Genomic DNA, 72,089 nt, shown 5'->3' on the forward strand with positions numbered 1-72,089 from the left:
GTGGCTTCAGGATCCCAGTGTAATATAGAGAAGTCAAGACTGATCTCCCTGTCAAAAAATGACTCCTTTGACCCCTCTGACTGGTCGGGGGAGATTATCACAAAAGGGAATGTTTTCAGACATTTGGGGGGCCCCTTGGGGTGGAAATCACTCACAAACAAAGATTTCAATGTCCTCGGAAAAATCAGAACAAAAATGAGTAGGTGGGACTATGCTCTTTTCCCATTCCCAAGCCGGATTAAAGTGATTAATGCATTTATGCTCCCTTATATTGCCTACACTAGCCCGCTTCTCAAGATGGAAAAGTGTCACTGGAAAGAGTTCTTAAAGCCAATAAAACGATTTTTATGGAAAAACAACACGAAATCCTCTAGGCCATGGCAATGGGCCAGTTGGGAGTCAGTCACTTGGCCAGTGGATCAAGGAGGCCTTAGAATTCTCGACCCTGTGGTCCATGGAGAAGCTCGGTGCACAAAATTTGTAGTCTCATTGGCTAAACAAGATCAAGCTTGGGCTATTATGATAAAAAATATGATAGAAATAGCTAAACTTGGTTCGAAAGGTGGTAAGTGGCAAGAGGTAGAGGTTCATGACAAACTATTAGCCCCGACATGGTCTACCCTAAGTTTGGGGGGCTTCTTAGGGGAATTGGTAAGGAAATGCAACAAGGCAGCGGGAGTCTTAGAGCGGGGAGAAGAAACCAGATACTTCGAGAACTTCATTTTGCACCGGTCCCCCTGGCTCTCTAAAGTTGTAGCTCCACCACAAAGTCCCTATTGTATAGAAACATCTAGGAGACTAAATAATAAGGGACTAAATTGACTTAGGCACTTCTAGGATGGTGACATGAAGAGATGGAAAACCATTGATCTTCTGGTAACCCAGTTCTTACTTAATGGCTTGGAGATATTATTGGTCAACAAAGTGATAAAAGATCTTGACAATGTAGTGATGCCAATCTATGAATCGGGGTTTGAATGAAATTCCTAGAGATGGCCTGAAACCAGTCTCTTATGGAAACCCCATTCTAAAAATGCATATATCATGCAATGATTCACGAGAAGAATTGGTCTAGCCCCCTTAACAAGATATGGGAAAAACAATGGCCAGAGGAATGGTGGGAGCAAGTAACAAAAAACATATGGAAGCCAAAGTTGACGTAGTACATGAAGGTATTTCCATGGAAGGTAATGTGGGGTGCTCTTCCAACGGGGGTGAAGATACAAGAGAGAGGGATTGGGCCAGATCGATGCTTGGGGTGCAGGTTAGCTAGTGAGAATCTGGCCCATCTATTCATGGAATGCCCGGCTATCAGAGGCATCGCAAGGAAAATATGCAAGTGGGTACAAAGGACATGGAAAATTGGTTTTATCAATACTGATTTATTCCTTGGAGGTAAGAAGGTGGGAAGTCCTACCCTCCTCATCAGCACTCAAACTATCAGGTACTTCTTCTTCCATAATGTATGGCAAACAAGGAATCGCTTGATATTCAAAGGAGATCATGAGGTGGCAAGCTTTGCAAAGATTATACAAGAAAGCAAAGTGCTAATATGGACGCTTGGGCGCAAGCAAAAATTGGAAGATTGGTCTAGGACTACTCATGCCTTGTTGTCAACAGACGATAAGCAAAGCCTATAAATTTTGTTCAAATTTGTGGGTGAAAGGCCTTACTACGAGGCAGAAAATATCCAGCTTGAAAACTTTTGCACCTCAAGGCTCGATACAAGCTTGAGGTTGGTTTTGTAATATTATGATGTGCTTAATACAATACACTCACATATTGTTAGTTTTGCCCAAAAAAAAAGACAAGTGCTGCTTATTGTAACACAAATTGTTAGATTTTGTTACATCAAAGTTTGAAAGGCTAGGAACTCTGAGATATTTGAGAACGCCATGGAAACAACTAGGTTCACGAAGATAATACAAGAAAACAAGGGGGCGATTTTGGTCATTGAAAAAAGGATGAACACAAATGAGTGCAATAGGTCTATTCCGCAACAATGACTAACTTACATAATTGAGGGTGTGGGGCCTTTGTTTGGCGTGGGGTGGCTCCCTTGTCAGTTGATGTAACTAAGGATCTCTTGAGTTGTCATGGCTAGACACAAGCATGGCAAGACTCTGTAACTTTTCTATCATGAGAATATAATCTACTAACCATTGTGAGTTTTGCAAGGGAAAAAAAAAAGGAAAAAAATGAAGAAGATCATTTGATGTGAAGTATGCACTGTTTGAATTCTTTTTTTGATATTGTAACTTATAACAAGGTGAAGAGTCGTGAAGGCCTACTAAAGTTACGAGGGACAAGAGTTATCAAGATTAGGTCTTAACGAATGCCTACAATTACATATCACTTTTGTTGTGTTTTAATATAAAATTATATTTTTCAAATACACACATAATTACAAAAATGTTATGATGCAAAAACAGTTGATACGTGCAAAATGATGCAACAGGGTTGGGGCACAAGTGAGAGGTGAGAGGGGCTCCCCAATCAAGGTCTCTCTGTTTGCATGCCCCGTATGATTTGCATGTTCTACCTTGTATTTTACCCCTTTCCCATCTATGAATCCTATTGAGCCTATCGTCCTCTCTCTCAGTCGTGAACTCACCCCCTCCCCCTTTTGGGAACCCGGGGGGGGGGGGAGATGACCTCATGGAACTTCATGAAGTTCTTCAGAACGGGTTCACTCTATTTAGGCCAATCCTAGAGCCCATGCTCAGTTAATTCTTATTACCTCTAACCCACTATTTCAAGCTCTTCCTATAGGGATTTCTTTCATGTCCAAAGAGGTAGCATAGGACATTGCTAGCTACAGAGGAGTGGGCTTCTATCCTCAACAATTGACATATGCCTCCATTGCAAGCAAACCTCATTTAAGCCCTATCCCTCAAGTAGGAGGAAACTTGCTCAGGACTCTTCGACCTCCACATCAGATTTAGATGCCATGTATTCACTCCAATGTTAATCTCATGTCTAGATTAAATCCTATGAGCATTCAAGAGGACATAGGGGATTTGTCTAAACAATTACATCAGGCTCAAGAGCTTGAGATAGAAACTCAAGCCACTAGGGGTAATGGGGGAGAAATCCATACTCAACCTCAGTAATCTCCATATCAACCATAGAGGTAACTCAGAGAGGAGGAAAGCAGTGCCTCTGAACCAGACATTGAACAAGATACTAATGATGATGTTGCTATTCCCATTAATGAACTAGAACTTTGGCACTCTCAGTTGCAAGATAGAGTAGTAATAGGGTTGTTTCATGGGGTCAGGCCCTATGTTGAAGCTCTAAGAAGCTGGATGTCTCATAATTGGGAAAATAAGAATATTAAGGTTACCATGTGCAGTATTTACCAAATAACTATTTTTTTTTTTTTGGTGAAGACCCTAATGCAGCTTTGAGATCATAATTTAGGTTCAATGGATAAGTAGAAATTCTCCCCTCTCTGTCTTCAATTGGTATCAAGGCTTCAACCCAAGAGGACCTAGATCAACCAAGGCCCCTGTTTGGGTCAATTTTCCTGACCTTCCATTTGAATACTACCCATGGCTTAAAAATATAGGTGCCAATGTAGGTAGGGTATTGGGGCAAAGATCAAGAATTGAGATTAACTCCAAGTGGGATCCACAAATATTAAATGAAGTTGATCTAAAGGTAAATTTGAAGAGTATGATTCCAATCAGGGACTCTACTCGGAATCTCCTTCACCTACAAATAGTCTTGTAGAAGAACCTCCCTAATGCATGCTTCCATTGTATGAGTAAAGGGCACCACATAAAATATTTTCTAGACCTTAAACCCCACTCCATAGGAGGAAGCCCAACAGGAAAGAAAAGACACTTTTCAACCAATCCAAAAAAAGGAGCAATGCTAATAATAACAAAAATCCCAAATAGCCATCTAGTAGGAGCAGAAATAGCTTTAGCCCTCTATTGCAAGAGGTATTTGGCCCCTTCAACTATGACATGCAAGAAGAGGAAGACAACAAGGAAGAGATGAAGGACGACACTTCAAAAAATGACGATGAATAGAGAGAAAACGATCTAGCACCTAGTGCCACAGATAATTAGAACAATGTAGAAGGACAAAAGCTACCATCCCCTTCTGACAGCCCCTTAAGCGAAACAAGGGGACTCTCTTTTGATGAAACTTCAGACTGTGAGGATGCATTTGTGCCTAGTACCTAGTATAAAGATAAAAATAAGGATGATGTAGATCTGTTTCAAACTCAACTACATGAGCAAGATAATTTAGCAAAGGCTTAGCTGAGGAGTGACTCTGATAAATTAGTGGATATTGTTATGACCCAAGCAAAAGAGGAGAGACTACCCATGGCCCCTCACTTCTCTTCCAAAAGGAATAAGGATCCTCCAAGGACCCTACCAAATCTTCAATATCTCTAGAAAAACCATAAAAAAGCAGTAAAAAATGAAGTTCCCACACATCAAAGCATTCACTTTCAACTACAAGGGTCTTATTGATCCTCTCAGAGCCCATGTAATAAAAAAGTAATTGACACTAACCTTAAGCCTGCCTTCATTTTTTTGTAGGAAATCAAAGTCATTGGTTCTAACTTGACCTCTAACCTGCAAAGACTGGGTTGTGGATACAACTGGTATTCTACTTACCATATGCATGGCAGAGGAGGTACAGCTTTGGGAATTTTAGATCAGTATAACCATTTTGTGCATCAATTTCACACCTCAAAAAGGGGTAATTGGGTGGCAATATCCCTTTCCAGCCCATTTTATGCTCTAATTTCTATTTATGCTTCAAATTTAGCAGTGGGAAAGAGCCAAAGTTTGGGAGGAGTTATCTAAATTGTTAGTGCCTTGCATTTGTGCAAGGGACTTTAACATGTTTGAATCCTCTTTTAACAGATGGAAATAGTTAGGACTAAACATCAATGGCAATGAGAAATTGAAGTGGGAGATGGCTCAAACCAAGTTCAACCTTATAAATATTTTTGAGAGCACATCACTGACATGGAACAATAAACAAATGGGGGATTACTACAGAGTAGCAAGGCTAGAAAAAATTTACATGACTCTAACCTAATGCAAGAGTATTGGCAGGTATGCAATCTCAAGGATTACTCTATCTTAGTGTTTGATCGTGCACTAGCTGTCTTTGAGTTGCAAAAGGAAGAGTGTGTTTATAAGACAGGATGGCCTCACATAGATCTCACTCCTTTCACTTGATGTTGTTAAAGGAAAAGTAGAGGAAATATTTACTTCAATTTTTAGCAATAATGGGTTAGCCTTCAAGGCTTGGGATATAGTAATTAGGGATACTCAAAGACTGCTCCCTGACTACAAAAAGAAAGCTAGGGCCATTAGGGAAAATAGAAGGATGATGATAAGGAAAGATACAGAAGATCTTAAATCTCTCTCTGACCCCAATAGTCCTTCTCCCTCTCTTTAATGTGAGCTGAAAGCTAAACTTAGAGAGGAAGAACTTCTGGCTGCTAGATCCTTTCTTCTATGAGCAAGAGAATTTTGGGCAGGTAAAATTAATAAGCTTGATAAACATATGTTCAACCTCCTTTAAAAAAACAAGATTAAAGACTTTATCCCAATGCTTAAAATTAAGGATGGTCAAATATCAGGTTCTCATAAAGATAACCTAAAGGCTGCTAAGATTTCTTTGCTGATACTTTTTCCCTCCCCCCCAAAAAGAGGAGCTGACCTCACACCTACCAGAGCCACTATTGCCAAAGCAAGAAAAAAAGTTTGTGTCTGAGCATATAACTAAATCGATGGATCAACCCATTACAGAGGGGGAGTTGATGGATTCCATTGGTGCTCTTAAAAATGGAAAATTTCCTCGTTTTGATGGTCTTCCAAATGATTTTTTTAAAATTTATAAAGATTTTCTCTTGCCCCATCTCTTGTCCATATGGAAGGAGACTCTAAAGGTAGGAGCTCTATCCACCTCTATGAATACAGGAGTTATCAAGCTCATACATAAAAGGGGGGAAAAAGAGGACTTAGGGAATTGGAGACCTATCACCTGCCTTCTGTGTACAAGATTTTCTTCGTGGCCTTAGCTAGAAGATTGAATACTATTATACATCAGATAATTTTTCCAGAACAGAAAGGATTTATAAACGGTAGATACGTACTTGATGCAATCATCACTTTGTGGGAAGCCATTAAATTTGCATAGGACAATGATCAAGATTTCATCTTTTTGATGATTTTGACAAAGCTTATGATAGAATTGAATGGGATTTTCATTTTCCAAGCATTACATGAAATTGGCTTTGAAAAATATTTTATCAAATGCAGTCAAATTCATTTTGGAAATGCCCGTGCTACATAAATGGGGAACTTTCTTAAGTCTTTCCTCTAAAAAGATCCATAAGGTAGGGATACCCCATTGCTCCTCTTTTGTATGCCATCTGCTCTGATGCTCTTGGATGGTTAGTGCACGATGGTATAGACACAGGCACTATGAAAGGCATTGAAATCCTTCGTATGGACAAGGACCTGGTTCTACAGATGACACTAACTCCCTTTTGCCTAATGACTGTGATTCAGTGGCTCATTTTTGGAAATGCTTAGATACCTTCTGTAAAGCAAGTGGGTCAGTGATAAACCACTCTAAAATTGGTTTTAAAGTTCTAATGATCATGTCCCACAGATTGTCTCAAATTTTGGACGCATGGAGATAAGCAATGGGCAAGTGTTCATGCTTTTAGGTATACCAATGGGCTTTAAGGTCACATATGCTCAGAGATGGGAATGGGTCGTATCCAAATTTAGACAAAAGCTTGATAAGTTGCAAAATCATCCAAGATCTACCTCAACCAGAGCATTTGTTTTGAATCATTATCTGCTTCCTTCTTAATTTATTTCTTGTCTTGTTGACGTCCAACCAAGTACCTGATGAAGTAGATCAAGTACTTACTTTGGGGAGGTGATTATGAGAAAAACAAGATCTCAAATGTCCCATGGGACATCTGGTATCTACCCAAACACAAGGGGGGACTAGGACTTCTCAACCTGGAAAAGATTTCCACCAGCATGGCTGCCACTGTAGAACTAATGCAGAGGTAAGAAGGGCTTTGCAAGCAGTAACTAGTCATCTCAACCTTCAAGCTCTAGATTACAAAGAACTCTATGAATATCTGGAGAGGTCTCCTATTATGGCTTATACGGATTTAAAGAAATTCCTCAGTATTTAAGAATTCTTCATCCTACCCCTGTTGTGGCTTTTAATGTTTGAGCTTAAACAATCAACTTTTAGGTTATGTAATCAAGCACAAGATGTTCTACCAGATGGCAGCAATGGAGTACAATTGTTCCCATGTATTGTCATTCTACCAGATTTTGAATGTATCAGATGCTATAAAGTCCTTCTTAGCCTTGGGGCTATCCCACCCCTTCTTGTGGGACCCATGTATTCCTTTATTTATTTATTTTAATACATTTCCACCTTCTACAAAAAAATGTTATGATGGGCCTTGGCACACCTACTTGGCCCAAGTCCTAATACATGGAATCTTCACAGATTTTGTCCCACATTTCACATTTGAATCAAACATAACAACTCGTCTTTCGGTGTTGCACGATGTTGGTCAACAAAGAAGCTAGTTCCATTCTTGCATCTCAGATTTGTCAAACACACCACCTCGATTTTTGGATGAGCCTGCCATAGAAAGTAGCTGGTTGTCGCGAGCATGGAGCTGTATGCCAAAGAGCGTGGAAGCTAGGTGTTTGCATGAGCTTGACACGATGCCAATCAAGAAGTCGGATGAGGGTCAAAAGCGAAGACTTCTGTGCAATAGCACTGTGAGAGAGAGAGAGAGAGAGAGAGAGAGAGAGAGAGAGAGAGGGGGGGGGGGAGGGGGATATCCTTACACCAAAATCACATGTCAAAATTTACAAAAAGGGGTAGAACTAATAGAATGTGGAACAACTGTATTTCACAACTCAAGGAGGCAAAGTTTATAATGACAAAATTCTTGACAAGTATGCAACAATATGTACAACAACCAAATCTGGTAGTCCAAATGCAACAGCAAGGGGGAAGGGAAGGGGAAGTGAATTGAAGTAAAAAGTTGGGAGGGAGTGGGCTCAATAGGTTGAAATAGCCAAGTATTTATAGTTCATAATTTTTCCATGTCCAAATTACATCATTCATAATTCTACATTGATATTATTAATACAAAGCAAAAAACATTCTGTGTGGGTTATATAACACAATTGTACAATTGTGAGTATGGCCAAAAAAGATAGAGGGAGAAAGACTTACAAATAACTCACAAAAATAAACAAGGTAAAGAGTCACAAAAGCCTACTAAAGGTAAGACCCCATCATAAGGGGGACGAACATCTAATCCGAAATGGTTTATATGCTACGAAGGGCTCCACTTAAACAAAAAATTGAAAGGCTCACAATGGCATTCTAAAACAAATTAAAATAAAAAGGAAGTGAAATAAATAAAAGGCCCCATTGTCAAATTAAAATATTTTTTTTTTAATGTTTTCATAGGAAAAGGTAAGTCTAATAGGCATAAGATATAATAAGATTAAAAAAATTGATAATTTTCACATTTGTGAAAAATTTATATGTAATAAAAACATCAAAGGGACCCATTGCCAATTAAAACAAAAGAAATTTTTAATGTTTTTATAGGAAAAGGTAGGTCTAATAGGCAGAGGATATAATAAAATTTAAAAAATTGATAATTCTCACATCCCGTGAAAAAATTATAAACACAAAAAAAAGATACATTAAAAATTTTCAAAAAAATATTTTAATGTTTTTTATAAAAAAAGATGATTTAAGAAGCATAGAAAATAATTAAACAATTTAGTGAAATTTTTTTTTTTGAAGTCTTTAGATGAGAGGACCCTTTATTCATTCCTCACATCATGGGATCAAAATCGCTCTTTCTACTCTCATTAGATCGAATCTTTATAGATCCTACTTCAACTTAGCAATTCAAGTTTTGCACGTCTCAAATAAGCACCAAACAGTGAGCAACCTCGACCTTACGACCTCACCAAGTGAGAAAGAGATCGTTGAGCTGAGCCACTCCACCTGCGAGTTGTTTGTTGCGTACAATGCGAGTGCAAACATATAAAGAAAAAGGAAGTCTCCTTCTCCTAGCTCTGTGACATAGCCTCGCTTGTCAACCCTGAGGTCACTCTCCCACCTCCAATTGGTTGGTTGCCCACCATTTTCGACCTCCCTCTGGCTTTGCTTGTTATTTTCTCCCTTCGACAAAAAGGCATCTCACTAAAAAAATCAACGCAAAATCCAACCCAAAATCGTATACACATGTTTCCTATGAATACTAGTATGTGACCCACACATTGCCGTGGTGGCTAAGAGAAAACCTACCTTTTTGATATCCACGTAGAGTATCCACTTTTTTAATATCCACATTGAGTATCACCGTTTTGAGTTCACGTCGTATCTCCTCAAGCTTTGAGGTCTCTTTGGATTGCTCTTTTGACATTAAATTTTTTTCCTCTTCTTCTTTTTTCTCTTATTGTTTATGTAATCTCTCTCTCTCTCTCTCTCTCTCTCTCTCTCTCTCTCTATCTCCCATCCATACACGCTTATACGTATCCCCTTATTTGCAATCCACATCATGGAAACAATCTCACTCATCTCCCATATGTAAAGTGTGAGCTTTGTCCTAAAGTGTGAGTCAAGGAGAGAAGAGTGGAATTATCCCACATGCTGTGAAGCAAGGCTGTAGAGATACTTAACGCTCATTTTATGAATGAATAAACACAACTCTATTTTGCACTACATGGTTGTCTATGGTGAGCTTGTGCTAAGCTAAGTCAATACTCAAGATTGTGTTTATGAGTCCAAGCTAATTCTATCTTGGAACCCGTTCACTTCAGTGATAATCTTGCTTACACACACACTTGCACCATGTTTCTCTTTCATCCACCCTAGCTAGAATGATCCCATTCCTAACAATTGGTATCAGAGCTCGGGTATGCTAGCTAGGCTTGCTATTATGCATTTGTATGTTTGTACAATTAGCATTCATTAATCATCATTAGGTTTTCTCTTTTATTGCATAACACACGCATAATTGATACTCTATTGGCTAGCATGAGCATGTTCTTGAGCTAAAGACTCTTGAGCCACTACTCACTGGCTAATTGGAAGCTTAATTAGCATTGGAATTCATTAATTCACCATTAGTCCTTGCATTTAGCTTAGATTTTTCATGATTTTAATTCCCCAATTACTCTTTGTGCAAGCTCTTCCTTGAAGTGTGATTTGTGTGTGTGCAAAGTCATTATCAAGAGCAATCCGTTGAGCCCCTAACCTCTTCCTTGGCACACAATCAGCTCATCTAATTTTAGGGTGTATGTGAAGCTTTTGTGTGTGCCATCCTGCTACAGATTTTTTGAAACACCCTTTGAATGCCCACTAATCTTAAGTCCCACAAGCTTCCAAAATGTGGTGAGAACTCCTATTTTTTAATAGGTTAACCAACCTCTTTGAAGGGCCACATCTCTAAGGAGGGCGGACGCCCACTGGGCGCATTGTAGAAGGCGGTAAACTCTTTTACAAGGGACTTTCGGGTCCGACTGCGACCGATGGAAGCCCCAAACCCGAGCGTTCCGCATCGGGGGCCCGCTCTTGCTGCTGCCAACTGGCCGCATTGTGCAGTTTGCAAGAATGGCCACGATCGACCGGCCATTGCTCGCCCCTACCCGCGCTTTTGCCCGCCCTTGCCCGGATGTGTTGCCCACCGCGGAACCTGCCCCAATTGCCCGGACCTGCCCGCCTGCCCAGTACATTGCACTTTCCCACCTGCAGCAGTCGGCTGTGACCTACTCATATTAACAACTTAACAACTTTGCAATAGGAGTACCCACAAGAAGGTGATCCCGCACCACTTCAAACCTCAGTAGCCTCATTTGCTCCCACCGAGCCACAACAAATTTAAAGCCATCGATCTCCAAATTTCAACAAGAATTACAAGTCGGGCTTCCAAGAAGCCAAAGAAACCAAATTTTCTTTGTAAAGAGTGGCTTCACCTTGGTGAAGAGGATCTTCACAAAGAAATAGAAATCTCTCTCTCTCTCTCTCTCTCTCTCTCACCCCTACAATTAAACTCTAAGATCATTGCAACCAAGCACGACAACTTGCCAATAAAATCTTTCAAGGGTTATTTGTGCTCGTGTAAAGAGGTAGACACTGGCTAGGAGAGTCTCCTAAACTAAGACCCCTCTATTTAGCACAAATGGGTGAGAAGGGAATAGAAAAATTCAATGGGGAGGGGTTCCACACCTGGCAAACGAAGTTAAGAGGATACCTTATGAAAAAATGTTTGTGGTCTGTCATCAACACTGCCTTAGAGAAACAAACCAAACCCAATGGAGTGCAGACTAGGGCAGCTACACTCATAGAAAGTGCACAAAATTTAGCCAAAGACGAACAAGCTTTAGGAATCATAATCACCTCCTTGCATGACAACTACGTGCATTTCATAGACGAATGTAAACATGCACATGATGCCTAGCATGTCCTAGAAATTAATTTTGGAGCCAGGGCCAAAAGAAGTAAAGTTAGTCTCAAAAGACAGCTTTACAAAATCATTATGACTGAAGGGGAGGACATTGCTAGCCTAGTAAATAGGCTTAAGAGCATTGTCACGCAGCTCACTTACATCCAAGTTGAAGTACCAAAAGACGACAAAGTGGCCATACTATTAAGTGCATTTCCACTTTCTTATCACCACTCAGTCACAATTCTTGAAGAAAAAGATCCGGCCCCACCTTTCCAAGATGTCATCAACTCAATCCAAGCAGAAGAAAGAAAGAAAAAAGGATCATGAACCTCATCCAGGAGGGGTTTTTATCACAACATCCTCAAGGGGAAGATATTCGTCATCAATGTCATCAACCGGAAGAAAGTGTTATGAATGTGGAAGAGTGGGACACGTAGCGAAAGACTGCTACACAAACAAACCTTGCAACAAATGCGGTAAGAAGGGACACCCTCCTTCTCGATGCTACTCAAATGGAGGCAGTAGAAGTGGAGAAAGCAGCAGCAGTAGAAGCAGTAGCAGAAGCCATGAAGGGAAGAGACCTATCAAAGGACCGGCTCACATGGTAGAAGACAAAGAAGACGAAGGTGAGAACAACCTTGTCTTTTATGAAGACCCATTTTGAAGATGCAACTTCTCTACTTGTAGGGGAGGACTTTTATTTTCCTGTGTGGATTTTATCATCCTATGTGGATTTTGTCAGCCTGTGTGGATATTACCATCCTTTGTGGATACCGACTTATCATCCTGTGTGGATATTGCATCTTCAGTACTTTGTCATAGTCCAAACCTCCAGGGGAGGATTGTAAAGTGTGAGCTTTGTCCTAAAGCGTGAGTCAAGGAGAGAAGAGTGGAATTATCCCATATGCTGTGGAGCAAGGCTATAGAGCTACCTAAAGCTCATTTTATGAATGAATAAACACAACTCTATTTTGCACTACATGCTTGTCTACGGTGAGCTTCTGCTAAGCTAAGTCAATACTCAAGATTGTGTTTATGAGTCCAAGCTAATTCTATCTTGGAATCTAATTCACTTGAGTGATAATCTTGCTTACACACACACTCACACACTTGCACCATGTTTCTCTTTCATCCACCCTAGCTAGCATGATCCCATTCCTAACACCATACTCTTTTGTGCGAGATAGGGTATTAGTGCACTTAGCCCCTTAGTTTATGCACAATATGCCCTTGCAAGTTTGAGAGTCTCTAATCAGCTCAGAATTGTATTGACATGTTTCATTTGGCTCCATAGATCATATTTGATTCACCAGCTTTTGGTGATTAGATTAGAAATATCTAACTTTTGTGAGTAAATTTTGTCCATGGTGTTATTATGCTGCTCCAACCCCTCTCACTCTAGCCTTTACTCTTTGCTTTTGTGGTGTTTTGGTGGGTGTGGGCATCCTACTTGGCTTCAATGACATTCTAGGCATGTAAATAAGGGTCTCTCAATAGCATATCCCTAGTTCTTTGGTGTGCTAGAGGAGATGTTGCCAAGTGTGATGGGAGAGAGGAGAGGTGTGAAGTATGTAAGCACCTTCAAAAATCAAGAAAAACCATTACAAAATAGTTGAAATGGGTATGAATCCATAAAAATGATAAATCAAATGATTGATAGGTGAAGGGCACAATCTCTCGAGGGGCTCTCAGGGAATTAAAGATGAGTTTTGTGCACACTTGTGGTGATGCTAGGACACGCTTGAAACTCTTTCAAGTATTTGGTCCAAATTTGAAGCATTTGTTGATGTTCATACTAAAACTTGTAAAATTTTGTCAGTTTTCTTGATTGCGAGCTCAAAATCTAGCCAAGGTTTTTATGAGAAAAAAAAAGTTAGACAATGCACACACAATTAACCTCTCTTTCAGAATAGGTCACGCATCTCCATCTCTGAAAATGGCAGAGGAGCGAAGCATGGATGCACATAGATTCCTCTCTCTCTCTCTCTCTCTCTCTCTCTCTCTCTCTCTCTCTCTCTCTCTCTTATGACACATATACACACGACCCCTCACACCCACACACACGTTAATGAAATTCTCTCTGTATCTCCCTCCTTCCCTCTCTCTCTCATCGCACACATACACACCCTCACACCCACACACACATCAATAAAACTCTCTCTCCCTCCCCTCAATTGGTGATGCAATCTGGCTACATATTCAAGCTAGCTAAGTGAAGAGTTGTATCTCTTGGGTAAACAAAGGGAGCCAACATGATGACATGCCACTCAACCTATTACACGCTGCCAAGCTAGCAAATAGGGTAGCCCACAGTATGATACATATTCAAGCTAACTAAGTGAAGAGATGTATCTCATGGGTAAACAAAGGGAGCCAACATGATGACATGCCACTCAACCTATTACATGTTGCCAAGATAGCAAATAGGGTAGCCCACAGTATGATGACCAGCCTATCCACTCTCGGCACTAGGGAACGCCCATTGCCCACCCCTAGGATTGCTTGCTCGACTTGTGTAAGATGGATCGCCCATGTGAGCACTGGACCTAGGCTCACGAGGGAGAGCACCCAGTGTTTGAATGGCTCCTACCCAAGCTATTTCTCTTTGCAATCGAGCTTAATGTCATGTGTCCTCTCTCTCTCTCTCTCTCTCTCTCTCTCTCTCTCTCTCTCTTTGTGTTCTCCCCCTCCCTCCCAATACACACACACACACACACACACACACACACACACACACACACACACACATACATGTACGTGCATGCACCCTTCTATTTGGAGGCTATTTGAAATTGGTATTTGATTAAAATTGGAATTTTGTGTAATAATTACAAAATCCAAGCTAGACTCCATACTAACAATTTTGACCATCCCATCCACTCTCGACACCAGGGAACGCCCCTAGGATTGCTTGCTCGACTTGTGTAGGATGGATCGCCCATGTGAGCACTGGACCTAGGCTCATGAGGAAGAGCACCCAGTGTTTGAATGGCTCCTACCCAAGCTATTTCTCTTTGCAATCGAGCTTAATGTGTGTTCTCTCTCTCTCTCTCTCTCTCTCTCTTTGTGTTCTCCCCCTCCCTCCCAATACACACACACAGACACACACACATACATGTACGTGCATGCACCCTTCTATTTGGAGGCTATTTGAAATTGGTATTTGATTAAAATTGGAATTTTGTGTAATAATTACAAAATCCAAGCTAGACTCCATACTAACAATTTTTTAAATTTTGAACTTTTATGGCCATTGATTCAAATATTTTTTATTTTTATTGAAAGGTTGAAAGTTGAGGTTCAGAGATTCCCACCTTCATAAGAATGAGATATTTTGTAAGGTTCTCTTTCAAGTAAAGCATTGAGTGACACATGGATGCCTTCTCCTTTCTCAACAATTTTAAGTTGCATTATATATAGTATAATATAGAATTGTTTAATTGTTTGTTCTCTAAAGTCATTTTCAAGCATGCCCAAAAAGTGAATGTAGGCTTTGGAGAATAGCATTTAAAATATTTAAATTGGCTAAAAATTTTAAAGCCCATAGGGACACTTGTCTAGCAACAAACAAAATTGAAAGACCTTCACCCTTGGGGTACTAAGGCCAAAAAGAGTGGATTTAAAGTCGTGTGCAAAAAAAGAAGAAAAGGGGGGAAGGGGGGGGGGGGTGTTTGGGGGTTGGGGGAATATGTAAAGAAAACAAATTTCTTGATGAAAATGAGAGCTCTCTTGAGGAGAAATATATGATGAAAACCTTTGATTGCCTAATTTATAATTCTTTTGCGGTTGATAAATATGATGTTGCATAGCCTCAATTAGGAGTCGATGGTGGAGTATCTGGGATTCTAGGTTAGTAGTTGATTGGTGGTTGCCACTACCTTTTGGATCTCATTTATGATGTTGATACCATAGGCCTACCTTTTCCTACCTCTTTTATTCCTTAATTGAAGTTGCTCTCTCATAATGTTGCCAACCCTTTCAATATGAAGTCAACCAATGATTACATATTGATCGGGTAGACCTAATGATGTGAGTATGGTGAGGGTGGGTGTATCTAATGGATATCAACATAAGCAATAGGAATCTAACTAGCAACATGCTTGTTGGTTAGTGTAATTGCCTTTTTGTACGATTTCAATTATTTCTTGGTGGAACAAATCGAAAATAATTAAAAGTAGAAGAAAATTACAAACACCCTTAAGGCAGGATAGGGGTGATCCTAGCTGGGAGAGAGCAATCCAAAAGCAGGAAAAAATACAAGCAAAAGACATGGATTATGCAGAGAAAACCAAGCAGGAGTACATCTTCTTCAAAATTGATTATGACAAGGCTTATGCGACAGGATAGAATGATTTCAAATATTTTTCTAGGCATCGTAATTGTTTATCCTTATCGCTCCTTTAGGGCAATACCTCTGCCTTTTTTGGAGGACCCTCTATAGACTTGAAAGACAACACGCACGCATGCACGCGTGCGTGCAAAGAGAGAGAGAGAGAGAGAGAGAGAGAGAGAGAGAGAGTGAGTTTTTGCAAATAGTGATATCATACAGTTAATACATGTAAATTAATATGTAATGAACATATATGTGTGTGTATGTGAGAGTGCGGATGTAACTATGCATACAAAGATAGATCTATACACACACTCTTCCACACACACATGTATGCATGCTCATGTGTATGTGCACACATATAGATACGTAGGTATGTTGGTAATGTTTCACTAGTTGCATATTTTGTATTGGTGGCTAGGACCCATTTTTGAAATAGAATCTGCTTTGTTATCTTATCCTGGCCAGTAATAGGTCCCGAAAAACGACACTTTTTCATTTGTTTTAAGGGTATCTTGGGTGATGCTCTTGAGGCTTTGAGGGAAAAGAGGGGTGGGGGGCACGTGGTGGAGAGAGAGAGAGAGAGAGAGAGAAGGAGAAGAAGAAGAGAATTTAAGGGTGAGGAGGAAAAAAGGGTTGCAAGGCACGTGGGCAAAAAAAAAACCTCGTTTGAGGAAGAAAACGGCAACTGCCATGGGGGCGGTGGGGCCCGAGGGGAGAGAGAACTCGTGAGAGAGACGACTGAGGATCAAAGAGGAGCCGGAGCCAGCGGGAGCGCAACGGGAGGCATGGAGGGGAGACACAGGCGAACTGTCTCTCCCTCTCTCTCTCTGTCTCAAATCGCGCATGGAGCTAGCCCTTCGTGGCTTGCTTAGCTGCATATGGATTTGGTTATTTTCGGCCTGGTTTGATGGCAGTGAGAGAAGCCAGTTCGCCTTGCGAGGGAAGAGGGAATGAGGCAGGTCTACACGAGGCTGGCGATGGCGCGCGGGCTCTACAGGATGATGAGGATGATGGCGACAACCTTCTACTTTTGCTTCCAAGTTTTCAGATTCCAAAGATTCCCTGTCCAAAGATTCTAGAGAATGTGGAGCACTAATTAATTAATGGAAAGAAATATAGACCCGGTAGAGCAAGTAGGAGTAGATGAGCCTCTGCATAGTAAGGTGTGATGAGACATGTCAATGGACTATGAGTGCTGTTGGAGTCCTAAAGAGACATCAAGTCCAACTGTTAATTCTCTTTGAAAGGGTCATAGGTTTCCTACCTCGCAATTTGTGAGCTTGAGATTATGGACTAATTGGATTGTGTGAGATTACAAGTCCAAGCTTTTGATTAGGACCTCACACACAAGAAAAAGAAAAAGTTTTGTTAAAAAGTCCAAAGGGTCTACATCAACATGACTTTATTTTGTTGTTGAACGGTATTTCAACCACAAACACAAAGAGTACTTTGATACAAAGAGTACTTACTTGATTTCATCTCTTTGACATTGCAACATTTTCTTCAAATCTTTGTGGCTAACTTCATGTGAACCAAAATTTCAGCCACAGAGCAAATGGTTCTATGGCATTCGGCACAGTGTTAGAAAAAAACCGGGGTCTAGTGTATTTTAACCGGATGAAATTATAAATCTTGGTTAGATTTTGAGCTTGCCTTTAAGAAAACCGGCAAATTTACACAAGTTTTAGTGTAATTACCGATAAAACCTTCAAATTTTGACCTAAAAACAGGGAAAATTTCAAGTTTCCCCTTATTTTGATCGGGTAGGAAAAATGTATTTTTCTAGCCCTGATTTGGCATTCTCTACTTGCTACCAATTGTAGTCCCTATGAAAGCTTCATGGACTTTGTAACTTTGTATGTATGAGTCACCGAGTGTTGCATTTTGAGATTTTGATTTACTTTTTTTTGGACTTCTAAAGGTCTTAGTGAACTATGGGTGAAGGTCGTTCAATTTTCATTGCTTCATAAGTGTCCTAAAGGAGGCTTAAAAGTCTTGTGAATTAAAAAAATTCATGGTCTTTTAAATGCTATTTTCTAAAGTTGCATTCACTTTTTTGGATTAAAAAGTGTATTCATAGGAGTTTGATCCCATGATGTAAACTGTCGATAAGGGATCCTTTGATTTATAGATTTCATAAAGATTTATTTCACTAATTTATTTTATTATTTTTTATGTTTATTAAATTTATATTTTCTTATGAAAATACCTAAATATTTTTTGTCTTAATTTTTAATTTTATTCCTTTTATTACTTCCTTCTCATTTTATTTTGTTTTAAAATGTTGATGTGCAATGTGCACCTTTCACATTATTTAAGTGGGGCTCTTTCAAGATGTTGATGTGCAATGTGTACCTCTCACATTATTTAAGTGGTGCTCTTTGTGATTATATATGTATAGTTAGATAATGCAATTTTTATATTATAACACAATAAAAATTCAATGTGATTGTAGGCTCAAACTTGCTCTCTCATCCCCCCTTAACTTAGCAAGCCTTTGTGCCTCCTCACCTTGTTTTAATGTGTGGTTGTTTTTGACAGCTTATTAAAATAAGGACGATATTTTGGGTAAACTTGGAGAAAATGGAAAGAAAAGAGCTAGAGAGGGGAAAATACTTTGAGCAAAAAAGAAAGAAAAAGAGAGACGTGTGTGTGTGAGAGAGAGAGAGAGAGAGAGAGAGAGTAGAGAGCATAGTATCACTAAAGAGAGAAGTGGTGTGTGTTTATGTTTATACATACATAATATTCATGTTTATGTTTATTGTTTGGCCGATGTAGCTGATGGGCGCCCTCCTAGCCGACCAAACCTTGTCAAAGCCCTTTTTTAAAGTAAACTGTCTTATTTTTTTGGAAGCCTTGTAATTAAGTCTTTATAACTTTGATCTGAATGTTGTATACACAGAGTTGTGATAATTTTTTATGAGCCCAAAGCCATTTGAGCCAGCCATTGGCCATTTTGAAAATCCCTAGGTATAAAAGCTCAAAAAACCCTTAGTTTGAACACATTGGTAACATTATCTTTTTGACGTTTGGATCCTTATGGACATACAACTGTAAGCGGCTACTCAGCTATAACTTTTGTGACTCATTTTCCTCTTGATCTAGTAATCCAGATTCGATTATGAGAAGTGCATTGTGTTCCTTGTCTCTCGTTCTTTCAATTATTAAGTATAGTATTTCAAGTTCTGCTGTCTGATTTGCGACTACGTACCTATGAGTTTTATTTGTAGATCTGAATGATTTAATCATTGTTTTTTGACATTTTGACCATAGAAGAGTGTTATTAAACCTTAGGGTGAGCTATCTGGACTATACAATTGCAGTTTTTTTTACCAGGACCATGATGGATCGTGATTTTGGTACGTTGTCAAATGGCCACCAAACTTTGTAGACTTCTGCACTATACCTAATATAGCTCCAGTTAGAGTTTTGTGAGAATCCAAGTTTGTTTAGTCAACAAAATGGCGTGATAACCTAGAGTGACGAGATATTACATAGATAGATTGTTTGATGAGAGAGTGGTGGTTTGCTTGTTGGGTAGATAGATTAGCTTGCTTTGTTCACTTCTTGAGGAATGACAACCTGCAAGAGTCTCCGTGCCCCATCTGAGTCACTTCCCTGAGTATTGACATATTATGTTAGTGTCAGACATCTATGCTACAGACGCCCGTTGCGGGTGCCGTTGTCAAGGAATGATCCTTAGGTAGTGAGTGACCTAGTTTGTATTTAGAGACTTCTTTCTAAAAGATTTTTTTATCCATTCCATTTACACTTTGGCAGTAAAGCATCTAGACGTGTATTTGGTGCTTGATAGAGTCTAGAGTCAAGGGACCGGCTAGATCTATCCTTGAGGGGCAAGGAGAGTTGTGAGTGAGATATCAAAAACATTTCATTCTTCAAATTTCTTGATGCTTTGAAAGTATTGTTCTGCATTTCATTTTGCTTTTAATTTGTACCATTTTGTTCGTTTTTGTTCCTAGTTTCTTTCCACCACATAGGAGTAGGGTACGCAAAAAACTAAAACCATCAAATTGGGTTGAAAAGATCAGGGGCTGAAAACTATATCTTGGTAAAAAACAACCATAACTCTAAAAATAAGGAGATTTGATAGTAAAGACAAAATAGGTGATCAAAAATCAAAAAGTTGGTGCCAAAGGAGGTTAGAAAACTAACCCCGAAGCAAGCTGATAGGTTTCATCCAGTTCTGTGGTCGAACATGGATCACAATCCATGTCCCCCAGAGATAGTCTGAGCCAAAACTGAGACCATCTAGTGTTGGGTTTGTGGCCTTTGACCTAGCAATGACAACTTGTGTGTGAGAATCCTCCCTTCTATAGTCAGCAGTCCAGTCGTAAAGAAAGCATGTGAGGGCACATGGCCTTGCATACTTGGCAGGTGAGTTGCACAAGAGTCCAAATGCCATCCCAATCAACATAGATTTTCCCTATTGAACTTTGGAGAGTCGCCCCTTGACCCTTGGGAAGGGTGCATTGTGACCCTTGAGAGGTGCACCTAGCTACTAGCAGCTACTATAAGAGTAGCCATCCTTTTGTACACATTTTCTAACCTCAGTCTCAACCCAATTCCATTGTATACATCTTATCAATTTATGCTTAATCAAGTTATCATTTGCATCCACGCTCTCTATTTCTCTCTCTATTACTAGTGTAATTATCTATGCTACAAAGATGAATGATAATCTTGTCAATCCACCCTAGCCCAGCAAGTGGTATCAGAGCTTATGGTAGTTTTAGCATTCTCTAATCAATCTTGCTTGATTTCACATCTCAATAATTGAGCTCTAACCTATCCATGTGTGGGCACGTCCTTGGTAGACCCAAGAGGTCACTACCCTCCATGGAATAGGGGGGTTTAATTAAAGAGATTAGGGTTCATGATTAGTAAAAATTAGTGCATTCGCATCTTATTTTTGTGTGCATTTTTGCCATTGGTTTTTTCATATTTTGAGGCTTCAATTAGTCTCACATTTAAAGCATCAAATCATTGCATTGGTGGTGTGTGGCTTCAATTAGTCTCATTTAAAGCATTGAATCATTGCATTGGAGGTGTGTGGAAAAAGTATTCTTCAAGATCTCTCTGAAGAGCCCTCAACATCTGCAATCCAAGCTCCAAAGCTCCCTCAACTCACATCCCAAATTATTGCTATTATTGGGTGTGTGTGAGTTCCCTTGTGTGTGCACACCTGTGGAGAACCCGAGAATAAGATTATTCTTTTTCATTCCCCACACAAAAGAGTGGAAAGGTCACTTGGCTAGCTCACTAGAAATACACAATTGTTGTTGTACGAGGTCATGGGCTCGATATTCCAGTTTTAGTAATTGGGAAGTCAGGCAGACTTGAGATTGAACTTCAAATGGGCTCAATGCCTTGGTGGGTCCAGAGGGGGAGATTCCCGTGCTGAACATGTGCCAATCCTTTTGATCAACCGGGCATCCTTGTAGGTGGGCATTTTGGTACACCTCTTGGCCTCTGCATAGGGGGACATTCCCATGCATGGTCATGCTTTATTGGAACCCCGCCATCAAGAAGAATTGTTTCCCCAGGGGTAATCTCCAAAGGTTCCAAAGAAGTGATCCCCTGGTCTCTAGCCCACAGTCCCAAGAAACTTCAAGAGCTTCCAACTTTGAGCTTCAAGGATTCTCAAAACCAAAGTATAGGAGGTGTGTGTGTGTGTGTGTGTGTGTGTGTGGAAGTAGCAATAGAGCATTAGACAAGCACCAAAGCTATCAAAACTTTGCATTCAAAGGAAACCATAAATCAAACATTCAAAGGGTCAAATATCTATACTTTAAGAAATCTTCCCTCACTAAAAACTCTTTGTAATTTAAAGTTAAAATTTGTGCATCCATGGCAGAACCCACCACAATGTATGCCATAATTATCATTGAGGATTTTATCATGTGCATTTGTATGGAGTTTAGACACTGGATTTGGGTTAAAAATTAAAATGCTAAGACCACTCCAAGGCACATTGGGAGAGAAAAAGAAAAAAATCACGTCAAGCTAAGGAGCATCAACATTACCAACCACTCATCATCATTTTCTTGCATTGCACTTAGATTTTCATTCAATAAAAGTGACAAGAAGTGCTACCATCCCATACATTTAACAAAGGATATTTGGAGATCCAAATAGTATGTACATTGTGGAAAGATGGGGCATCCATCTTCCAAGTGTAGAAGCAGGAACATCATCCAAAGAGCAGCACTATAGAGGGGGAGAATGTGAAGCCAAGAGTCTCGAGACTTGGCAGTGACTTTGGAAACTTGTGGATAAAAATATAGGTGAGCCCCAACCTCATGTTTGGAGTCATCTAGAGGAAACGTTGGTCTATGTTGGACATATACATGAGAGACTTGTGTTTGAGGGAAGGTGTATTTAGCCTTTGTGGCACCATAGTTCAAAGAATCATTATAACCTGTGTGCTTTGGTCTTCATGGCAATTGAATTCTTTATAGTTATTCCCTAGTCCAGTCCAAGGGAAGGTTTGTTGGGTTTGTGGCCTTTGACCTAGCACCGACAATAGTCTAGTCATCAAAAAAGCATGTAAGAGCACATGGTTTTGCACACTTGGCAAGTGAGTTGCACAAGAGTCCAAATTCCATCCCAGTTAGCATGAGTGCTCCCTAATATGTGGAGCCACTCTTGACCTTTGGAGAGTTGTTGCTTGATCCTTGGGGAAGGTGCATTGTGACCCTTGTGAAATGCACCTAGCCACTAGCAACTACTGTAAGAGCATCCATCCTCTTGTAAACATTTTCTAGCCTCAATCTCAGCCCAATCCCATTGTATGCATCTTATCAGTTTATGATTAATCAACTTATCATTCCACTCTCTCTTTCTCTCTCTAATTTACTAGTGTAATTATCTATGCTACAAAGATGAATGCTAGTCTTCTCGATCCACCCTAGCCCAACATTTGATACATATTGCTTCCAAGTAGCACAAACCAAAGTGTGGGGTCAAATTGAAACAAAAAATACACTCAAATCAAGGAAATTTGAAAAAATCATTAAAAGCTAGTCAAATCGATTAAAAATTAGCTTTTTTTAAACTTTTTGTGATTCAATTCAAAATGTTTTGGGGAATAGGCTCAAGATAGCATAGACAACCAACTAACCAAGTTTCATATCAAAATGAGGTCAAACATGGATCGCGGTCCATGTAGCTCATCATAATGTTTAATTGAGATTTAAGCAATGGGTAGTTGAGACTTAGACAAACACTTTTCCCAAAAGGCACATTGGTAAAAAAGTTGAAGAACTTTGTCAAAAGAGCCAAAAATAGAAAGTAGTCAAAAACTACCAAAGCAAAACCCAAAATTCACTTTTGGAAAAAGATGTCGGGAGTAGATTATAAACATCATAAGCAATCAACATGCCAAATTTCATGTCCAGATGTGATGGAATATGGATCGCAATTCATGTCCCCTATTTAACTTTTTGGGCAGAGACTTTACTAGCTTGTAGTAGAGACCATTGTGAGCAATACTTCCTAGAGCAAGGTTTCCAAAAGAGTCCAAAAAGTGGGTCAAAAGGGCTAAAAACAATTCCAAGAAAAAACCCAAAAGATTGACCTAGGGTTTGACTTTTAGCTGGCCTAATCAAGTCCAAACCACACAAAGAGTACATGGATGGGGTTAGGGTACCATGAGCAAGCTATGTGAAGTTTCATCACAATCTACCACTGAGGTACATGGATTGTGATCCATGTGCTCCTATCATAGTTTGAGACCAAAATTGTACCATAGCTACAGATAGTCACAAGGAGCCTAGTGGTATTTTTAAAGTTAATTTGAACTTCATTTGAGAATTTTGCAAGCTAAAATAGTTTTTGTACCAAAAGAGCGATTATTTTGTCAATTTAGAGAATTTTGACTAATAGAGCGGATGTAAACTCATAGCCACCAAGCATTGTTGTATAGGATACAAGGGTAAAGCATTGCGGCTTGAAGCAATTCCAAACCAAGGATTTGAAGCAACCAAAGAGATAATAGATTAGGCTTTTGTAAAAGTGATTTTCTTGATTTATTTGAGATCAATAGACTGTACCAAAGTAGAAACCCTATTGTAGGAAACCAAGTTAGCCATATTTCCATGAAAAGAGTGTGAATCAAGGACCATTAGCTATATTAGAGCTAATCCCAGTGAATAGTCAACCTGATATGTCATCAGAAAGATATTATAACTACATGGCTAAGGGATATAAAAGTGTGAGTTTCAATGAGGGAAAAAACATGGAGTAGGACCATCCCAACCCGCACCAACCATGAAACTATTGCACTTGAAATACCAGTTTGAAAATGACCATAGTGCTCCTATGTAAAGTTAGAAGAAAGACCTTGTGAGTTCAAGGACCTAGTAACTGTGGACTACAATGGTGATTGATACTTCAATGATGAGTGGTATAATGTATCTAGTTGTGAAAAATCCCTATAATGTGGACAAATGGGGAATAGCAGGGCCCATGCACAAAAGATAAAGTTGACAAAGAGCTTGAGGACCAAAAGCCTAAGTTGAACATTCCAAATGTGAAGCTAAGGAAATTGAACGAAAAAACTCAAGTCAACATGAAGAACACTCATGTGGGGATGTACAAGTACAATAACAGAGAGGAAATGCTCTATTACACATGTGACAAGCCCTACATTAGAGAGTTGTTAGAGCAAAAATGCTTGTTTGTCTTTATAGAAGGCAGAGACACCCTTATCATCATGCTTGATAAATATGGGTGGAGATCTTTGACGATAGACCATAAAGAGCTAGAGGGATCTAAATTCTTTGTAGGCTCACTCCATCAGTATTATGTCAGTCCAAGCACATTTAGACTTACTGTGTTAGAAACAAGACCAAAAATTGAGAGATTGAGTCCTGACTCAGGATGAAAGTTGGAGACTCATTTAGTCCATCACAATTTTAAGTACGCATATTGATGGGATCCTTGGGTTCAAGGATTCCAATGACCACATACATGGGCAATGAAGCTCCAAGCATAATCTATACAATGAGAGATTCAGATACCTGTATGGAAGCAAGAGATGTGCGACCAGAGGAGAAAGCAATGAATAGAACTCCAACTAGAGTTCCTAGTGGGAGTTATGAGGCTAGAGATGTCCTTGTAAGAGAACTTGGAGTTGTGATAATGGTTATAGAAACATGCCAAATGTGACCATCTCAAGTAGAAAAGTGTGTTGTTAAAAAGTACAATGGGTCAAGGGATCCATATGCACGTGTTTCACTCTTCAAGCAAGTTTTGAGAGCTGAACAAGTGGTAGATTTATATACTCAGTAGTATGAGGGATTTGGGCTGACATTGGAAGGAACAATATTAACATGGTTCCAACCATTTACCAATAGATATTTCCCTAACATAGAGCAACTTTTATGAGAATTTTCTAAGGAGTTCTCTAAAAGGAGAATCAAGCATAACACAGTGTCCCAACGCTATGCTTTTAACTAGAAAGAGAACAAGAAAGTGAAGGAAGATTTTCTTTGCTTCAAGCAATACATTGAGAGATGTCCTATATGAAAGTTATTGCAAGACAAGAGATTATCAATTCTCTTCATAGAGGGCTTGAGAAATGAGATGCTAAAAAGGACCTGCACTTGAAAGTGTGCACCACATTTGAGCAAGTCAGTAGAGAAGCATTGTATCTAGTTGACAACTATAAGATTTAGGAGAGGTAACAGAAGATGCAGACAATATGACCAAAAATGCCTCTTCTACCACAAATACCATAAGTGAATTCACAATGAAACAAAATTTTCAGGCTCTAATTGTGCCAAATGTTGATCAAATGGTCGAAGAATTGATCAGGAGGATGAATCAAAGATACCAACAAAACCCAATGACTACCACTAGCAGCGACAACAAATGTACCACGTGTCTTGAAGTGGTGCAAAATCAAGAAAAAGTGTACCAAACATGAGATAAATGAGTATTTTTACAACATGAATAACATGGGGGAAAGGCCATATGGACCATCACAGGTGCAACCTTTGCCATCACTACCGAAGTACCAAATAGACCCAAATAACACAGCTCAAGGGGGAGATAAGACTCAACCATTGTTGGGCCAACAACCTCCTTTACCTCAAGAGAACGAGGAAATTTTTAGGTATACATAGCCTGTAGAAACACTTGGAAGTCAAAAAATGTTACTACCAACTTCATATTGTGAAAAAACGACTGATACTTATGAGAGAGAACCTAAGAGTGTGGTTATCCTTCTTTGGTAAGCATTAAAGATGCTACAAATCCATCATACATTACTCAATTTATGAAAAGTCAGTACTTGATGGGGACAAAAATACGCTCATGTTCATAGCAAATCAAACTAACAAACCTAGAGGTTATCCTCCTAGGACAAGACATCCAATGAGGGTGCCATGAGGTCCTCAACCAGAAGGTACATGCTCTGAATGTGGAGGTGATCATTGAGCAAGAGTTTTTCCAGACAAGGGAAGATTTTTGGCTTTTGTTATGGATGTGGAATTTACCATGTTCTACCAAATTATCTTAAAAATCCTGAATACAAGGGAAAAGTGACAATGAATGTTATTAAGGTTTTTCCATGCTCAAGTGGATTTGAAAAATTCATGTGACTAGAGCTCAAGCTCAAGAAGCTGCAAAAAATGCACCTATCCAAGGAGAGATCCGACTGCCAATACAAATTGACTTTGAGAGTTTAATGGTGAGCACTCAGAGAAAATCATGGAAGCTAAAACAGACAAAATGAAAACAAAAATCCTAAAAGAGAGAACTACCTTAGAAACAGAGCTGCAACAAACCAGGGTGCAATGTAAACATGAATGGGAAAATAAGGAACGAGTGGAAGGAGCGATGTCTTCCAAAATATCATCAAGAGGTTTAGTCTTAGTGAACAAAGTGCTAAATATTTATAGGGCTCTACTTTAAGCTTATGAGGCTAGATTGAAAATCAAGTAGACATTGAAACAAAGATAGTTTTGACATATCCGCTTGGTGAGGTTGAAAAACAGAGATTATAAATGTGCAGACAACTCATAGAGACAGCTCAAGCTCTAACGAATCCAGAAAAACTAAGCATTCCCATACAAGAAGTGTTAATCCACCAAAGAGATAGGTAAAGTGAGCACAAAGGAAACAAAATGATTGATCAAACAAAGCTAGAGATTGAAACACCATTGGACATAAGGATAGTGGTGAATACCGTTGATGATGCCAAGTCAAAAGTGATGATGCCCATTCCAAAAGTGGAAGAGCCATGGCCACAAGCCTTATGGGAGACGATATAAAATAGAAAGGATGGTATTACAGTTTTCAAGGCTGCACCTATCACAGAGATGAATATGGATCATGAGTTTTATCTTGGAGATATACAATCCCTATACGGTGACGTAGGAACATAAGTATCTATAGAGAGCAAGCCTAAAACATTGAAGAATTTGCCATCTCTCATAGGTGAGCATGAAAAAAAATCTAGTACCTTCTCAATGAAAATCAGTTCCAAAAGATGAATGACACCAAAAGACTTCATGAACTAATTTTGGCTCCTATACAGTGTACAATAATTCTCTCAGAGATGTTACAAATTAGATCGCATCTATGGTGTGAAGTAGGAATTTTTAAAGAAAAGATGGGGCTAAATATACCTCATCAAGACATTCCCTCAGATGAGCACATGGGTAAAACCACACAAGAGAAACTAAAGGCAAAGCTAGTGCCTATAAACAAGGAAAATCTATGCCTCTGATGAAGAAGAAAACACAGTTTTTGATTCTCTTAGGACAAAACAATTGTGTCAAAGACAAAGTGACGCAAAGATATGCAAAATTTGCTTCAACAAAGATCGATCCCAAGAGACAAAGCAAGGTAAAAATCGAAGACACAATTTAAACGTCATCTAGGATGACAAAAATTGAGCACAAATAAGAATACCAAAAATTGAATCAAATCTTGAAAGAGGTTTAGAGGATCAAAATAGAGAGTGAAGAGGGATAAAAAAAAGACAAATTTGATGCAACCTCTCACTACAAAAAATACACGATATAGGATTGAAAGATCATAGTTCAAACACCAATGCAAGAACTTACGGAACTGGGGACATCCTATGATGGACTTGAGAAAACCAAGCACATTGATTTAGGTGAACTAGGAGAGGGACCAAAGATGGCATATATTGCCACTCACCTCACGGAGGAGGAAGAGTAGCTATTGATAGCTCCACTCAAACAATATAGAGATGTGTTTACATGGTCATACAAAGACCTTAGGGGAGTAGACCTAAGTATTTGTCAGCATAACATACCCCTTAAGAGTGATGCAAATCCTCACAAAACAATGTCCCTATACATACAATGAGACTTTTGCGAAAAAGATCAAAGAGGAGATAGACAAGTTTAAGGAAGCAGAGTCTATCTACAAGATTGAGCACATAGATTGGGTATCTCCAATTGTGATAGTGCTAGAAAAGAACAAAAAATACGTGTATGCATAAATGTCAAATAGGTAAATGCGGACAACTATCTCCTACCAATTACTAATTGCATGATTGAGCGAGTTGCAAGAAAGGAAGCTTGTAGCTTTCTCGATGGCTTTTCAGGCTACAATCAACTTGATATAAAGGCAAAGGATCAACATAAAATAACCTTTCCCATAGAATGGGGCATATTTTCTTATCAAGTGATTCCTTTTGCATGCATTCAAGGAATATCTAAGACAATTCTTAGAGATCTATATGGATGACTTATGCGTGCATTCTCTCCTAAGAAACGAGCACACAGAGCATTTGAAGAAGATCTTTGAGAGATGAAAAACCTATCATATCTGCTTGGACCCAGAGAAATGTGTCCTCATAGTAAGACAATGAAAAATTCTAGGACACATTGTGTCCACAAGAACGGAATTTCCACTGATCTTGAGAAGATGCAAGTGATTGTTTCTCTGCCAAGACCGCCAAAAGTTAGGAAGGTACACAACTTCATGGGCTATTATGGTTACTATAAAAGATTCATCTATATGTATGCAATCATTGTCAAACCTCTCTATTCTCTTATCACAAAATTTGGTGGACCAACAAATGCTCGGGGTGTTCACCTTTGAGAAACACCTATAGCATGTGCTTCTAAGAGGTATTTTTAAAACCCCCTACCCCTACCCACACACACACACACACACACACACACACACACACACACACACACACACACACACTTGATCATGAATCAAAAGACCCCTCTTCCTTTATAAGTCTATAACTTTTTTTCAATTTTCCATTTATAAACCCCACTTGTACACGTAATTTTGTAACTCTTTGGTAATATATAAGACTCCTCTGGGTGAACTCACGTGCTACACTTACATATTTTGAGGTGGACCCTCTAGGGATGAATGTGAAGAAGCGTTCCAGTTATTGAAGTAAAAAATGATTTTTGATGAAATCCTGAAAGCTCTCGATTGGAAGAAGATCTTCCACGTCCACGTCGATGCATCGGCTTATGCTATAGGATGTATTTTAGCACAACCTGGAGAGAGTAACATGAATTTTCCTATATATTACTCCAGTAGATAGCTTAATAGTATAGAAAATAATCACATGACCACGAAGAGAGAAGGGCTAGGAATGGTCTATGATGTGAAAAGTTTAGATACTACATTCTTGTAAAAAATTTTGTGCTCTTTGTGGACCATCAAGCACTATTATACTTGGTAAACAAACCCTGCAATACATGATGCATTCTTTAATGGTACCGTATTGGTTGAGTTTGATTTCACTATTGTAGTAAAAAAAGGAACCACACATCAGAGGGGTGACCATTTGTCTAGATTAACTCATAACAAAGCACCCAAAGGAGTTGACGATTTGAAAGACTCTTATCTATTTAATAATGAGATGATGCCAAGGTGGAGTGAATATGTCATACCTTGCTCACCATTGGATCACAACAATTTGAAAGGTAGCCATGAATCACATTGAGTAGACATGAACAGTAATACTATAGTCATAAGGCTATACAAGCAAAGAGATGATAGTATATTGAGGCTATATCTATATAGAGCCAACTGAGAGAAACATGTACTTGAGCCAAGCTCATGTACAAAACACGGGAATTCACAATGGAAAAATACAAACATTTCAGAGATTGATGAGACTGGGGGTATACTGGCCTAGAATGCATAGAAGTGTTCATGACTACAATTATTCATGTGATATTTATGCAACTCAAGCACCTGTAGAACATTCAACACTGTGCAGAGTAACGGTTACACCTAAGTGGAGCTTGTAAATTTTGGATTACCTGACCAAAGGAACCTTGCCAAAGGGATTGAGTAAATAAATTTGAAATCCATTCAAATTGAAGCATAGAGTTACATGTTTGATTGAGGATCACCTCTACAAGAGAGGAAAGAATAATAAATTGTAAATGTGAGCCATGAAAGATGAATACATTTTGATTCTTGAGCAAGCTCATTCTAGACAAACATGCATACATTTTTCTTCTAACAAAACCACAAAAGCAATTCTTACTGTAGGAATTTGGTGGTTGACCTTGTTCATGGATGATGAAGCATATGTGAAGAGATGTGACAAATGTCAACAAATAAAAGTACCTATGTGGAGAGACATAATTCCTTTACGACCTACGATGGAGGCAAGGGCTTTTTCCAAGTGGGGCATAAACTTTGTTGGACCAATAGCACCTCCCGCACATCGTACGTAGGGTCAATATATTATCATGGCCACAAACTATCTCACCAAATGGGTTGAATCAAAAGCTACACAAAAGAACAATGCAAAAATAAGAACACAATTCTTGTATGAGAATGTCTTTACAAGATATGGGCTACTGATAGAAATAGTGAGCAATAAAGGGACTCACTTCTTAAACAAAGTGATTGAATTTTTGTTAGATGAGTTCATGGTAGCACCATATCACCCTCAAGCTACTGGATAAGTAGAGAGCATAAAAAAAACCATATGCACGGTGCTCACCAAGATAGTGAGTGAGTCAAGAGTAGAATGGGATCAAAAAGCTACATTCAACTCTTTGGGCACACCGAGTTGCTTACAAAACAACAATTGATACGACACCCTTTAATATGGTGTTTGGACTTAATGCTATACTACCCATGGAGTTCTTGATTCCCACACTTTGACAAGAACTTGGAATGGATGGGCCACGAGCTATCAGAAAGGGTAGATGAACTCATAAGCTAGATGAAATGCACTTACAAGCTATCATAGGAATCTATGCACAAAACGACGCATGAAGGATTTTCATGATCAACATATGATCAATAAGGAGTTTAAAAAGGGTGACTCCAAAAAATTGCAAAAGTAAGTAAATGGTCCATTCGTGATTATCAACATATCATCAAGTGGAGCCCTAGAGGGAGAAGAGACGTCCAACTAGATGAGTGGCTTCAAATTAAAGAAATATTATCTACCACTAGCCACAAAAATGATGGAGAAGGTCCATGAAGCAATAGAACAAAAGAAACAAGCCTAGGCTAATCAAACACGAGCTCAATAGGAAGCAAAATTGTGGATATTAAAGCACAATGAGAGACAAAACAAAAGTACAATTTCAACAACAAGCAACAACATCTCCTCCCATTGACGCAATTGAAACATATCAAAATTGGCTTTGAGGCATTGATGTGTGCATTTGTTTATATCTAGCAGATGGATCGAGCCAATGCAATGAAGTAATCCACATTCATGAAAATGTCACATGTACCATTGATGACAAATTAGATAGTGCTCACAACTACAAACACGAGGACGATGGCCAATTTAGGTCAAGCAAATTTTTCAATTAACATTGACGGCCATCAATGTCCACATCAATTTCATGTCATGATAGACATAGATGTTAACAAGGCAATATTCCTAGGTGTACCTTGGATGCACACTTACAAAACAATTTCGGATTGACAAGAGGATGCTTTAAAGCTCAAACTTAATGACACCTCTTATGTCACTCCTTTAGAACAAAGTGATCATATCTAGGAAGTACAACCCATTGCTACAGAACTGCAATCAGAAATCCCACCTCAAATTGCTCAACAATTCTATGACCAGGTGACCAGATAGGTATGGGTGAAGAAATCTATCATGGCAAACAAACCTAAACAAACATGTCTACCCAAGTCAATCCATCAACAAGTACCAACCAAAACAGGGAGATAGAATCCACCAGAAAAACTTTGACAAACTCAACGTAGTTATACTTGGAAATGGAAACCAAAACAGCCACAGCCACCACCAAATCCACCACCAAATCCTTAATCCTGCCAACCCAAGTATCAATGATACCAAAGCAAAAACAATCCCACCAACCCCAACCGACCCAAATACCCTAGCAATGGAGACTGAAGCAACCAAGTCAACCACCAGCTAAACCGTCTCCACACCCAAAGTATAAGTGGGTACCCACGAAGACAACAACCATGGAGATCCAAGCAACGATATTCCACAAACAAACCATCAAAGAAAGAGCGAGCCATCTTTAGATGCTTTTGTTGGGACCACTAGTATAGATGGAGCCTCACCATCAAAAGCCACTCAAGAATCCATTCAGTATCCACATCTTGACAACATATTGTTACCCTATGCATTTCCTCCATTCGCATAATAGGGTCACATTACACGGCCTTGCATAGACATGAAGTTCGTGCCACAAACCTTCGTCCGAGACAACTCAGAATGGGAAGGGGGAATATCAATAGCTACAACAAGATAATGAGCTACGAGATGAAGAGAATTCATGTGTATAGTGTATATAGTGTATTTTTTTACAAATTTTTTCTTTTTATTAACATTTTACCTAGTTTTATTTCTTATCATGCATAAATGAGCTTTGTTGATATATTTTTAACAAACATGATGTCTAGATTGAGAGAGGTATATATGAGTGTGCAAAATAATTTTGGCTAATTTTTGACCAAATAATAATAATTTTGGTAATTTTATTTAATTTATAGCTAATAAGGACTAAAAATTTAATAAAGATGACCAAGAGAGCAAAAATCAAGTTTTGAAAGAAAAAGCAGGATCAATAAAGCAAGAGCCTCAAGCATGCCATGTTTGGAAAGATTTGGTACAAGTCAAATTTTGGGCCAACATACGACGAAACAAATTTCAATTGAGTGTTCAATTGACGAGCCATTTTAGCCACAAGTGATACGCCATGGGCAATCAAGGCAAGAAAGGTAAGTATGTATTTGGGACTCTGGGTGAGTTGAGCTTTTATAGGCAAATTAGGGCAAATCAAGCCTCATTTTCACTTGCTAGAACGCGAGAGAGAGAGAGAGAGAGAGAGAGAGAGAGAGAGAGAGAGAGAGAGAGAGAGAGAGAGAGAGAGAGAGCTCCTGTTTGTGACCTAGATTTTTTGCCACAATTTTGCTTACTACAGGCATTTTGGGCCACCACAAGGCACGTGATTCTATACGTATGCTCACTTAGCATCCCTCGACAAATTCATGTAGGCCATACCGCATTAAAATCACCACATTAATTGTATCAATCAAATCAAGGTCAAAGATTTACCAAATTGTTAGAGGCTATTAAGGGGGGCAAACTAGCTCCAAATCCCAAATTTTTTTCCAATGGGCTCCCCAAGCCATGAGCTATCCAACCATCCAATCACAGTTGGGATTGGGGGTGGAACATGCATCACGATCCATGTTCCCTTCCACCTCAGAATCTCAAAAGGCTTCACTTTTGACTAGCCTTATACTACATCTACTCAAATATGCAAAAACAGTTCAATAATGTTGTTAGACATAGATCACGATCCATGTCCCCCAGCATGCCAAAATCAAGCCAAAACTCCCCTACAATGGAGAACTCACCATGTAAATTTTAGCAAAAATGGTCTACTCTAGACCCAAAAATCTTGAATTGTTCAGATTCCAATCAACAAATGGTCATTTTTTACCCATGCTAGGATAAATTGATCCGAAATTTTTTTATGACCAAGGGCTTAGAGGACATGTATAGATTCTTCCCCTCAATTTTGGTAGAATGCGGGTCCAAAACATGGATCGTAATCCATGTAACCTAGGAGCAAAGTTGGCAAATTTAGTGTGCAAAGCATGTGCAGATGTAATGTCAAAAGATAGTGAAGGAATTGTGCAATATTGAAAATATTTTCAAGACATGAGCAGGTTAAGAGAGTTAAAGTGCAAAGTTAGGGTTTTTAAGGGAGCGAAGGCTGAAAACTAAGCTTATGGTATGCTTTAGAGGTTAAAGACTAGCCAAACATTGCTTGCAAAAAGTGCAAATTTGTCAGTTAGAATAGGAGGACCAATCAGAGTCTGATAGCAATGAAAATTGATAGATAAGTAGACATGGGGTTGATAGCCAATATCCAATCATCGAATTAGTACAAACCAACACCCACTGGCCACATGGATCAATCAAAGTGAGATTAAGATGTCAAATATGGCCAAAAATTGGAAAAATTGGGCCATAAATTGGGAAATTGAAAAAACTAAGTAGATATAGATCCAAATTTGAAAAGATTCCGCTAGTGTGCTATGATAGGCGCCCACCAAGTTTCATCCCAAAATGGCACTCAACATGGATTGTGATCCATGTACCCTTTTCAAATCTTAGGACCCAAATCAAGTCATCAAGACCCATATGCCAATTAAAGCCTAACCTTGAAGTTTCAAGCCATTTGAGCACCAAAGCTCTTATGAAAATGCCAAGATTCTCTAAGTATGTAGAAAATTTGCAAAATTTGGCTTAGAATCCAAATTAGTGATCCAAATCACAAAAATATTTCACCCATAGCATCTCTTAACCATGAGCACCCCAAAATGTGTTCCAAAATGGATTAAGATCCATGTAACTCTGACCCAGAATTGACCTACACCAATTTTCTCTAGTGCATGTAGTTGTCCTAGATGACACACTAGTGAGGTTTTGTCAAATTTGGAACTATTTTGCTCAAGTTATGCTCATTTTTCATGTATTGGCCACCCATTTCTAAAGAAGAGAGAGCAAAGCTCTTTTAAAACGGTCAATTTGATGAGCTTAAAAAAGGGACGTACACTAATAAAAAGAAAGTCCACAAGCTATTGATAAAAAAGCATCAAGCAGTTGGAAAAAAGGAGAAGCAAAGTAGAGAAGGTATTCAGGCCTAAAATTGATAGACATAGTAGCAATTTATTTTGATATGCAATTTCTATTCCAGGGCAAAAGAGACCTTGGAAAAGGCAAGCTCCAAAGGGAGTTTTTAATCACACAAGGAGAGGAAGGAAGATTTTGGGGACAACGAATAGTAAGAGGTTTTTTTCCCTTTGTTATGTACTCGGTAGAGCAACACAATCAACAAGGGGGAAGAGAATATAGCAAAGAAGTGTTTTGCAAGTTTGATGGTTGCTTCGCAAAGACGATCAGTGAAGGAAGATTAGTGAGCAATAGAAAAATTAAGTACCAAAAGAAAGGTGCTTTATGAGCAGTTATCAAAAGATCTTTTGAGTTCAAAGATGGAAAAGCAAGGGAGGCTGTAGGTGTGCTCATGAAGGTGGTTGATAAGGGCAATGGAAGGGAATTAAAGCAATTAAAATCAAGGGAAGAGAAAGGAGAGAGAGAAAGGAGGATTATGCCCTGATTGGCACTCCCCTTATCCAACAACCTTGGTGTTTGTACTTCCACTCATGATCTCAACAGATTTAAATGCCAATTGTAGTCAATGTTTTGTATTTAAATTTTAAATTCATTAATTTGTATCAGTTTAAGAACTTTTAGGTATCTTTTGATCCAATTTTCTTGTGTTGTGCATCTTCCTCTCACATTTTCCCATAGGGAATAGCCTGGTATTGACCCTTCTCACCTCGTGAATAGAAAATCCCCCGACATTGGTCCTCTAGATCTACTTGAAGTACAAAAGTGAACAGTTTTCATGCATATTAATAGAGCTTGGTTCTTCATACTCTTCCCTCCCAGGAGAAGATCATTCTTAAAACCTAATTCTCTAGGTCTTTTGTATCCATTTGCAGATTTTGTTAACCAACTTCTTCGGGAAATCTCAAAACAAGTGAAGAACATCTTCACTGGCCACTTTGCATCCCACACACCTAGCTTGACCGATCCCTTTGGGAAGAATCTTAGTGCCAATCATAATAGTCCTCCAAAGCACCTTCCATAGGAAAAAATTCATTGCTTGGGGCCATCGAGGGTCTTAAATGTTGCTTGAGACCATCTTTCACCTAGATTTTGGCCATTGCCTACACCATTGTCTATTGAGAGGGGAGAATTGACAAGTTCAATACACACATTGGGAGTTTAGAGCTCTACAGTTTGCAAAGAATAACAATTCACAAAGGGGATTTTTGTGCTTCAATATAGAAGGAGCTTGCACAACATGTGTTTCAAGGTGTCCAAGGAATTGGAAACCTTTGTCTTTAGCCTCCATGTCATTTTTTGAATTATGGACCTCCATGGCCAACCAATGTGAAATATTTCTATAGTTATAATAAGGCATTATCTACAAAACAAACAAACATTATTGATGAGTTACTTAAATTATGTTTCAAATTGAATGGCAAGAACTTGGAATAATGAAAAATGAAACTACTTATTATATCAAGGAGTGGAAGTCTACCATAGCTATGCGCACACTAGTGAGGATAACAAAGGACTGTACGCAAAGTAAAATTTTACTTTCCACCAACTTGGTTAGGCAAAGGTTGAAGAAAAAAATTGATACAACATCCGCATGAAGTTATTTAAATGTGCACAAGAGGATGTGAAGTGGATGCTCCTCCACCAATGTAGAGGAAAAATGTCTACCCAAGATAACAAACACACAATTAGGACCATGAAAAGACCTTACAATGTGATACCACTCAAAAGTCCATGTTTCTAGAAGAGGTACTCACAATTTAGTGTAAGTTTGTCTTTGAGCAAGTTTTTACAACCGGTTGCTTGACATTGAAAAAACATATTATAGCTATGCTCCTCTTGTCCCTTCAATTCTTCAAACCAAGGAGCCTTCTATTCCAAACGGTGATTCAAAATACCACCATCACATGGTGAGGGCAAGTAGAGGATGGTTGCATGTATACACTTCCACCTTTGATGAGATCTTGTGGCACCTAGACTTCATCTTGCTTGCTTGATGTCAAAAAGGGAGGTGGGAGGGGGAGAGAAAGGAGAGGAGATTTCTTGGTGTGAGAATGGGAGGTGGAGTGGGAGAGAAGGGGGAGGAGGTTTTTTTATGCTAAATGGAGGTAAGAGAATGTGGATGAGCTCCCTAGGTGTGTCAATGGCAGTTGGAACAGGGAGAGAAGGAGGAGGAGCTTGCATGGGGCTCACCAATGGAGGTGGGAGAAGGTTAGTAGAGAGAGAATGTTGGAGTAGAGGATGAGTATGATTGTTGCAACAATAGAAGGCTTGGAAAAGGAGATCTAGAGAGAGAAAATCACTATTGAGGCTATGGGATAGGTTTGGGGCAACTTTTCAGAGTTGGAAATGATGTTTTGATTTTTATTCAAAAAAATAATCTTTTGGGATTTTAGATGTACATTTTTTGCTTTTAAAGGTCCAAAAATGCTTTTTTGACTATAAAATAGGTTTGGGGGGGTTTTAAGGAGGGAAAACATAAATTTTGAAAGTTAAAAAAAAAAAAGGTTTGGGTGAAAGGCCAAAGGTTAGACTGGAATGTGGTTCTCCTCCCAACCTCCCTACTTATAGCCCTTGGCCCTTGCAAGTAGGTCCCCTTAACTCATGCCTGGCCCTCGGCTCCTAACCGTACTGAGCCATTCAGTCCCTGCCCCTTGGCCTGCTATCCGGTCCTACCATTGGCGTGACATTACTCCCCCCTTGGAGAAGCGTTTTTGTCCTCAAAAACACAAGCGATGATATCTTGATAAGAACACTAATGTTTTCCATCGTGACATCCCTCATGGATCCAATGGTTCGTTAGAGTGGAACCCGGTTTAGTAGGAGGTTCAATGAAATCAAGAATAACATCTTGATTTTCCACATTGTCGTCCCTATGCAACCATTTTGGTTAACCGACTCATAACCAACATAACGTGAAGACTCCATGTAGAACTCTCTTGAGAATGATAAACGAGTTATCACAACTAAGAGATATCTAAATACAAACCCAGGTTTTAGAATTTCTAGAGATACTGGAACGTGCAATAATGTTTTTTCTCAAATTTCCATGAAAGTAATATGCTGACATACTCATCAGCGGTAGCAACCAAGTTCTTGACTTACTGTTGTTTCTTGCCAGTAGCCAGCCTCATCAAAACTGATGATGAACGTCGAGAACTTGAGAATAACATGCAGAGACTAAAACTAGTTGCAACATGCCTTTCATCATATGAAGCCAACTCCAACCTAGAAAGGTAACCGATCCAGTTGTGTCGCTTTGTGCTAACGTATGCACTTAACATATCCTTTAGAGTGGTCCACTAACGTATGTGCTTAGCATATTCTTTAGTATCAAATAGAATGCTTGTAAACTGTCCATCCAACACGAGATGAATAGTAGAAAATAAGAGTGCGGTGCTTTCCCCAATCAATTAGAGACAGTCTTTCGTGACTGACGATAACCTACGCTAACCAAGTGAGGTTCCAGTCGGGTACGTGATGTGAATCTGAGTGAAGTAAACCCATAGAGTTTAGATCATCCAATCCCAACCACCCATACTAAACCATTATGGTATATGGCTGGGTGTGAACTCATACTAAATCCACTAGAGAGGTTGCACTTGAAGTGAAAACACTTGCAGAAACAGTAAAGTCCATGAATTTGCATGCCGCTTCGAACAAATCTGTGGTAAACACTAGTGCCCATAACACCTAGTGTGCATGCATTTAACACAAACAAATTTGAACCTCAATTTCATGATGAGACTTTCCACAATACAGACGTGAAAGCCGTGCAACATAAGCTGGGCCATAATAGAATGTGAAAACGTAGTCACACCTAGGTACCAACCATGAGACATTCTTATTAACATAGCATACTTGGCTATACGTAGAAACCACCATTCGTTACTTGGTTGTTTCATAGCACTTGTAATCTCAACAAGTCTGTACTTAGTAACCGACAATTTATGGCCACTGAAATTGTTCGTGATACTGTGTGCTCCAAATGTCTAACAAATGGATGCGACCAACACCTAGGAATGTCGTCATGATACATCATTAGGAATTAGGCGCCAGTGTCAGTCCCAGAGACTCATATTCTCCACATGTGGAATATGTTTCAAATGAGGATGTCAGGAAAAGTGACATCCATGAAGTACGAGATGTACTTATGTGGAGGTAGCTATAAACACTCTGCGACGTGAGTGAGAGGGACACCCTCATAGACTTGCTCCACACTAGCTAAACCAAACTCCGTGAGTTCCTAGACCATGTTGTATCCCATGTGACAACATGTGTTAGACAGAACCCTACCATGTAGTTTTGTATGTTTCAACAAGAATCAAACCTATCATGGTATCTTGATGAACAGTGAAGAGATAAAGTGACAACACTTTCTCAAAAGGCGATGCTCTTACATGACCTTGTTACCTGGCTAAAGAGCAAGCTGGATGAAAGACTTCTAGCTTAAATATCCCCTTGACAAAGACAAACAAATTGAAACTTGTAACCTTGGGTGTTGCCTTTGCAATCCAAATTCCTTTGGTTAGAATCTAAGTAGTCAAACCCCTTGGCAAGACCCTTGATAGAAACTACTCAACTAGAAGGTCACGGTAACCAACATGACCGTGTACAAAAATGTTTGGAATCAACTTGAAAAGTTGAATTTTTCCACTACCCATGGTAGATTCAGGACTTATTTCCTTGAAAGTATAACTGGAATAGATCAAACTATGATCCTCAATGCCTATGGGGTGATTTAGTAATCACCCGTTGGGTCTTACCCCAAAACTACACTCCCATAGACACTCGTAGTGCTATAGAGATATCAAGAGATCCACACAAGTGAGAGGCCTAGCTCTTATGAACAACTAGGCTGTCTCAACTTTTTGCTGCCTCTAGACTCCTTGGTATACATCATTTGATGTGAGTTAAAGAGTATCAGAATCTCAACTCGATTATGGCACTAAAAACATGTAGTGCTAATATAACACCCAAAACATCTGTAATGGCAAGAGTCTTGCTTGGTCATTAACATTGATGGGGACTCCACTGGGTAGATCTGTTCAAGCTAGAGAACAATCACCTAGGAGATGTCAGCATTTGGGTCCTACCCTAGGTCTGACAATGGCTCTTAGCCTTTGTGGCTCATGGCCCTTATGCCAATAACAAATTAGTGTTCAATCGACGAGACGATGAAGACTGATTTGGGGATGTCTTGGCCACTTGCTAGCTGAGAGTTAGAGCACCTTGGCTCAACTGACTCACGAGCAAAACATGTATCAAAAGATTCTTAGAAAGTTTTCATCATTCTTCGAGAGAAAGAAGAAAGAGAGCATGCTAGGCTCAGGAACTTTTCTTAAGTTGCTGGAGCGTGTACCCAATCTGTATTCTCTTACACATCTTATGCCTGACTTTCATCTTTTCTTATAAGTATGCAACAAGCTGCTTGTATGACGCTCTCATCGGGAGAGGTCACAGAGAACACGAATCACATCTTGACCCATCGATCTTGTAGGGGTCGTGACTGTACGAGGGTGACTTAAATAGGGCACTTTGCTCGTGAAAGAAGTCCTAGAATTAGGTTCCATTTAGTGTTGTTGTGTTTTGAAATCAACCAAAAATCATGTTAAACAATCCATCACTTATCTTGTCCTAGACAGAGTTGCTAGTGTGATAGCGGAAGCGTAATTCATGAGGTGGTAGAATTGAATCCACCTAACTAGCATGCCTTGCATGCAAAATTGTAAGCCCTTGCTGAGAGTGATGGCCTCAAATGTGAGAGCCAAAACAAAAGTGCTTTGCCACAGTAGCCTGTACTACTAGGGAGACATCCTGACTTGATGTTGCCACACATAAAATGGGAGCAGATATCCATATTTTACCAGTTCCACAAACGTGTATACCAATGCCCTTGATTTGAAGTCAATGGGCTAGAGTGCATCCATGGAGCGAGCCAGGAGCAGTGAGCCTCGAGCAAAAATGAGAAATCAGTTGAGCAGATAGAAGCGAGCACAAAGTAGCTTGAGACAACCCCACGTAGTAAAATCAAGCCCCATGTATTTAGGGTTTAATACTTCTATGACAAATACTCCAGTGCACATAGAGAAAGACGATCCTAAAATCGCGAGAGAGAGAGAGAGAGAGAGAGAGAGAGAGAGAGAGAGAGAGAGAGAGAGAGAGAGAGGAAAATTTTTATAGACCTTCATGAATGTTAATACTCCCTAAGCAAAAATTGGTAGGGCAATGGAAAAATTGCATGCACCATGATTTCTTTTAAATCATGGGAAAAATTTATAGGGAGGAAAATTTGTAGAGAGCTTGTGTGTGTGTGTGTGTGCGTGCGTGTGTGTGTGTGTGTGTGTGTGTGTGTGTGTGTGTGTGTGTGTGAGAGAGAGAGAGAGAGAGAGAGAGAGAGAGAGAGAGAGAGAGAGAGAGAGAGAGCGGATTTGAGATGTACTACCTTTGCAAAAGGCCCAAATGATCTATGAGAGAAAAACATACATTAATCATACCTATGATACAATTATTTGAAACACGAATGAAACAAAAGAAACAACCTGAAAAGATTATGAGTGGTGGGTACAAAATGAGATAGTGACAAGGTAGAGGGTGTTTGAAGTGTGTGTGTGTGTGTGTGTGTGTGAGTGAGTGACAGAGAGCATGCCATTCAATGTTGACCATTGGAAAGCAATGGAGATTGCAATATAGACAAGAGAGAGTGCCATGGTAGAGTTGCAAAGTTTGCAAAACTCTTTGAATATGTTATGGATGAAATCTATCATATTCTTGAAGGAATAACCTAGAAAAAAAAATGCTTTAGTACCTACCTCTTACAAAAAGTTTATGCTGATTCATTTCAAAAATTAGGTGCTGAGTGGGTTACAAAATGCACTAAGTAGGAGGAACTAAATAACTGCAGTGATCTATAGACTATAGGTTTTGCTATCTTGTCTACCCTTCCAAAAACAAAATAAGACATCACCCAGGCTATAGCCCTTATAGCTGATTAGGTTGGATTCTGACTGCCTTTGTTAGCATATCCTTAAGAATGGCCTTTGGAATTCATGCTTGATGGATATGCATGTTGTTGTTGACATCTTGTCCAAGTACAATCAAGTACACAAAATAAAGATGCTTGCAAGCAAGAAAGGATGCTTTTTTTGCCAACCTGCCTTGAAAATCAATGCACGAACAAGATGGGACATTTTGAATTATAACTTCTATGCATGATGTAGGGGCTCTACTGTGACCTGTCAGTAGTTCTATGGTAAAAATCTCTTTCTCTCCTTCCACTTCTACGCGGCTTCCAGTCAATTTTGCTGACATTTCTAATGCTGCATTAACTTGAGCATATGCAGCCTTCGATACCCCTGGTCGATAGGGATAATTTTGATCTTCATTTTTGTTGGCATGGGGCTCTCTCTAATGCACTTCTTTGGGGATCAATGATTCCGTTGACACTCCAATCTCAAATCCTGCCTTCACAAGTGCACAAGCTTCTTGGATGTTGAGTTTGGTGCCCTTTGCAATAGGCCAAACATGCTGAGCGCATTCTGGTGGGTGTATGATGCTTGTGACCATTCTCCATGTATGCCTCACATCTGTGTTGCAAAAGTAGCAAAACTTTTGCTTCCGCCAAGAAGATAATTGACAGTCACTTCAAAAACATGGAGTTGGGTCTCCCGGTCTCTGCCTCAATCCACACTTCTTACCAGCTGTCCAATGGTTACACTCCACTCTACTTGATGTTGGTATCCTGCGAATAGCCCACTTTGTGTCATGGAAATTTTGCTCTAGAGCTTGCAAAAATTCACTGCATGGTTGCTCATGTGCTGCATTTGACGTCTTATCTTGCGTGACATAATTATACTCAGGCCTGTGGCTACAAATGCTTGTATCCATATCCATTAATGGTCGCTTGGCACGCATTGTCCTCTTCTCACCCTTGAAATTAACTCTGTTATTGAACATTGGAGTACCCATGGAAGCATCATCCACTGCCCTAGAGGTGGCTGCTGGTGATGGACTAGTCTGCATCTTGACATGGCTCTGTCAACTAAAATTTCCAATGTTGGCCCCCCTCCAATATATTTACCATCCAAGAAGGCTAGACGCCGGGCACACTGAAGATAGGCATTAATAAGATCAGTGACACATGCATCATAAAGACTAATTTTTTGCTTGTACCCCTCTCCAGCCAACCAACTTGCATGTTTGCTCTCAGAGAGGTTGGTCCTTGGAATCAATGCATTCATTATGGGCTCCCCATCCTTGACCATCATATGTCCCCAATGGCTAACCCTGAAATGCCACCAACTCAACCAACTATCTAGATTTGGTATGTTTTTATCTGTTGTCTTGCCTATTGCCCACCAGCTCCTAATCCTACGAAATTGCTCGAGTGCCGCATCTGTTGTTTCAGACAATCTCCACTTCTCACACATCTCTTTATGCTTTGATTGGTACTGGGAGTGGATATACCTCTGTGTGTGCATCCTCAAATTATCCTCCCAGTGCCATAGACAAGACCTTTCCCTACCCACCATTTCCTTCTTGTCCCCGAACACATATCTCACTGCATTCCAATTTGCTCCTGCCTCATTTGACATGAATCCTTGAAAATTGGCTAGCCTATCTGTGTGCTCAATCATAACCTGGTTCATAGATTCCCAAAACATTATTTGTGCTTCCTCATCCTCTTCTTTGAACTCGCATGTGGCAATAGTTAGAAGCTCTCCAATCCTAATAACATTACAAAGCCATGAGCCAAGGTATACAATAGTTTACACAATTAGTATCCACATCCACTTATTTATTTTTTAATACTTATTTGTTACTTACGTGTGATCATAAAAATGTGCTCCAATTGTGTGCCAGCCTCCTTCTATTCGATGGACATGGTCAAAACAAACCCATGATAATCGGAGGTCTTCATGTCCATCTCTATCCATCCTTCTGACCACATCTACTCCTGAACCTGGGCCAGTAGTAGACATCTTGAATATGAAGGACCGCTCTTGTGATGCTGATGCTTGCAACGGAAATCGAGAGCCATGGAAGAACTGAAAGTGGCACTTTCTCTTTAGTTCAAGAATTGCATCATATCCATCACCCATTGGTCGAGTGGTCCTTCTACACTGCATCACCATTTGCTTTACCCTACAACATACATAATCATGGGTGAACCAATTTTTCAAGAATACAAGTGTTTTGGTGCTTATAAGTTGAAAACTTACTTCTTCATGTTGACAAGGGTAAGCAATTCTTGGGACATCTCATGGACCTCCTTCTCACTTATAAAATCCCCACTTGTAATATTGTCATCTGTGAAGGCCTTGAGCACCATCTCTCTAGCCAATATCATTTCTACCTTCCTAGGGCCTGCTCTATTGTCCATTGTCACTGCCTTAGCTACTAAGGCTTTTATGTTCCGAATTGATGCTCTAGACATTCCCTTAGGGACGATGTGTTTGTGCTTGCCATGGTGCATAAATAGCCTACTATGGCAAGAATCCCTAGGCATAAAGTAGTAAACTGTTGCTGGAAAATCTTTCACACACATGGGAACATGCTTGCAAAAAAAGCATTCCAAATTTCCATAGCTCCCCATGGCTAGGCAGCCATTCTTTGGGAGCTTGGACAACTGACCATTCCAATGTTGCTTGTTAGTTTGATTAGTTCTGCTCCTAAATGAGCATCGCTCATTCATACATTGGAAAACCCCTCCATAAAAACTCTTCCTAAGGAAAAAAGATTTTTGAGTTCTTGCCTGAGTTTGTGGTTTTGTCCACAAATTTCCCTCATACTTTTGCTCCATACCCTCCATTGCCTTCCCCTCAATCATTTCATAGATGCAGAATTCTTGGTAGGTTTTTGGTAGATCTTTGACCTTGCCCTTGTATTCACACTCTTGCATAATAGTGTGAAGCACATCATTGGGAGGGAGTGTATGGATGATCTGGAATGCAGAAACTGCTGTCTCAAAATTTGGAGTTCTTCATCTAGCTTATCAAATTCAACATGATCTTCATTTTCCTCATCATCATCAATTTGTCTGCAAGAGAGCAAAAAAAATAGTGAAGAATTGTTCAAATTCAAACCTTCCAAAATGATCTTGGACTTACATGCACTTACATTGGTGCAGGTGATGGACCAATTGGAGATGACTCAGGGGTCTGAAAGATGTCTTCTAGTCTTGCAGTGTAATTTTTAGATAATGATTCCTCCAAGATGAAGTATGCCTCCATATAAACCCCCGCATAGGTGGGAAGAGGTGCCAAAACATTAAACTCTTGTCCCTCCTGAACAAGAGCCTCGACAATGACCCTAGTTGTACCACACAACTTCTCTTGCAGGAGCTTGACGGGAAGGAGGCATTTTCCATGGATGAATGGAATGTTGATGGACTGTTCGGACACAGATTGCAAGAAAATTTTAGCTTCCCTGCATAAAAGAGAACTTTCAATCAGATCAACACCATATCCATAGTTAATAATTTTGAGTAAATTGAACCCGTGTCAAGTCAATCTGTACCAACAACTTTGTAAAGTTAACAATTTCACATTCATTCAAAAACACTACTGTCTCAATCCGAGTTTTTTTTCAAAAATGAAATTCTGACAAATGCTTAAAAAATGTTAATCTTGAGAAATGTTTTAAAAAACATTAATCTAGCGAAATGGTTGTAAAAGTTAATAATTTCACAGACATTCGAAAACACTACTATCAATCCCAGTTTTTTTTTAAAAAATGAAATTCTGAGAAATGTTTAAAAAATGTTAATCTTGAGACATGTTTAAGAATACGTTAATCTGGAGAAACGGTTGAAGAAAGTTAGTTTGGTTTTTTAATTATATTCTAACTTTTCAAAACATTTTTATTGCCCTTCAAATGTTCAACTTTTGAAATGCACACTGCTTATTCTTAATCGTTCATATTGTTTGCCTGGTTTCCATCCTTTGCAATGCCATGAGGAAGGCAAGGCTCTTGCAAACGTCGCCACTGGCCAAATACTTCCACCCCTTAAGCCCCAAGAAAACAGCAAAGGTAAGCTTAACCTTTTGATTTAAGGACCATCTTTCTCAAATCTTTAAGCACGCTGAGCGCGCTTAAAGATCTGAGAAAAGAGAAGGTGAATTTGACAGCAAATGAGAGCATTTGAGTTGAGCGTAGGTGTGAGAGGAATGGAAGATTCCTGTTGCTGTGTGTATTGAGCAGATGGTAGCACTGTTGAAGCTTGCATCACTACTAGTTTGTGGTAGCAACAGAGCTCAGAGCTGAGAGAGAGAGAGAGAGAGAGAGAGAGAGAGAGAGAGAGAGAGAGAGAGAGAGAGAGAGAGAGAGAGAGAGAGAGAGAGAGAGAGAGAGAGAGCTCCTATGAGAGACACTGTGTATAGTAAAGCTCCCTTAACACCTCAAACAGTGTGAGATGCAGGGTGTGAGTTGTCGATGGAGAATTGGAGAGCAAAGCCAGGAGGGGTCAGCGTGACTGCGAATCGAGAACACACACACACACACACACACACACACACACACACACACACACACACACACACACACAGAGAGAGAGAGAGAGAGAGAGAGAGAGAGAGAGAGAGAGAGAGAGAGAGAGAGAGAGAGAGAGAGAGAGAGAGTCACTTACATGTTTGCAGAAAGAACAGATAGATTCTTCACATAAAGATCCAGGAGAATGGAGAAGAGCAAAATGATAAGTGGTAGTATAGAGGTGGTGCGAGATTTGTAAAGTGATAAATGTGCCAGCTGTAATGATTTCAACTCGCCATAATGACTCTAACACACCACAACTACCCATAATTTAGTTAATGGCTGGAGCGAGATTCATGGTGATAAATGTGTCGACCGTAATGATTTTAACTTGCCATAATGACTCTAACGCAACACAACTACCCATAATTTAGTTAATGGCTGATGTTGTCCTTTCCAATGTGTCCGATTCAGTCATTCATATGGCTTTTAACTAGATTTCATATAATCGAGAATTTTCATTCTTTCAAAGTGTGTATGCACTTCACAAGATCGAATTGTGAGGATGGTAAGTGTGAGGCAGATATTATGAGTATGGTAACTATGCCTAAGAGAAGGAAAATTGTGCAGGGTGCAGGGGATTCTGGAGCAACATACGAGAGAAGAGGTAGACCATCAAAGTAGGACAACTTCAATAGGTCAATTGCAGGAGCATTCTCAAGTAAGTCAAAAGGATGCTGAAGATGTTGAGGAAAATGGTGGTGCTGAGGAGCTGGTTGATAGTATTGTTCATGACTTGGAGCAAGAAAACGTTGAGAAGGTAGTGGATCAAGTTGCTATTGAGAGAGAGGAGCAGGGAGCTGATACTCAGAGAACTCAGGAAGATGATCAGAGTGAGGAGGTGGTAGTTGAGAAACATGACCAGGTGACTAAGGGGCAACGTGATGATGAGGTGACTGAGGGGCAACATGATGAGGAGGAGGGGCAACATGATGATGAGGTGACTGCGGGGCAAGATGATGAGGAGGACGGGCAACATGATGATGAGGTGACTGAGGGGCAACATGATGATGAGGTGACTGAGGGGCAACAAGATGATGAGGTGACAGAAGGCCAGAATATCTCCAATCTTGCAGGGGGGAGAAGAAACAAATTAGAGGTGTTTGGTAAGATCCTTGAGATCTCTACACCACAGGCATTCCTTGAAAGAATCAGAGTCACATTTTCTGGACCACCCCCTAGGATCCCATTATGCAGGTTACTGTCTAGTGAAGCCATTAGAAAAGTTAGCCCTTCCACCGAAAGATCACTCACAAGAAGTTTTATTAAGATGGGAGGATATCTTGAGAGCAAGGGAGCCTTTACTGTCTCCATTATTGATCTAGAGGGGGAGGAGACACCAATCACTCAAGAAAGGATAGATTCTTGGGATGACTGCTGGAAAACAATTAATGAAAGATTTGAGAGGTCCCTTGATTTAGAGACAGAGTGGGGACCCTACTTGAAAGGAAAGATGGTCCATGTCCTGGATGGCAACAATCGTCTGCATGCATGGATGGAATGCATTAGACAAGGTATTCTTCAACTTAATCTCCTTTAAGAACTTTTGTTGTGTTGATTGCACTATTTTAATATAATTGTACAATTATGCAATACAGGGTTTGAGAACGACCTGTCTAGACATTTCTCTGTGGTCTGCCACTTTTTGCAGTTTGCAAAGACTGATGTGGGGGAATTAATGTTTTCCTTGGCAAGATTGAACAAGTAAGATGATGTTGGGCATCTACTATTCTCCTTGAAAATTTTAATTGTTGTCTTGGAGTTATTGATATTCTTTTTTGTTTTAATGCTACAGGATGAACGATTATGCATATGTGCCAAACACATTTGGAGATAGGTTGTTCCAATTGAGAAGGCTAGGAGAAGCAGACAAGACTACTCTCTTGGATGGTTTGTCTATTGAAGACAGAGCATGGGTGGAGAAAGAAATGCAGGTTGTTTCATCTCGGGGGAAGAGGAGTTGGTTTACACTCCCTGTGCAAATAATGACATGGTTGCTCTTTAAGGATGAGATGGAACAGAAGATTGAAGAGTTGGCTAAGGGAATGGATGAAACTGGTAGGGCCAAGGTGATAAAGAAGATGGAGATTACCTATAGGGGAAAGACCTCCAAGTATGCAAGGATTGCAGATCCTGCAAATGGAGAGAACTTTTGGTGTGCTACTCTGTCCTTGCCTTGGCATGAACCGAGTGTGAATATTGCGACTGAAGAGAAACTCAACATGATTGGAAATGCTTGCATAACAGATGTGGATAAGGCACACATTGTGAAATTGTTAGATAGCTCACAAGTATCAATTCGATCCTTGGAGTGCCTTCCCAATGACAAAGCTAAAGTTAGGGACTGGCTCCACATGTATTGCTTTTGGTTGCAAGTCAATCAATATGGTCTAGGTCTATTACTAGACATTCAAAATGCTGATCGAGTAAGGCTGCCATTGGAACATCGATTCAGCAACTTTGTCATGCTTTGCCGAAGAAAGTACTTCAATAGAGCATTTCGCGTTGTGGAAGGTGGCATTAGGTCGACCAATGCCATGAATGAGCAACCCGGATTACACAATGCAACCCGTCGAGTTGTTTATAGGTTTGTTAATTTGTATGGTTCAATTTTTTAGTCCTCATTAAACTAGTACTCAGTAGTTGGTGTGTGTTTAGATGGCTACTCAAGGAGATTGCACAACACATGCTTGATGAGATGCCCCCCTTGGCAAGTGTATGGACATATGCAGATAACCCTACGTTCATGTATTCCGATGTGAAGCTTGGAAGGGTAAGCGATGCATTACATTGCATTTTTTATGTTAACTCTTAACGCATAGGGAGATTATGCTAAATAATAGTTGTTGATTGTGCAGTCCTTGTCCACCATAGAGAAAGCCAAGTGTCCGTGGTGGCTAGACATGGTTAAGAACCATGTTCCGGATGAGGATTTGGAATTATTTCAGCAACATAAAGCAGCCCTTCAACTTACAACTACTACGAATAGTGTCCTGGGAGAGGAGACGACGGCAACTTCTCAAGTAGTAGCATCCACTGCATCAGCATCATTTCGTAAGACACTTCCTATAAATCTTGGTAGGGAAGTCGTACATAGGGCATTACAAGCAAACAAGGCTATAGAGGATGGCAAGATGCAAGGACAACATCAAAGTGCAAGTAGCAGTGGAGGGCTAAGAGAAAATGATGACATAATCAATGAAACATTGGAACCTACAGGTAGTGTTGATGCCTTTGCTTTGTCTATCTAATATGATCCATGGAGTGTTGTGATTGTTGATACATTTTCTTAAATCTAAAAGATTTGATTTGTAGGCACTATTTACGTTTTCAACATTTCTGTTGAAGAGCTTGTTCATATTATTGAATATCCCCAACAAGCAGAGCAAATGGGGCTTGAGGTGTTAGAGGCCTTCAATGTAGTTTGTAGCCAAGGCACTGTGAAGGGCACTCAGCCAGACTTGTGCATAGACCTCATATTTGCAGATTTTCCATCTAACGTGGCTGTCGAGGGATGCTTTTGCAATAAAGTTCCGTTTTGGAACAAGGTAGTGGATAACCTGTATGACACCACATTTCATCTTGCAGACTCATGCTTGAGTGATAGGGGGTTTTTTGTTTGTTTGTACACCATGGAGGAAGGGGTGAAAGTCGAGCAAGCTGGCAAGCAAAAAGGGTTTAAGATATATCATCGTCAGGTTGTGAGATGCACACCACCTATTGGAAAGAGGTTGGGACCCATTGTCACACAAGTACAAGTAATTGATTCTTGATTTAATGTGCAATAGAATTTAGTGTGGCATCCTATTCTTTAATGACATGTATGACATAAAGCTTTCTATTTGAATAGGTGAATTGATTGATCTTGTCTGCTTTTGTTCGTTGTTCGACAACTTGTGTGTATCGTATACATCATGATCAGTTGCCAGAATTGAAACTTGGTGGTGACCTCCTTCAATTTGGACAGGACCTTATCTTCGATATGTGAGTTGACTCTATCATTTACTTGTTTATATGCCTAATCCATCATTTATATATATATATATGCCATTAAAGTAAGTAAAATGTGTATTCAATGTCAGAGTACCTGAAGCAGATTTAGTAAAGAGTAAAGGAAAGCCATGGAGGGGTGGTTGTCAAAGAGGTCAAAAGCTTGTGAAGTACATAGTCGCACTTTTTAGCCGTCCACAGGATGTAGTCCTTGACATATTTGCTGGCACGGGTACACTTGGCTTGGCAGCTGGCTTCATGGATAGACATGTCATTATGTTTGAGAGGGATGAGCGCATATATGATCGCTTGTTGAAGCCATTTGGAGTCAAGGTATGTTAGGAGTAGGTTCGTTGAAAATTATAAGTTGATTGACAAGAGGGTATGTATTAAGCAATTGTGTATTTTTTTGCAGATGGATTGATTTTAAAGGGTCGCAATGTAGTTGAAGATTGGATCCAGCCAAGCTTTGCATTTTCTTTTTGCTATTCTCTTAGATGATTGTGCTCAAACTTAGACTCACTGGCAGTGTTGTAGATTTCTTCAAAACTACCTTTCTTTTATGGTTGTATAAGAACGGTCGAATATGGTACTCGTGTGTTTGATGGTTGTATAAGAACAGTCGAATATGGTACTCGTGTGTTTGATGGGGCTGTTTTTTTGGAATAAAAACGCTAATTCTTTAGGCTGATTTGGGGCTAATCTGGGGTTGTTTTTTTGGGCTAAAATCGCTAATTTTGTAGGCTGATTTGGTGGCGGATTTGGGGCTGATCTGGGGCTGTTTTTTGGGGCTAAAAACGCTAATTCTTTAGGCTGATTTGGTGGCGGATTTGGGGCTGTTTTTTGGGCTAAAAACGCTAATTCTTTAGGCTGATTTGGTGGCTGATTTGGGGCTGATCTTGTCTGGGATGTCGTCTCATGGAGTGCATTGACTACGGATATGCCCACATAAGCGAAAAAGGCAAGGAAGCTTAGGGCTGTTTTGAGCATATGCAATGCAAGGACGCCTCTCCAAATGCGATCACCTAATCTTGCATCTTCACGGCATATGCCATTACGCAAGACACTAATATGGGCAAAATAGTTCAGATGATATTGTTAGTCAAGGGCTATTGAAAAACGATGTCTTTCTTGGAATTGCCTTGGTCGACGTGTATGCCAAATGTGCTCTATCTTAGCAAGCACAAAAGGTGGTCGAGGAGTTGCTTGGCAGGGATGTCGTCTCATGGAGTGCACTGATTGCGGGATATGCCCAACACGAAAAAGGCCAAAAAGCTTTAGTGCTGTTTTTAGCATATGCAATGCGAGGACTTCTCATGGAATGCACTGATTGCGTGATATTCTCAACACAGGAAAGGCCAAGAATAGGAGCTAAAAACACTGATTTTCTGGGCTGATTTGATGGATCATTTAGAGGCTAAAAACGCTAAGTTTTAGGGCTGATTTGGTGGTTGATTAGGGATTGATCTTGTCTGGATGTCGTCTCATGGAGTGCATTGACTGCGGGATATGCCCAACACGAGAGGGAAAGGCGAGGAAGCTTAGGACTGTGTTCAGCATATGCAATGCAAGGACGTCTCTCCAAATGCGATCATCTACGCTTGCATCTTCAAGACATGTGGCATTATGCAAGAGGCTAATATGGGTGAAAGAATTTCGATCATATTGTTAGGCAAACATTTTGGAAAAAGATGTCGTGCTTGGCATTGCCTTGGTCAACATGTAAGCGAAACGTGCTCCACCTCAGCAAGCACCAAAGGTGGTCGAGGAGTTGCTTGTCAGGTATGTCATCTCATATAGTGCACTAATTGCGAGATATGCCCAACACGGGAAAGTCCAAAACAGGGAGCTAAAAATTGCTGTAATTTTGGGCTGTTTTGATGGCGGATTTGGGGCTGATCTGGAGCTGTTTTTTTGGGCTAAAAACGCTAATTTTTTAGGTTGATTTGGTAGCTGATCTGGGGTTGATGTGGGGCTGTTTTCTTGGTCTAAAAACGCTAATTTTCTAGGCTGATTCGGTGGCGGATATGGGGCTGATCTGGGGCTGTTTTTTTGGGCTAAAAACGCTAATTCTTTAGGCTGATTTGGTGGCTGATCTTGTCTGGGATGTCGTCTCATGGAGTGCATTGACTACGGATATGCCCAACATAAGCGAAAAAGGCGAGGAAGCTTAGGGCTGTTTTGAGCATATGCAATGCAAGGACGCCTCTCCAAATGCGATCACCTAATCTTGTATCTTCACGGCCGCTATGCTATTACGCAAGACACTAATATGGGCAAAATAGTTCATATGATATTGTTAGTCAAGGGCTATTGAAAAACGATGTCTTTCTTGGAATTGCCTTGGTCGACGTGTATGCCAAATGTGCTCTACCTCAGCAAGCACAAAAGGTGGTCGAGGAGTTGCTTGTCAAGGATGTCGTCTCATGGAGTGCACTAATTGCGGGATATGCCCAACACGAAAAAGGCCAAAAAGCTTAGGGCTGTTTTTAGCATATGCAATGTGAGGACTTCTCATGGAATGCACTGATTACGTGATATTCTCAACACAAGAAAGGCCAAGAATAGGAGCTAAAAACGTTGATTTTCTGGGCTGATTTGATGGATCATTTAGAGGCTAAAAACGTTGAGTTTTAGGGCTGATTTGGTGATTAGGGACCGATCTTGTCTGGATGTTGTCTCATGGAGTGCATTGACTGCGGGATATGCCCAACACGAGAGGGGAAGGCGAGGAAGCTTAGGACTGTTTTCAGCATATGCAATGCAGGGACATCTCTCCAAATGCGATCGTCTACGCTTGCATCTTCAAGACATGTGGCATTATGCAAGAGGCTAATATGGGTGAAAGAATTTCGATCATATTGTTAGTCAAACATTTCTGGAAAAAGATGTCGTGCTTGGCATTGTCTTGGTCAACATGTAAGCGAAACGTGCTCCACCTCAGCAAGCACCAAAGGTGGTCGAGGAGTTGCTTGTCAGGTATGTCATCTCATGTAGTGCACTAATTGCAAGATATGCCCAACACGGGAAAGTCCAAAACTAGGAGCTAAAAATGCTGTAATTTTGGGCTGATTTGATGGCGGATTGGGGCTGATCTGGGGCTGTTTTTTCGGGCTAAAAACGCTAATTTTTTAGGTTGATTTGGTAGCTGATTTGGGGCTGATGTGGGGCTGTTTTCTTGGTCTAAAAACGCTAATTTTTTAGGCTGATTTGGTGGCGGATTTGGGGCTGATCTGGGGCTGTTTTTTTGGGCTAAAAACGCTAATTCTTTAGGCTGATTTGGGGCTGATCTTGTCTGGGATGTCGTCTCATGGAGTGCATTGACTACGGATATGCCCAACATAAGCGAAAAAGGCGAGGAAGCTTAGGGCTGTTTTGAGCATATGCAATGCAAGGACGCCTCTCCAAATGCGATCACCTAATCTTGCATCTTCACGGCCGCTATGCCATTACGCAAGACACTAATATGGGCAAAATAGTTCAGATGATATTGTTAGTCAAGGGCTATTGAAAAACGATGTCTTTCTTGGAATTGCCTTGGTCGACGTGTATGCCAAATGTGCTCTACCTCAGCAAGCACAAAAGGTGGTCGAGGAGTTGCTTGTCAAGTATGTCGTCTCATGGAGTGCACTGATTACAACATATGCCCAACACGGGAAAGGCCAAAAAGCTTAGGGTTGTTTTTAGCATATGCACTGCGAGGACATCTCTCCAAATGCGGTCACCTATGCTTGCATTTGAAGGACATGTGGCATTATGCAAGAGGCTATTATGGGTGAAAGAATTCCAATGATATAGTTAGTCATGTATTACTGAAAAACGATGTCATGCTTGGCATTGCCTTGCTCAACTAATATGGGCGAAAAAATTCAGATGATATTGTTAGTCAAGGGCTATTGACAAACGATTTAGTGCTTGGCATTGCCTTGGTTGACATGTATGCCAAATACGCTCTATGAAAATGTTCTATAATGGACTTGGGAGTTGGTTGACTCTCTTACAGTGTTTTATGGCTCTCTAGCTTTTATAGACATGTAGAATGTCTTACTCTATTTAACTCATGAGCAATATATAGGTTTCTCACCAAACTTGCCATCTCCCTCCAACTAGGATTTTTTGTGCATGCCGCTCGCTCCTATTGCACTTAGATTCTTGATGGTAATAGTTGCTCGCTCTCATGGGCTCGCTCAACGGCCACCCCCAATGGGCTGTATCGATGTACACATTAGAAGCCTTGCTTCATGTGAAACTGTCAAAGCACTTTGCTTTGCACAACATAAAATATTTTCCAAAATAAATATGAAAACATGGAAAAACAAGCAAAATTTTTATTGTCTAACCTAGTCATCCTGCTGTAACAAATTGTCTTGAAATTTTGAAGGACAAACTTGCTAGAAGATGGCTCATAGCCATAGCTGCTGTGCAAGAGAGAGTTGTCGTGTATATCATATACACCCTCTTTGCATGTAATGAAATAACACGCTGACAAAGTGACAAATTCCTCCAAGTTTTTATGCTCATAGCATAAGCCAGACGGGAAAATCTCAATGCAAGATGCCGAATTGGAAGCCTTGCTTCCCTTAACAACTTAGGGAGTTCCTAAGAGCTCATAGTCAAAGGCTATTTATGCTAACAAACAAATGTCATAGCAAAATAAAGTCGACCGTGTCGATCATTCACAGATAATCGACCTTGTCAAATTGTACATTGTATTGAAAAACAGAAAAATACTTGCAAGAGATGTACCTCGTACTTGCGGCTTGATTTGTTATCCTCTGGATTTGTAGATGGAGCCTTGCTCCTGTGATGTTTGTCACAACGTTGTCATACGCGAGACATGTAAAGGAAAAGTAACCCTGAGTTGCACACTGCTGCTTGGCATGCAGTATTGCCAATTACTTTAGAAAACGTGTTGAATCACATTCATAGGCCTTGCCCCCGGGGAGGTCACCTAATAAAAATGTAACCTATCACGTGAGTTCAACAGAAGGGTATTTAAAGTTCTTGAAACTTACAGAAATATATATACAGAAGGGCATTATTTTTTCAAATTTGAAAAAAACGTACAGATTTTAAAAGAAAAGGGTACATTATATTCTTAACAAAATTCACAGATAAGGGGTTTTACAAACATGTCTTGAACGCACGTGATATGGTAGTTTTACACATAGTGAACCCCCCGAGGCCTTGCCTGTACCAACATTTCACAGGCCTTGCTTGAACCTTAGGATCTAACATTGCCGCGGAACCATGTTCGAGAAAAAATTCCAACCCAAAAGTGAAAAATTTTACCATAACTGCGGAACGTTAATGGTAGAAGTCATTGGGCCAACGACTGTGCTCATAGCTGTTTAACATAGCATATTCCATGCATGAAAAACATTCACGTGCTGAACATGATTGAGCGGCTCGATGATTGAAAATCCCAATGTATGCTTCGAACTGAAAGAGATCTGCAAAATCCAATGAATTGAGAATTGAAAATGTGAAAGTCAACTTGCTTACCAATGCTGACAAGCCCTCTTCGAGCGGTGAAACCATGTTGTTGTATTCTGGATATCCTTGTTATCAACATCTGACGCGGTGTATGATCACGTAGAGTGGCACTTTCTGGACACAATTGCAAGCTATTGTCACCGCAAATAGAGCTGAGACCAAGGCCGTGCCTTTACATGATCTTGAAGTTGTAGACAACACGTCGGAGCTTTGCCTTGTCGGCCTGTAAAGTTTTCCTTGGAATTCTCCATGTTGAAACCCGACTGCCTACCCGAGAGCAATGAGCGCATCGTTCAGCTTACTATGATCCCGATGTGGGGCCTTGCATGCCTTTGCATGTTAATGCATGCTACATTCATGTGGGAAAGCTCCCCTGCAAGGCAAAAACCTAACAACTTTAAAAAAAAAAAAAAACACATGACTGCAACAGCGATGGAGTTCGGTGTCTGCTATGAAGGGAAGACATCCCCAAGCCCTCACCATGTTGCTCCCCATGCCTCCATCCCATGAAGAGAATTGCATAGCAGGCCACCGCAATCAGGCCGAGCCCAAGACCTTGTGATTTTGCTGAGGTCGATTTAGAGTACCTCTTGTGTGTAAGGGTGCTTACCCCCGCGGCCTTGGATTCCTTTGCTCTGCATAGTCAAGGGGCCATGCCCACGCCACGACTTTCTTCTTTCATGTCAACCTCGACTTCTTTTGTAATTGAGCATGCATAGCATGCAAGCACGGTCTACTCCTTCTAGTCCTGAGACAGAGAGAAAATCTCCATAGCCTTGCATAGGTGAGGAACCCAGAGAGAGAAAGAGAGAATACACAAGCCACACTCTTCCTTCTCCTTCCCTCCTCCATAGCCTCTCCCTTCCCCGAAGATCTGATACCAGTGAAAGGCCAAAGGGTAGACTGGCATGTGGTTCTCCTCCCAACATCCTTACTTATAGCCCTTGGCCCTTGCAAGTAGGTCCCCTTAACTCATGCCTGGCCCTCGCCTCCTAGCCGTACTGAGCCATTCAGTCCCTGGCCCTTGGCTTGCTGTCCGGTCCTACCATTGGCTTGACATTGGGGGGGTTTTAAGGAGGGAAAAAATTAATTTTGAAAGTATAAAAAAAAATCAATTTTTAAGGGTATTTCCAAATTTGGGTCAGAAATGGGTGGAAAGGAGGTCAAAGTGGTCCCTCTCCTCCCCCCCCGCCACACACACACACACCTTCTCACCCGGTAAGAGGCATTTAGGATGTATAAGACTACCTTGTCCCCCTACTTTTTTGAGGGTATAGAGTGTGTACACCACTCTCTTCCTATTGGTTGGACTTTGATTAACCTTTATCCCAAAGGGTCCCTAGGGGGTTTCTATTTTTCCTAATGGGTTGGTCTATGGAACAATGCACCAGGCTTCACGTACAATAGCCTTCAATATGCTCAAGTTCCATCTTAGATTGATAGGTGCTCTCATCAAGTTAACTGGATTACATCGTTGCTTGATATGAAGGTAACCTCACATTTTTTGTCAAATCACTTGCCACTTTGCATCAAACTTAGAAAAGCCAAAGGAGAAGGATAACACCTAAAGGGTCTAAGAAGCTACTTACTACAAGAGTGCACCTGTTCAAAGACCCTCTTTACATAAGCCTGACCAAAAATGCTATGAGCAAGCTCTGTAAAGATGTCAATTTGGAAAACCCAAAAGCTTGGGATTACTTTGCTAGTAGTATTCAAAAAGTGGTCAAAATTGTAGGCCCTAGATTGAAGAAGTCTCAGGAGGATCACTTGAAGTAGCTGAAAGATGAAGTAGGGTGGCTTACCACCAAAAAATGCAAGGGATAGTCCTCCAAAACTGAGTGCAAAAGGTGGCTAGAAGAAAAAATTGAGCTAGCTGAAACAACTCAAGGAAGTCAGGAAGGCTATGAAGAAGTTTCTTGATTAGCCACCTCTGGTTCAAGGAAGTCAGGAAGGCTATGTTATTATCCAAATAAACCTACTTGAACCGGAGGTGGCTAATCAAGCAACTTCTTCATAGCCTTAATAGTGAAGAGAGGTTGAGGCCTGATCCACTCGCTCACAGATGGGCAGGGGAATGAAGTGAAGGACCAAGATGAAATGGCTAAACTGATGCTAGATCACTTATGCCAGATCATAGGCTACCATGAGGCCCACTCTCTTGAAGTGGATGAAGGGAAGGCAAATTTTTTCAGGAGTGTCAAGAAGACAATATTGCGATCAGAACCAAACCTACTTGAGGATGCTTTTACTGAGGAGGAATGCCCATACCCATAACAAGCAATAGACAAAGAGAAATCCCTTGGGTGGGATGGATTAAATACTAAGTTCTTCAAAGAATTTGGGAAGATCTTAAGTCCCTAATGCCTTCATCAATAGAGTCCTAGACTTAAGCATAAAAAGGAGCCTCATAAATACTGATCCAATGTAGATCTATTGCTCCCAACTGAAACAATGGCATATAAAATTGTTGCCAAAATTGTAGCCTTTAGGCTTTCTCCCATTATAGACAAAGCAATTACTCCCCATCGTGAAAGCAATGGTTAGCATCCTGCACCAAGCAAGAGTGTATCTTGCTTCAAGTGGATCTAGACAAAGCCCATGATAGGATCACTTGGTCGTTCATAGAAGATGTCATGAAATCTTTGGGATTTGGGCCACGATTGTGTTGGTTAGTTCTCACCCTCGGTGCTGGTAGCCATTCTGAGCTTCTATTTAATAATATAATTTTGTGCACATTTGAAGTCAAAAGATCAATCAAGGAGGGTTTCTCACTCACCCTATTGATATTTGGCATCAACTCCCATCCTCTAATTACCATGCTTAAAGATAGTGCTACAAGATTGGAGATCCAAGTGATGACCTTGACTAACAATAACCAACTCCTAACAAAGCTCTTTGCAGATGATTCCCTTCTCTTCCTCAAAGCTTGCCCTCAGATAGTGAGAAAGGCTCTGGAAATTGTGTAAACATTCACCATAGCATTTGGTTCAAATACAATATTGAAAGATCAACATTGATTTCATTGTCAGAAAATGACTATTTTGATCCATTTATGTGGACCAGAGAGATACTTTCAAAAGGAAAGATCTTTCGTCACCTAGTGCTCTGTCGGGGATTGATGTAACGCAGAAGCAAAGATTCTTGTGGGTCATGGATAAGATAAAGAGCAAGATGAGGAGGTCGGAGCATGTGCTTCTTCCATTCCTGAGCAAGGTAAAAGTGATCAATTCAATTATGCTCCCATACATAGCCTTCACAGGTCCACTCCTCAAGTTCCATTCCGAAGCATGGTAAAAGTGATCAATTTGTTTATGCTCCTATACATAGCCTTCAAAAGTCCACTCCTCAAGTTAGCCAAGTGTAACTGGAAAGATTTCTTGAAGTCGATTAAAAGATTCTTATGTAAAAATACAACGCCATGGTAGTGGGCCAAATGGGAGTCTTTTGTGAGACCAACAGAGTAAGGTGGCATCGGGAATCTCAACCCTCTTATCCATGCAGAGGCCCAGTGTGCCAAATTTTTGGCGTAAATTACTAGGCAAGAATAGGCATGGGCTATTATGACAAAGGACATGATTGACAAGGCAAAACTAATCTTTCAAGGAGGCCAGTGGAAAGACCTAGAGGTTCACGGCAAAATGCTTACCCTTGGTGGACTAGCCTAAGACTTGGAGGCACAATGGGTGAGATAGTACAGAAGTGCACTAGAGCATCGGAGGAATTCGAGTGGGGAGGGTTGACAAGGTACTTTCAAAATTCCATAACTCACTGATACTTGTGGCTCTCTAAAGCAAGAAGCATCCCTTTGAACCCATTTTTGAGTGAAATTGCTATAGAGATCAACAAAAACGGGCTCAGACAACTGGCCCGGTTTTGAGGTAGCAACAACAAGATCTAGAAAGGAAGAGACCAATTGGCTACCCAGCTCCACCTCAATGGGACTAAAATATTGCTAGTCAATAGAGCTATTGAAGGGCTTGACAACTATTGTATGCACGTGTGCAAATCCAAGTTCGAGTGGAAAGCCTTGTGATGGCCCAAGAGCATACACTTCTAGGCTAATTGGTTCTCCCCCCTTAACGAACAATGGGGAAAGCAATGGACAGAGGAAATAGAAAATTACATTTGGAATCCACCATGGTCATTGGAAATGAACATCTTTTTGTGGAAAGTATTAGAGGGGGGCTTTGCCGATGGGAGTAAAGATTCTAGCCAGAGATATTGGCTCTGATAGATGTTGGGGATACAAAATGTCTAGTGAACACTTCCCTCACTTGTTCAAGGAGTGCCCAACTATAGGTGGCCTTGCAAAAACGATCTACAGGTGGGTTCAAAAGACCAAAAAAATAGGGTTCTTGAAAAACGACCCGTTCTTAGGAGATAGGGTGATGAAAATCCAAGTGTTGCTTATCTATACACAACTTGTTAGATTTTGTTATTTTAAGCATATTTGGAAGGCCGAGAACTATCGACATGTGTTTGAGAATGTTAGGCTCTCAACATCTAGTTTCACAAAGATCTTACAATAAAGAAGGTAATTGATTGTTTCCATTGGTAAAAGGGACGATTTGGATGAGTGGTATAGGGCCATCAACACGGTACTACTAACCGATCATGGTTAGATGTTTGCCTTTTGTTGAGGCAAGCTAGCTCATTGATGTATTACGAGATTCCTCAAGGCTCTATGCTAGCTCGAGGTTGCTTTATTTATTGGAGAATTCAATACATCCACTCACATTTGTGAGTTTGAAAAAAAAAAAAAGAGATGGCATACAAAGTATAATTGTTCTTATTCGTGTTCTTTCTATATTGCTAAAGAATGAACCTATAGAAAGAGGCTTTTCATTAGTCAACTTTCTTGAGACCACAGCAAATAAGAGATTGATCAACAAGCAAGCGAACATTAAAAAATGGTCCTTTTTCACAAAGTATTTTTGGGCCAAAGTATTTCACAAAGCATGGTTTTTTTTTTTTGTCCTAAAAAACACGACAATTTGGTAAGTTTGCAAAAAATTGGCTGATGAAATCAACAAAGAAGCAACAGCTTATCTAGGCATGTTTAAAGATTGCCCTTCCTTGCAAAAAATTGGCTGATGAAATCAACAAAGAAGAAAAAGCTTATCTAAGCATGTTTTAAGATTGCCCTTCCTCAGGGGGCCTTATTGCCAAATCTTAAAATGGACTGCAAAGGTTGTTGAAGATACTATTCTTTAGGAATGACTTGGTTTTGGGAGGGAGAAGATTTCAGAACCAATAAATTCTATTGTGCACAAAAAATCATCAAGTATATTGCTATAAGAAGTAGATTTGGCAAGGTTTCAGTAGATTTGGCAAGCTTGAAACCTTTGGGTCTTTGAAGGAAACTTTGTAGTAGCATTGAACTTATAAATGTAGTAGGCTCAAAAGTAGGGCTCAATCATGCAAGGTGAAGAATGGATGTATGAATTGAGTTGCATCGATTGCTCGGGTGGTGCCCTCTTGGGGAAAGGAGATTGCTGATCTACACTAGGAGGATGTATGAATTGAGTTGCATCGGTTGCTCGGGTGGTGCCCTCTTGGGGAAAGGAGATTTTTGATATACTCTAGGAGCTATTGGATAAGGGAAAAACAAGGTTTTGCTAATAATTTGTACATCTCCTGTTTGGAAAGGTTGACCCCTCAAGGGACATTGTTCATTGTACATTCTTTGGTGAGTTAATATAACATCTCCACTAACAATTGTAAGTATGTACCAATATGCAAAAGACCATGTACGTGTTCAAACTCAAAAGTTCATATACTTTAAAAAAAAAAAAAAAAGCAAGACTCACAATTATGAGTGAATTATATTTATCAACCCAAATAGTTACAAGGTCTTGTCATACTCGTGTTGAGCCATGACGTCATCCAAGGACCATAATTACATCGATTATCAGGGCAGCCATCCCACCCAACTCGCTCCCTTATCCTTGATACATAGGGTCCCTCATCATGTTCTTCTGCGATATTTTAATTACCGACAGCCAAGATTTTCCTCCGTCCTAGGGCTCTGCTGTCAACAAGGCAGAAATAGTCCTAGACCAATCCTCCAAGTGTTGCTTGCATCCGAGCGTCCATATACTTATTGAAGCGCACCATTGATCATTGGAATTCAATTTTTATGGCCACTCAAGCTATGTTTATTTGATTTCATGCCTCTACATGAGCTTATGAATCCATTGGTTTGTCAAACAATTTGTTTTGGAACATGGAGACACTCTCGACATCTTTGACACATGTATGTCGAAATTAAGTCTATTTTGGACCTTTGTAGGCACTAAGGGAATCGTGTAGTGTAAAGGTCAAAAAACATGTGTGTATACCATCCCAAGTGATGAGTTAATGGGTTGAACAAAAAAAAAAGTAGTTATGTGTAGAAATGATGACAACAACAACATGCCATACAAGTCGTATGAGCCATACAAAGTGGCAAATCTTCTAGTGTTGGCCATTGAATCACCTTTACCCATATCTAAGTATCTTGTGAGATTCTCCTCAATGAGACATGCGTGCCAACCTACTAATTGACTATACAAGGGTATAAAAACAAGTGTATATTCAACCAAAATGCTAAGTTAATGGGTTGAACACAAAAAGAATAATTATGTGTGGAAATGATGACAACAACATGATATGTAGGGGTGATGGCAACAACAACATGTCATAAAAGTTGTATGAGCCATACTAAATGGGATTATGGGAAATCTCCTAGTGTTGGCCATTGAATCACCTTAGCATAGGTAATGGCATGTGTAAATCACACTACTCATAACAGTAGTGTGGCAAGGTAGCCTAGTTGACACACGTGCCAAAAGGGGGGTTCTAACATTTAAAGTGTCTATACCACATCACAATAATTTCTCAAATATCCATACAAAGTAGCTAGTACTTGCAAAATCATCCAAGTTCTCTTCGATCAATATATTGGCTCTTAGTTTCTAGCAAATATATATCAATTCATCAAACAATAGAATACAAAATGCTCCCGAGGACGCAACTGAGGCTTAGGGTAAAACCCCCAATACCGGGACATACCCCTTGACAAGGATTGGCGAGGCCCGATTATAAAGACAATATGTGGGTCAGTGAAAGGACAAGCAAGCGTGGGTAGTTGGTAGCTCAATTAACTTGAAACTCTTTAATGTCCGTCGGATTCTAGATCAATCCCTTTCGGCCACCAGTCATGATTTACCCCTGGGGTATGTTCTGCTTTACCCTTGACATTTTGCTACACATCATTTTTAAAAACTTGGGCGCATTTCTTGTACACTCCATCGGAGCATGCGACGTCATTCCTGTAGACTATTGAAGGTCTTTGCTATCAATTGCACCCTTCATGGCAAGAAACAGGCCACCCTCGACTTTGATTGGAGGCCTCCAACTTCAATGTCCTTAGGGTGGGGGTTTTATACTAATGTATTGCTAAAAAATATGGGTGAAAGCAAGCTTTGGTGGTACAAAAAAGACCATTTTTTTCATCTTATTGGTACTTTGACCATATAGCCTTTTGAAATTTTGGAGGGAATCCATTAGTTGCAAAGAGTTCTTTTAGATTTTGAAGGTAAATAAAGACAAAATTAAAAGTGTGGCCATACATGTCACAGATACAAGCTCTTAGAAGAGTTATAGAAAATTCTAGAAGGTTCTAGAAACTTGAAGAAAATTTTAGAAGGTTCTAGAAACTTGAAGAAAATTTAAGAAGTTTCTAGAAGTATCAAGAAGATTCTAAAAGTAGTTAAAAGAATCTAGAGAGTTTTAGAAGCTTGAGAAAGCACCTAGAAGGTTCTAGAAGAGCTAGAAGGTCTAAAAGGAAGAACCTAGAAGGTTCTTAACCTACGCAGGCTTCAATATAAATAAAGGTCTTGGGCTACAAGCTCCTCAGTCTTTTCAACACCAATTGTGAGGCTCCTGCAAATTCTTGTCTTGTGTTTGAGTCTTGTTCTTGTAATCAAGTGTTGTCTTGTACTCTAGCATTGTAATGTGAGTTTTGCAAAATCAAGTTATCTTAATCAAGTATTAAGTCTTGTAATCGAGATTAAAGTCGTGATCAAGTTTCAAGATCTTGTATATTTTGAGTACCTCCTCTTGCTCTCCTCTAGCTCAAGATGCGCTCATAACGATACATGTGAAAGAAACTAAAGCTGATGGGTCATTTATTGTTGGAAGTGGTAAATTTTTGAACTCATGGGAGAGAGTAGTGTCGCACTATCTACAAACGAGGTAGTGACAGTCCTATCAAGAATATCTTTGCTTGCAATCGCTGCACGAAGAGCAGCTTGCTCTATTGATGTGATGGGTAGAACACAAGCCATGAGCTACATAGTAGCCAAGATAGTGCTCTACCCTAGTTGAGTTAGTTCTTTGTCTTCTAAAGGAGCTCATAGTGTTGGGCAATGAGGACCCCATCACACAAGTCTACCACCAGAGCCTCACCTAGGACCAAATCAAAATCAAAGGACAAGGATAGTGCCATAAAATCCCCTCGTAGCATCAACAAGACACCAACATCTACAATAGAGGTAGAGCAAAAAAGAACCCCCAACAAAAGGGCAAGTGCTAAGTAGAATGTGTCAAAGGAATGATGAGAGTGAGCATCTGTTCTTTTTATTGGGGAAAAGGCAAAGTGCCTTTTCCCACGGCCAACATCCGATGTTTGGCTTCCTGCTGACCACACTTACACTTATTCATTATACATACACATGAATAAATAGCATTTTCATTTCTTCTCCTGAGAGGCCTGCTCCACACGCACAGTGTATGCTCTCCTCTCACCTTATTACAACTAGAAATTCAATGTTGTATTATTTTTCCATCACCCACCAAGAAGCTAAGTGCGTCATGAACCATAATTGCAAACACAATTTGAGATCCACATATATCTCTTTGAAGAAATTCAGGAAAAAATGTGACAAATCCTTTGAACAAGATCAAAGTCAAAAGAAAGAAGATACAACTAAGGTCAATGATCATCATCAAAACAAACCAAATCAACAACAAATGACATCAATCAATCAAGCACAATGTGACAAACTTTGCACCAGGGTGAAGATGGTCGAACAATAAAATAACCCTATGACTATGTGAAAGCACTCAGTTTGTGTATTCCTCATACCCTCATTTGTGTCGTAGGGTAGGATTTGTGTGATCTCACCATGTGTTTGGGGGATCTTGTGTTCCATACCCTACTTTGTTCTAGGGGAGGTTTGTGTGCCTACAACCTCTGTGTCAAGGGGAGGCAATATTGTGTACCTACCCTCTAGTGTGTTTTGAGGGTAGATGCTCTGTGTGAGTGCTCCATTTCAAAACCCACAAGGGGATGGTTTCTGGGGTTGTAAATTTGTTGCACCTCACACTCATAGGAAATCTCCCTAATATAAAAGTCATGTGGAGCATGTGTGTGCCTTTATGAAGGCAAGAGGTGTGTGTAAGCAAGTAACTTTTGTGTGTGTGTGTGCGTGTGTGCGTGTGTGTGTGTGTGTGTGGCATGTGCAACATGCAAGGACCATGTGATAAGCTTGTATAAAGCAACCCTTTGTATTCACAAATCTAATCTAGTTCAATTGTTATGCTCTCTCTCATAATGAATGGTTCATTGTGCAATCCACCCTAACTTTCATGGTTCATCGTGCCATACAACTTTCATGGTCGACGGAGATGCAATTGATTGCATCAGCTCAAGCACTCTATCAAAGATTTTTGTTCTGAAAGGAAAACAACGCCTTGCAAGTAATGGTTTGAAGTTGTGTACCTACAAGGCTTAGCTATTGGGACAACAATTCGCATTTAAGAGAATGATTTACATGAATCAAAGGCATTCTCTTGTTCTTCTATCGGTTCTATCTATCATTGGTTCAATTTTTTAGAGTCTTTTATATAAGGTTCCTACAAACAAGTCAAAGAATGCTATCTAAAGCCAAATGCTAGTTTTTAAACTACACAACACTAAGTTTGGTGCTTCATACTACTGAATTTGGTACTACATACTACCAATTGTCTATCTAGTAGTGCCAATTTTGGGGTTGTTCAATGAATTGTTCCTACCTTTAATTTTTTAGTACCAAATAGAAACTATTTGGTTCCAATTTGACCTTGACTAGCTCCAAGTTGGTAATGTGTTGTATTATTTTGAGGTTTCCTATGGTTTTGTGCTATGTCAGCTTGGTACTATTTAATACCAAACATAGTACCAACTTTTGGTACTAGTGTACATTATATTGGATATTGTATATTCCTATAATTAGCAATGTTTAACTAAATCCATTTTATTTAAGCTTCTAATGCAAGTAATGTTGGTGATGTCACTCATTCAAAGTTTCTATATTGTGGGTCCTTGGCAGTTAAATGAGAAAATGGTGACCACAGAGCTCCCTAAAGATCTACCATCTGTAAGTCACCAGCTAGTAATTTTGTATGTCAATGATATGTAGCTAAAGAGTTATTTCATAGAACCAAAAGATCTATAGAGATTTCCCTTCCTAGATGGAGTCAGACCTTAGGGTGTGCAAGTCACTCAATATTCCTTATTTTTTGTGAGGCTTGATGTTGAGAAGTTTATCCTCGCACTAGGGAAGATGACCTATATTATGCTTTGGTCATGTCATAAAATGCATAATCTCTTGAACACAATACACACTTTCTTTCTTGAACTGATGAAAATCCCATGACGATTTTTAGGTAATGTAAATCTTATTTGATATTGTGCATTCTCTTTACAAGCTTGTAATTGAAATTCACCGCCTACTTACATGTGCAAACACATCATGCTGGACAAATGTGAGGTTTGGGCTGATTATATTCAACAAGCTCTACACGTGCCAAAAGGGCTGAATGACAAGCCTGTATTCCTAGAGTGGCCAAGGAAAGTATGTGAGAAAAACACATAATTTAATGAAACCAACACAATTTTGGTCGATGCCATGAGATACAAGTTGCAACAAAACAACTATGATACCTATTTATGTATTTGTTCCTATGAGTTGAAGTATCAGGGCATGGAAGATCCCTTGTACTTGATGGATAGTATCATGCTGTGGTTTGTTGGTTGAATATGTGACTCATACCCAATTGATTAATGTTAGCAAAAGAACCCCATGGTTGATGAAGAGGATGATATCTCCCCTCTAGAATCTAATCGTTAACCATTTTATATAGCTAGAGAAGTACTCCTATAGGTTTGAGCCCCCTGACATTGAGTGAAAATTGTAATCAGATTACCTTTTTCTATATATACTGACTAATAGAAATCCACTTTTTTGGTGTACATTGTTATCAATGCATTCTCCATTTTACTTTCTAGAAAATTTGGTATTTTGTTGTACCAATTTTGGAATTTTTTGTAAATTAGTGACTGTACATGATCATAAAGTGTTGAATATATGTAACTCTATTCTAAGTTCTTATTTCAGTCATAAGTTTGTAACTCTATATACTATCAAATTTAGCATTATTTTGTACCAACTTTGGTAGAGTGTTGAACATATTTGATAGTATATTGTACCAAATTTGGTAGAGTGTTGTACAAAATTTGATAGTATGTTGTATCAAATTTGATATGGTACTGTATAGAATGGGTTGTGTATAGTATTTAGACCATGTTGTCCAATTTGGTACTTTGATGTACCAAATTTGGTTCCTTGTGTACAAAATGTTGTGTTGTTACCCTAAACCTTGTGTACATACTAAAACTATCTCACTAACTTCTCTACATTTTTATCTTAGTAGTAGTTAGTGCACCAAATTTGATACTATAACAAATAATTAAAAACTGAAACTTATGACAGAGAAAAAAAAACACTGAAATACACAAAGAAAAAGTAATATTCTATCTGGGAGAAGTACAAAGTGTTGATGAACTCAAGGTTGACATGCATGCATCTTGGTCACTTCCATCATCATATGGCATGTTGTTATACATTTTTTCATATATCTTAATTGATGATCTAAGTTGGTTATGGAATCCAAGGATCGGCTACATGGGGAAGCATAATGTTCTTACAAGATAGGAGTAGATCATTACTGAATGTTTCTGATCCAACACAGTATATGTATAAACCTTTCCCTTAATCTAGCCATAGTATAGGACTTTACAACTAAAATTCCATTCTATTGTGCCACTTGTCCTTTTGTGTTCTCTCTATTTGATGCATTGCTTTTGTGAAATTTAGAAGGTAGAAGTCCTTGTTGGCCTTCGTGATTTCACTACGAAGTTTTCCTCAATGGACAACATTTCACACAAAAATTCAGGGTTTCCTTCATAGATTTCTAGGTTATAATCTTGGTTCATTAGCATGACCATTATAACATTGTTACCCTCCTCATCATCTTCATTATTGTTTCCTTTTTCTTCTATCATCTCTCACAATGGCACAATGCAAAGATATTTTCATTCTTCTATGTATTGTCTATTCTTGCATCTCCTCCACCACACAATCACACATGAATCACAAAAGCATGACAACATTCAAATGTGTATAGTGCATGGGTTGTCCGTTGAATATTCATCAACACAATAGAATGAGTAGGAACCTATAATAAGCTGACAATCCCATAGCATGTTGTGTTGCACATCATCATTGGAAACCAATTAGCAAATTATTTGAGTATTGGTTACATGGGTTGACCATCTATACATGGATTGAATCTCATTTTTCATTTGAAATGAATATTTATTTGCAAAATCAACAATCGACACAAAAACATCACTAGGTAAGTTCAACAAGCAATCCTTAAACTATTGGGCCTGCCACCTGAAGAGGAAGTTATTCTTGATGAAGATTTTGTGATGATTTGAAAAGAGCTAAAGAGAAGCAACACTTTGCATTCTTTCCATAATTAAGTACTTTCTCTTGCCAGTGGCATCAACTTGTCTAGTTTCAATATTCTTGAGAACCTTCACAGTCAACTCCCCACTGTTTTGATGAAATCTCATTCCAGAAAAATGTCAACTTGGTTACTCCACAATCGGGTCAATCTCCAAATAGACATATCTTTGCATGGTACTCACTATTAAGAGGCTTTGGAAACAATATGGATTCCCATAGATTATTGATGTGTTGACATGCTTCTTGATTTACAGCAGAATATTGACCTAAATCACTTCTTACGCAACAAATGGAGCATGCACATATATGACCTTTTTCATGATGTGCCCAATTTGTTTTTGTTGCATTTGATTGAAAGCCTCTTTGAAAATTTTCATCTAGACATGATATACATAGTGGAAAGTAAAATGCTATTTCAACTTTCCATCAAAGTATGGGCTTTAGTGCCTCAAAGGATCTTAGTGACAACTGCACTAAAGGATGGTATTCTTGAATCTTTTGTAGAGCTCAACCTTTCACATCAAAACAATTTAAGTTAGAGTTCAACCCTTCACATCAAGACAATCTAAGTTAGAGATCAACCTTTCACATCAAGACAATCTAAGTTAGAGATCAATCTTTCACATTAAAATGTTTCAAACATTTTTATTAAAACTTATGCATTCAAAACAGTACCAAAATTGGTTGTAGAGGGTACCAAAATAGTAGTCAAATCCTAAGTTGGGCACTAGTGAGCACATAGATGGTACTTCAAATTTTGTCTTTGGTACCAAATTGCTACAAAGTACCAATTAGGTAGTATTCGTTACCAGAATTGGTACATAGTACCAATTTGATAATATTGAGTACCAAACTACTGCATGAATACCAAATTGACAGTATTGAGTACAAAAATGCTACATATTACCAAACTAGCAAAATAGTTGAAAATTGGTAAATTTGAAGATGAGTACCAAAGTTGAGTTATATCTAAAATAAGATCACCAAAGTTGCTATCACAAAGAGCCTTGGGAACCATAATTATTACATTGGTACTATCCAAGATTCCAATAGGTATTTGCAAATGTTTTTGTACTCTAAAATTCTTTTATGGTGGGAGTACTAAAAATGGCATTAAACATTTGCTTAGTACTAGCCCTTCGTTCTTTTGGTACTGTTTAGAATCACTACTAGGCAAAACAATGGCATTATACATTTTCTTAGTACTAGTCCTTCATTCTTTTGGTACTATTTAGAATCATTGCATATGTTTTGGTACTCTAAAATTTCTTTTTTGGCAAGAGTACGAAAAATGGCATTATACGTTTTCTTAGTACTAGTCCTTCATTCTTTTGGAAAAAGTTTAGAATCACTGCTAGGCAAAACAATACCAAACTTGGTACTACATAGAGGCTAGGGTACAAGTGTTGGCACTTTCGCTATGTAGTTGAGCTTTGAATTTGCTACTTCTTAGGTAGTACTATATAAGGTACCAATCGATGTAGATAAGCCTCTACCATATAGAAGAGTACCAAATTGGGAACTCCACATGGGATTTGGTGTTATAAAGGGATTACCCAAGGACTATTTTCCCCCTTTTGGTAATGTACGGAATGTTCTCTATGCATCTTGCTACCCATTTTGGTACTCTTAAATGGCTTGGGTACTATATTTAGCTTTTAAAGTACCATATGGAGCCACTACTCTATAATAAATACTAGATTTGGTAGTTTGGCATAATATGAAGTATTGATCTACAATAGGTGAGTACCAATTTGGTGCTTTTGGTAATGCATGGAACAATTGCTTTGCAGTAGAGTACCAACTTTTTGGTATTGTTTAGAGGATATACCACTATTAAAAAATACTCTACTTGAACAACTATCCAAATAAAACAACATGGAATAATGATTGCAAGAATTTAGTATTGTGAAGAGGATATACCACGATTTAAAAAACTCTACTTTAACATCTATCCAAATGAAATAGCAAGAGATAATGATTGGAAGCAGTATCTATCCTCCGAACATTGTGACGAGAAATTTTTAGCATCCCCATATGGTCTTGGATGAAATCCTTGACTTGCTGAATCTTTTCCATAGCCAACCCCACCATAACTGGTGATGTAGGTTGAAAACCAGAAATAAGCATGAAGGGACTAGATTACATATTTGAACTATTATAATCAAGTTGCAAAATAGGGAGATAGTATTCCCAATTGTATTAATTCTTGCTAATGTACACTCTTAGCATTTCCTCTAAAACTTGATTAATATGTTTAGTCTATCCATCTGGGTGATTACAGAAGAAGAGAGGGAAGAATACAATTGGATTTTCTTGGATAGCTCTTTTGACTTGCTTCCTAATGATTTAAGGTTAAATATTTCTTTGATGGAGATACATCAATACAGGGTCATTCTTACACCAATTGGAGTGTGCAATGCTCCATAGTGCTTATACTTTTGCTATAGAAGACAAGTCATTCAATCTTTGAGGTTCCATAGGAGAAGGAGAATTCACATGGTTGATTCAGGAGAAGAACCACCGAGATTCTTGAAGTAGCAATTGTCACATGCTTGCCACCAAGAAACCATTCATACAAGGCTTGCAATTGTCATAGGCTTGCCACCAATAGTTGAGGGGATAGAGTCAGAAGAAACCATCCATACAAGGAGAAGTCCAAAATAGGAGAGAGGGGAGTGTTATTCACCCAAGATAGAAGATCCAAGAAGAAACCCACAGGCTCTTGAGAGGGCGATTCACTAATTCATTGGGGTCCAAGAAATTTACAAGTTGTTTGGGCTCCAAGAAATCCACCAATTTTTATAGGCAAGAAGATAGTAGTAGTTCACACCGCTTCAAGTACCATTGCCACCACTAATTTAATCTATTATGAGTTCCATACCCCCTCAACCACCACCAATGGCTTAATCATCACCCCCAAACTCTAAAGTAGGGACAACAAAATTCCACGGGAAAGAATCCCAAGATACCGATAGCCATGCGAGGCAACTTGAAACCAGGTGGTCTGAAAAGTGTCCATGATGCTTTGAATAATGATGCAATAAAAAAGGATCAATTTGTAGGAGCATTGCAAGGCAAATCCATGGCATGGTTCATGCAACATGATTCCTTCTATAATGATGCAATAAAAAGGAGCACTCTATAGCAATATTGCAAGGCAAAGCCATGACATGGTTCATGCGATATGGCACCTATATGCCAATAACCAATTTGAAGAAAGATGCAATGCCTATAACATAGCAAAGACGTTGG

General features: G+C 39.6%; 1 protein-coding gene and 2 pseudogenes across 2 annotated transcripts; 1 reads left to right on the top strand and 2 right to left on the bottom strand.

Moving 5' to 3' along the window:
- Window positions 1-43,802: 43,802 nt before the first annotated feature.
- On the bottom strand, window positions 43,803-44,416 carry LOC147426646 (uncharacterized). The gene is made up of 2 exons (XM_086499212.1): window positions 44,202-44,416; window positions 43,803-44,124 (listed from the first exon to the last, which is right to left on the bottom strand). The coding sequence occupies exons 1-2, from the start codon at window positions 44,414-44,416 to the stop codon at window positions 43,803-43,805; spliced, it is 537 nt and encodes a 178-aa protein (XP_086355338.1).
- A 223-nt stretch (window positions 44,417-44,639) lies between these two features.
- Window positions 44,640-45,533, bottom strand: LOC147426647 (uncharacterized; annotated as a pseudogene).
- Window positions 45,534-45,933: 400 nt separating this feature from the next.
- Window positions 45,934-51,177, top strand: LOC147426648 (uncharacterized; annotated as a pseudogene). Its single transcript, XR_015186131.1, has 12 exons — window positions 45,934-46,011; window positions 47,080-47,116; window positions 47,193-48,023; window positions 48,108-48,213; window positions 48,305-48,443; window positions 48,516-49,096; window positions 49,168-49,282; window positions 49,368-49,728; window positions 49,825-50,261; window positions 50,360-50,493; window positions 50,592-50,832; window positions 50,915-51,177. The product of XR_015186131.1 is annotated as an uncharacterized LOC147426648 (transcript).
- The last annotated feature ends 20,912 nt before the right edge of the window (window positions 51,178-72,089 follow it).

Source organism: Adiantum capillus-veneris, chromosome 24 (genome assembly GCF_014529385.1).
Source record: "Adiantum capillus-veneris isolate H3 chromosome 24, ASM1452938v2, whole genome shotgun sequence".
Taxonomy (NCBI): domain Eukaryota; kingdom Viridiplantae; phylum Streptophyta; class Polypodiopsida; order Polypodiales; family Pteridaceae; genus Adiantum; species Adiantum capillus-veneris.

What these genes read in the sequence shown, in the direction of transcription:
- LOC147426646 (XM_086499212.1), bottom strand. Translation starts at nt 44,416, where the DNA reads ATGTCTAGAGCATCAATTCGGAACATAAAAGCCTTAGTAGCTAAGGCA. An exon ending in ACCCTTGTCAACATGAAGAA is followed by an intron (nt 44,125 to 44,201) that starts GTAAGTTTTCAA and finishes TGTATGTTGTAG; the next exon opens with GGTAAAGCAAATGGTGATGC.